The 69,386-nt window shown below is 43.5% G+C and overlaps 7 protein-coding genes across 8 annotated transcripts in view; 5 read left to right on the forward strand and 2 right to left on the reverse strand.

Moving 5' to 3' along the window:
• Nucleotides 1-1,019: 1,019 nt before the first annotated feature.
• On the forward strand, nucleotides 1,020-6,514 carry LOC308377201 (large neutral amino acids transporter small subunit 1-like; the record flags this gene model as incomplete). Its single annotated transcript, XM_080853785.1, has 11 exons — nucleotides 1,020-1,128; nucleotides 2,312-2,842; nucleotides 3,283-3,408; nucleotides 3,733-3,838; nucleotides 4,056-4,100; nucleotides 4,241-4,364; nucleotides 4,521-4,624; nucleotides 4,927-5,023; nucleotides 5,207-5,356; nucleotides 5,828-6,002; nucleotides 6,447-6,514. 11 exons carry the CDS (start codon nucleotides 1,020-1,022, stop codon nucleotides 6,512-6,514), a joined length of 1,635 nt encoding a protein of 544 aa, XP_080709911.1.
• Nucleotides 6,515-10,502: 3,988 nt separating this feature from the next.
• On the reverse strand, nucleotides 10,503-17,835 carry alas2 (aminolevulinate, delta-, synthase 2). 2 transcript variants are annotated; one of them, XM_080854061.1, is made up of 11 exons: nucleotides 17,749-17,835; nucleotides 16,414-16,594; nucleotides 15,920-16,087; nucleotides 15,409-15,501; nucleotides 14,802-15,024; nucleotides 14,372-14,556; nucleotides 14,010-14,189; nucleotides 13,450-13,614; nucleotides 12,566-12,834; nucleotides 11,630-11,792; nucleotides 10,504-11,356 (listed from the first exon to the last, which is right to left on the reverse strand). In XM_080854061.1, exons 2-11 carry the CDS (start codon nucleotides 16,577-16,579, stop codon nucleotides 11,196-11,198), a joined length of 1,773 nt encoding a protein of 590 aa, XP_080710187.1. In that variant the 5' UTR covers nucleotides 16,580-16,594; nucleotides 17,749-17,835; the 3' UTR covers nucleotides 10,504-11,195. The 2 variants fall into 2 exon arrangements, with proteins under 2 accessions (XP_080710188.1, XP_080710187.1); XM_080854062.1 differs by lacking the exon at nucleotides 15,409-15,501 and having other exon boundaries at nucleotides 10,503-11,356.
• Nucleotides 17,836-23,702: 5,867 nt separating this feature from the next.
• On the forward strand, nucleotides 23,703-29,783 carry pmelb (premelanosome protein b; the record flags this gene model as incomplete). The annotated part of the gene is made up of 12 exons (XM_080854063.1): nucleotides 23,703-23,757; nucleotides 25,133-25,246; nucleotides 25,356-25,502; nucleotides 25,747-25,884; nucleotides 26,075-26,236; nucleotides 26,457-26,807; nucleotides 27,066-27,389; nucleotides 27,641-27,784; nucleotides 27,896-27,995; nucleotides 28,107-28,315; nucleotides 29,348-29,438; nucleotides 29,633-29,783. The coding sequence occupies 12 exons, from the start codon at nucleotides 23,703-23,705 to the stop codon at nucleotides 29,781-29,783; spliced, it is 1,986 nt and encodes a 661-aa protein (XP_080710189.1).
• Nucleotides 29,784-37,139: 7,356 nt separating this feature from the next.
• Nucleotides 37,140-38,693, forward strand: LOC308377417 (tubulin alpha-1A chain; the record flags this gene model as incomplete). Its single annotated transcript, XM_080854070.1, has 3 exons — nucleotides 37,140-37,275; nucleotides 37,382-37,530; nucleotides 37,713-38,693. The coding sequence occupies exons 1-3, from the start codon at nucleotides 37,155-37,157 to the stop codon at nucleotides 38,691-38,693; spliced, it is 1,251 nt and encodes a 416-aa protein (XP_080710196.1). The 5' UTR covers nucleotides 37,140-37,154.
• Nucleotides 38,694-41,883: 3,190 nt separating this feature from the next.
• Nucleotides 41,884-44,815, forward strand: LOC308377416 (tubulin alpha-1C chain-like). The gene is made up of 4 exons (XM_080854069.1): nucleotides 41,884-42,019; nucleotides 43,149-43,371; nucleotides 43,468-43,616; nucleotides 43,706-44,815. Exons 1-4 carry the CDS (start codon nucleotides 42,017-42,019, stop codon nucleotides 44,678-44,680), a joined length of 1,350 nt encoding a protein of 449 aa, XP_080710195.1. The 5' UTR covers nucleotides 41,884-42,016; the 3' UTR covers nucleotides 44,681-44,815.
• Nucleotides 44,816-47,277: 2,462 nt separating this feature from the next.
• On the reverse strand, nucleotides 47,278-65,083 carry jph2 (junctophilin 2). The gene is made up of 6 exons (XM_080854057.1): nucleotides 64,174-65,083; nucleotides 61,760-62,573; nucleotides 54,308-54,426; nucleotides 51,638-52,590; nucleotides 49,641-49,737; nucleotides 47,278-49,310 (listed from the first exon to the last, which is right to left on the reverse strand). Exons 1-5 carry the CDS (start codon nucleotides 64,550-64,552, stop codon nucleotides 49,657-49,659), a joined length of 2,346 nt encoding a protein of 781 aa, XP_080710183.1. The 5' UTR covers nucleotides 64,553-65,083; the 3' UTR covers nucleotides 47,278-49,310; nucleotides 49,641-49,656.
• A 1,539-nt stretch (nucleotides 65,084-66,622) lies between these two features.
• gdap1l1 (ganglioside induced differentiation associated protein 1-like 1) overlaps nucleotides 66,623-69,386 on the forward strand; it is a gene marked incomplete at its 3' end in the record, with an annotated part of 8,067 nt that continues 5,303 nt past the window's right edge. The window contains exon 1 of the mRNA XM_080854086.1: nucleotides 66,623-66,805. Within this exon, the coding sequence (XP_080710212.1) occupies nucleotides 66,626-66,805 (180 nt within the window). The 5' untranslated portion in view covers nucleotides 66,623-66,625. The remainder of the gene's footprint in view (nucleotides 66,806-69,386) is intronic.

Below are 69,386 nucleotides of genomic sequence, written 5' to 3' on the forward strand. Positions count from 1 at the left end.
TTGTAGGTAAAGTGGTAGGTACCTGTGTGGTTTACCTGACGCACACAGGGAATCACAGCACATTTCAAGGCTAAAACAAATTAAATTAGTTTACAAGCCAAACAATTAAATTGTTGATTAAAATTAGATATTTTTTTAGATTAGATTTTAAGAATAATTGTAATCATTTATTTGCAATTAGTTTGATATATGAACAACTGCACTGTCTTCATAAAAGAATAAAACATTTTAAATATTTTGAATTTAAAATATAATATTGTTTTTACCACCATGAAGTAAAAATTGAAGGCAGATAGCAGTACATATTTCTATATGAATGTGATTCCTTAGTCTGCTTTCTTTGTAGAGCATGCACAACAGGCATTGTTTTATGTGTGTCAGAGTTACATTGTTGATTCTTTAACTGCTTTAGATATTGTGATTATTAATTATCTTTGATGATTTGGCGTTTATACTTAGTTTTGTTCAGTTAATCAGTTAATATCCCCAGTGTTTAATGAAATGTACTGCAATGTTTCAACACTGTGAGGGCCATACCTATGATGCATTCAAGATGTCCTCCGCAGATAGAGTTGGCAGAAGGTATGATAATGTTTAGATAGCCTGTTTTGGTCACATGGTTCTCTCTGGCCACATGAGAGAATTAGGAGTTTCTCCTATTCCTCTTCAGCCCACTAGGGGATATATCAAGCATATAAATGTAAATCACAGCAAAATGTCTGCTAATAAGAATCTGCCATAACTGCACAGGAATAGATAGAGAATAGTCTCATTTATTCTCGGCTGTTATTATTAGAGATTCTGCTAAGAAGTTGAAAGAGTAGATGAATACAGTGTTTAACTGTCCATGTGTAGACAGAGCATCCCTCTGCTCTGACGCAGGGGAAGAGGAAGGGAGAGGGAGAGAGGGAGGAGGAGGAGGGGCGGTGGCAGTGTCTCCTTTGTGTGTGTGTGAGTGTGTCTCTGTGTCTGCGTGCGCATGGCCGCATGCGCATGTGTGTGGCCGTGTATTTGTATGCATGCAATCCAGGGAGGAGCCAACACACAGCATTAGAGAAAGGAGGATGGCGGAGCTGAAATCTCGCAGCCGGGAGAGCTTGAACAAGGTGACGGAGTTAAAGATGGAGGGTAGGTGCCGTCTGAATCCCTCTTTCACTAACAGGTGCACCTCCACTGAGTGTGCCTCTAGTGTACCAGTGGCCGCTCAGGGGGGGCTGGGTGGCATTGAGCACATGCTCGTTTGGCACACGGAGGAAAGGAATTAGGCTCTGTGAGGCTCTATTCAGGTGGCTTGGTTTGAAGTTGTAACAGCGTTGCTTGAGCACATGCTGAGAGGTGCTGTAGACTAAAAATGCATCAAATGCACTGAAGCCTCAAAATATCCTGGTAATTTTATTTCTATTTATGTCAAATATGTTAAGAAATGTTAGAATACAAACAGCAAAGGTAACCCCATATATTATAAGCACATGTCTAGTGAGCTGATCAGGTTCTCATATACAGTCATAGGATGATATTCTTTGTGAAAAAATGTTTAATAAATAAGTATGTGTAAATCACTGAGTAAACAATATTTATGAGTTAATTTACAGGGCCAGAAAGTGGATTTGTAGAAAGTAGGCATTTATTTAACTCGAAACTGCCAGCATAGGACTAAGCAGAGAAACAGAATGATATTAGGATCCAATCACAATGGGAAAATAATTAATTTGTGAAGATCCGTATTTGGATAAAAAATCACAATGTTTGATCACTGAAATATGTTGACTACAGGTGTTTATTTACCAGCTGTATATGTGATTATGTATTTCGAAATCACCTAAACATATAACATATTTTATAAACAGAGGGCTGAACAGTGTTGCTAAGCACTGTTCTTTACAATTTTGCTCACAGCAGTACCATGACATATGCAATATGGTTTGTAGTTAGAAATTCAGTGTATAGATGTTACTGATAATACAGTTTCATTGTAAAAGTAAAATGAAAAGCCTTTTCTATTTCAATATTCTCATATATAAAAAGCAATTTAAAAGACAGACACACAGAATCTACATCTTTTTAGTGCATCTACACTACATCATTGTTGTTCATCTAGAAGCATTTCTCTATTTAAAACATCACAAATACATAGTGCACATTAAAGCTAGAAATAGGGTATATTTAGTTTGTTCATATGCTGTGTAGTATGGATGTCTCTGTTCATTTACCCATTTAGCAAAAACACTAACTTAACTGTCCATTATGAAAAATGACAGATGTTACATCATACCAATTACTCATAACCTCACTTTTTTTCTGGGTCCCAAAGGCCCGGCAGATGAGGGCAGTGAGATGGAGAAGGAGCCCATGCAAGTGTCTCCCAAAGAAGACGCCCCCAAAGAAGACGCGCCCAAAGAAGACGCGCCCGAAGAAGACGCCCCCAAAAACAAGATTGAGCTGAAGAGGAGCATCACGCTGTTCAACGGCGTGGGCATGATCATTGGGACCATCATCGGCTCGGGCATCTTTGTGTCGCCCACAGGTGTGGTGAAGGAGGTGGGCTCCCCTGGCTTGTCGCTGATTGTGTGGACAGTGTGCGGTGTGGTCTCCACCATGGGAGCGCTGTGCTACGCCGAGCTGGGCACCACCATCACCAAGTCGGGAGGAGACTACACCTACATCCTGGTGGTTTACGGCGAGTTGGCAGCTTTCCTGAAGCTGTGGATAGAGATGCTAATCATACGCCCGTCCTCGCAGTATGTGGTCTCCCTGGTTTTTGCCACATACCTGCTCAAGCCACTCTTCCCAGACTGCCCTGTTCCAGAGGCTCCAGCCAAGCTCATTGCCTGCCTCTGTCTAAGTGAGTGTCCTCAGTTTTGTTAAGTTCCCAAAGGCGCACACACAAACACACAATGGAAAAGAGTGAGGACTTTTGCAACATGACTGAAAAATGTTGTGATTTTCCTTTGGGTTATTACCAAACTGACTGCAATCGGCTTCAGAAAGAATTATAAATACCATAAAACACCTGTTTAAGTGAAGATAAGATGTTCAAAACTGTTCTGCCTGCAGGTTCAATTAGATAACTGTCAGTTGCTGACATTAAACATGATTAAATATGTTTCATTTGGAAATGCCAACTTTACCAGTCCCTCCCATTTTAAATGCACAATACTTCAGATATTTATTTATGTGACTCAGCCTTAGATGGGTCCTTCCATCTCTAAACCTCTGAAGTCGGTGAAATGCTTTAAACCCATTTGGATTCTTAACTGACGTCTGACCTCTTCTCCTCTGCAGCTTCACTGACCTTTGTGAATTGCATCAGTGTCAGAGCCGCGACCAAAGTCCAGGATGTCTTCACAGCATCTAAGCTCCTTGCGCTTTTAATCATCATTTTATTTGGCTTTATTCAGATTTTTACAGGTATTTTCCCTCAAATGAATCTATTTGACCTAATCTGTTTTATATTAACTAGATGTATTAAATTGTCATTAGTTTCTTGGCAATGTGGGTGATTGGTGATGAGACCTCAGATCTGCTCTGTGTAAACAAAGAGATTCCCTTGCTCTAACCCCAGCCAGATAGTTGTCATAGAAACTCAGAACACCGGAAATGAGTTTCTCTCCAATAACACAACAGTGTAATGAATTCCCAGAGAGAGACGCTCAGAGATGATGGTGTCTGATGATGCCTCACAGCCAGTCTGAAAGATTAAATGCGAAATGCTCTGACTTTTTGTCAAAACAGGTGATGTCGATTACCTGTCTCCAAACGTGGCATTTGAGGGCAGCAAAATGGGAGTGGATAACATAGTGCTGGCCCTGTACAGCGGATTGTTTGCCTATGGTGGATGGTAAAGAGGGGGAGTGGATTGGGGAGAGGGGGAGTGGATTGGGGTTTTATTGGCAGGCAGCACATTTGGGGGCATTAGGACAATCTACAATATTTTTGCATAACCATTCTGTTATGAGTGATTTTGTGTAATAGTTATGTAAGATCACATGGCAATATGGTCACAGGAAATGCCTGTGCAAGTGGATTGTAATTGTTTATGTTTTGAATTTATGTAGGAATTATCTGAACTATGTCACTGAGGAAATGATCAATCCAGAGAGGTAAATATCTTAAATTAACATAGACACACTGAGAATTGCGAATTAACATGAATCAAGATCTTACTATTATTCAGTGTAGGTCTGTCTACCTCTTCCTCTCCCTCTTCCTCTTAACACTCTGTTAACACTCTTGTCCACAGGAACCTACCTTTGTCAATAATCATCAGCATGCCCATAGTTACTGTGGTGTATGTGCTGACGAACATGGCATATCTCGCCACCATCCCCACACAGGTCATGGTGGAGTCTGAAGCTGTCGCTGTGGTGAGTTTGACTCATTGGATCAGTCATTCTGATTTGGGCAAAACTCATATGCCTCTTTGGACTGCTCAACGTGTATTCATGCTCGTGAACCTATAGCCCATGTTTGTATAGCAACTGAATTCTGAAGAATTTAATTCTCTTTTCAACATTTTACAGTCTTTTGGAGAGTACCATCTGGGTGTGATGTCTTGGATCATTCCAGTCTTTGTTGGGCTGTCCTGTTTTGGTGCAGTCAATGGCAGTTTGTTCACCTCAGCCAGGTAAGCCCACTCACTCAGAGGGATATGTCCTGCACAGTATTTACTCTTACTTTAACTGAAAATGTAAGAATACAAACTTGGCCACAATTATCCAAACCAACTGTGGTATTTTGCTAACAATAAAAGATGAGACCCATGTCCAGTTTGGGTACTCAGAATTACAATGTGAAGCTCCCCGGTGTCCCCCTCAATGAGGTGCAGTCCTTGAAGATAGCAGACAGTCCCCCTCACCCATCAGAGAGTTGGATAAGGAAACAGTAGTTAATAAACCGTAATCAAATGAGATGATGGTGTGTTATCAGGCTGTTTTATGCGGGTGCTCGTGCGGGACAGCTGCCTGCCGCCCTTGGATTGGTCCACAGTGACCACTTCACCCCAGTCCCCTCCCTCATCTTCACAGTAAGTTCCTTCTGCATGATGGCCACTCTGCATGTCAGTCTCACCATTTAACTGACAAAAGGAAGCCCTCTGGTGTGGCCACAGGGCCCCCCTGTCACAAATCAGTTACTTAAGACTCTCTCTCTCTCTCTGTCTCACCCATGTTCTCTTTTTCTCTGTCTGTCTCGCTGTACCTCCCTCTAGTGCTGCTTGTCCATGTTCTATGCGCTGTCCAAGGACATCTTCTCTGTCATCAACCTCTTCAGTTTCTTCACATGGTTGTGTGTTGGCATGGCGATCGCCGGGATGTTGTATCTACGCTGGACCCAACCTGATCTCCGCAGGCCCATTAAGGTCAGACCACTACTCAATGGCAACCTTATGTCCCCTAGGAGGCAACCCTAATTACACATTCAGGCCCAGCCCCTTCCTAATCAAGCATGCCAACCATGCCTCAGCCGTGTAGTCCACTCCACTGCACAGATGATATATGGCTCAGCAGTAACGGTGGTGGAGGCCCTCAGCAGAGTCAGCCTAATCTCCTTCTGCTCCATAACACTCCGGCTGTGGGGATTGGGGGTTGGCTGTTGCATTATCCCCCTCTTCTCAAAGACAGCCATATGAACCACCCTCCCTCCCCTCCACCCTCCCAAACAAACACCCACGGCTTAGCTCCTGAAGCTGCTCATATTAGAGAATGCCAAATAATGGGGGCCGCTATTAATGCAATTTTCATGGGTCTAGATTGAGTGTGTCTACCAGTGATTTGCTTGTTAATGTGCTGATTGACTGTGTGTGTGTTTGATTGTGTCTGTGTTGGCTTAGATCCCGTTGGTGGTCCCTGTGGTATTTGTGCTGGGCTGCACCTTCATGGTGCTGGTGTCCTTCTGGGCCGCCCCCTTTGAGTGCCTTGTCGGCTCGGGCATCATCCTCTCAGGCATCCCATTCTACTTGCTGGGCTACAAGTGGCAGAAGCCCCGCGAGGTGCAGAAGGTCCTCGGTGAGATTTGAACGTTTATTATTGGTAGCACACATGTGCCTGACTTAAACAGTAGAGAATAGGTGAGTGGAGAGAAGACAAAGAAAGTTGAACATAATGAATGTTTTGAAATGCATGTTTGTCGTATTGTCTTTACTACACGCTCAATTACTGCAAGAATGATAGGGACTGTTTCCATGGAACAACGGACTATTGGTTTCTGCCCTTTCCTGGCATTTAAGATTTGGGCGTCACATTTATCAAGATCTTGATTAAATCTTTCAGGAGTAGGAAAAGGCAGCTGGTAGTTTTTCAAACTATTTTTTTAACTCTTTTAAACTATAAAATAATTGAAGAATGCTGAAAGGATTGTAATGAATACAGGTTTGAGGAATGCAGGGGATTAATAAAACTGGTGATTCTCTTTTCAAATGTCAGAAATAAGTCATATTTTTTCCCCCACAGAAATCTTCACCCTTTTCTGCCAGAAGGTTTTCTTGTCAGTTCCAGAGGAGCGGGATACAACAGAGTGATCCAATCAGAATCAGCTGTGGTTGATCGACAAGAATCTGTATTCTCGCGGATGTGTTTCTTATTTGTGTTGAAGTCAAAAAGAGAAGTGGCATTGTATTTGTCTCTGTGGTTTCAGGTAAATCTGTTTATTTCTTTTGTCCTCTTCCTACTTTTCTCACGTAACAAAGACATGTAGTATTTCAGTCACACCTCAACCGGATCAGCAGACACATGCAACAAAAGCTGCTGGAGTTAAAGTATTTATGGTTTGTAAGGTTAAACAGATCTCAGTGCGACTGATACTCAGTAATGAGGTGGAGCTCAGCCTAATTCACCCCTTTAACCCGAGCTGCACGTAAGATCCCCAGACTTGAGCCCAGTCAACCTGGAGTATTCAGGTCGAATAAGTGTGGAGATGTGGTCTGGGAGGAGCTAACTAGACACGTTTGCATTCAGAGCTAAATGCCAGTGCAGCACTTCTCTGTAGGCTGTATCTTATGCCTCTAAGCATAAATGTCTTGTGCACCAGCGCCAACCCATGGCCAGTAGGTTTCCCTCAACTCCTCTTGGCTTCTTTGCCAGTTAATCTAAATTGTGGAAAATTGCCCAAACTGTGGAAATTACCTCATACATTCTCCACAAGGAAAATTCGAAACCTGTCAACTGCTTCATTTTTTAATCCCATATTTAATTTCTATTGGTAGCTGACCTCATACTAACCTGTTCTGTTGATATAATACATTTCCCATTACTACTAGTGTAACAACTGTTTGCCAGTTGTCATTGAGCTTTCATTTTCTCATCACAGATGTCTGCATCTGCTTGTTAATTTTAAAAGAAAGGACACCAATTACTTGAAGATCTTGAGGTGTCCGTACTGAGATTACTTGGATGTGTGTGTGTTTTTTTTTTCTTCAAAAACACCAGCCTAAATGTGACCTGACAACTGCGATACACACACACTGTACAATAAGCAACAGGAACCAGTGACGTGCGGTGAGGTTCACAGCTGGTGAGGCACAGAAACCGGAAGTGATTACGTCATTCCGATCTCTAGTTGTTTAAAAAAAAAAAAATAGAAATGTATACATCATCATACATGTATATGCTTATGGTTTAAAAATTGTCATGTCACCAGAACTGAAAAAACATCATGTTTTATTGTCTAATACTATTACTTTTAAACGATTATTATTACAAGAAGTTATGCGGCTCAATAGTTAACTGACTTTTATGACAGCTAAACGTACAATCGGTGTGGTAATTGAACTTTTACACCGTGTCAAATAAGATATTAATCGTTACAAGGAAGCGTATGTAGCCCTCCCACCAATGATATGGCTCATTTCAATTTGTCTAGGGAAAATATAACCTTTTACATAACTCGGCAGTGATGGGCAGTAGCGTCACTACATTTGTCAGTAGCTTGGCAGTTACGTCGCTATTTACAAAACCAAGTAACTTTTCAGTAGCTAAGCTCTTTTATTGATCAAGTACCGCAGTAGCGTCCTCGAAAGCTAATTTATCCTGGACCTTTCTGATGTTCATTCATAACAGGCTTCCCTGCAGCCATTAAACACAAAAAATAAGCAGTACATCACTTTAGGCGAGACGAGTGAAAATAGATAGATAGATATCGTCATTTCAAGTACACCAGACGCTGCTCATACATTTAAAATGAATTCTCCCCTAATTTTAAATGGGTAGTTTGCATGCAGATTCTAGGCAACCGGATAACTAGAATGCTGTTGATATTTAGATACAGCTGAAGATGATGAAAGTTAAAAAGTGAAAAGTCCGTGCGACGAGTGAAACTTAATATGTTTTCAGATGCCTTCTTTGTAATCCAAAGAAAAAGTTCCTGTCAACGTCAATGACATCCAACACAAACATACGAACACACGAATTTCATCCATTCAACCGTTTTTATCTGACTGACAGTTGTGTTGATCCCTAAAATTTAATTGACTTGGCATGCAGTTTGTTTAACTGAAAGTAGCTTCTAATGTATCAAACTACTTTTGACAGGTTTATGTAACTTAGCTTGCTACTTTTTTTTGAGTGTCTGTGTAGTGAAGCTGAATTTATTGTAGAGTAGCTGATAGCTTAGCTCACTACAAATATCAAGTAGCTTGCCCAACAATGCAACTCGGACACTTGAATTCGAAGTTGAGAAAAAAACACTTACATATTTATTTACACAACGTATTAACAAGCAAACAGGTAAACACCACAGACATAGCACACAATACCAAAATGTTCTACTGACCGGTATAATTTAAAGTTGGTGCACTCGCAAGCTCCTAATCCATTCACGGCTCCCTGCACCTAGCAGCCTTTAGCGAGGTTTGTGTTCCGCATGAATATGTCCCGTTGGAAAACATGAAACACTCCAATGCAATGTCAATACCTTCGGTCCCGTCGTTTGAATCAAACATTTTAGCTCCGCCATTGGTCTCCCATTATTAATCATTTCACGTTTGGACTGCAAGTCCAATTTTGAGAGCTGCTTCAGGTTAGCAATGCAATCTTCCATTTTCGCCGTCAAGGTCAAGTAGAAGTGTGTAGAAGAAGACAAGTCCAACGTAAGACTATATACCCGAGAATTGCGCTCTCGCTCGCCCCCTTTACTGAATCAGTGCTACTGCCTGCCTCAGTAAGCAATATTTTTCAATGCATTTTGAGCTCAACTCAAAGGTTCTGCGCTTGCGCACGCATGCGTAAAACCCAGTTTGGAGTGATTGCGCAATCCCTACTGAGGCACTGGTTCAGCTGTCCATAGACAGCAATGCATTTGCCTCAGTACACGGCACGTCTACTGTCCCTGGGAACCGGAAATGCTCAAATTCAGCGATTTTGATAATAAAAATGCTCGAAATGCTCGGAATCATGCAGAAATGACACTCGTAACACAGATAACTAGAGAAATATGAATATTTATTTTATAATACATAAATATATATGATTATTATAATTGAAAAAATATATTTTTTTTTTATATTTTTTTTTTTTACTTTTCAAAATGACAGGTGAGGCTCTGCCTCCCCTGCCTCCTATGACTGCACGTCCCTGACAGGAACTCATATTCAGGAAAGGAGAGGCCTGATTTATCCCCTTTAGGATAGGCCTCTTTATCTCCCTACAGCTATGATATACCCGCACCTTCCCATAGGTAGCGCTGTCGCCTATGTTTCAACATTTGGGCAAAGGTGAATGCTACAGTAGTAGCAGTACTGTCAGAAGGCCTCTTTTACAAGATAATCAGAGTTGTCATGAGCACAGTAACAGAGGGTAAGTACAAGCACAAAAATGGTATGGATTAAAGGGAATAACCTCTGTGTCTGTGTCTCAAGATTCAACAAGTTCTTTCGTCCAGAACAGTAGTTTGTGTAGTTGTTGTTAATATTTATGCTGTTATTGGGTTAGGTTTTCTTCATATGAACGATATGAGTATGGCTTTTCTGTGCTTTTCTTATTATGTAATAGTTTTTGTACCTCGCTGAAAAATGAAGAAAACTTCCCAACAATGACATAGAGGAGCATGGGGCAGTGAAACACTTGTTATCCTTAGTTGCTCTGTCAAACAGACCCATTGTGAATATGTGTGTGTGTGTCTACATTTTTCTACATTCAGATTATTTGCTTTTATATTTTTTACAAGTCATTTTTAGACGTTAGGTGTATGTTTACATTATGTGACCTTTTAGACATAAACTTGGCCCAGTGGCAGAGACTAGAGCTGAGTTAGCATTGTCAGACTGCGCTAGCAAGACTATGAAGAGGTTGAAGACGCACACACAACATTGTACGGGAGAAGGACATGAGTCCAACCTGTGATTGTAATGTTTGTATTACTTGCTAAATGTTGCTTTTTCGTAACGCAAGATTTAAAACTCTCCTTCTTTCAACTCCTTTTAGTCTGAATGTCAGTCTTGATGGCAGAAACTCAATAAAAGTGTACTGAGAAGCAAATGTGTGTTCAATCCCTTTTATTTTATCAGCACATTCTGTTCCATTAAGATCATGTAAGCAATGGTAAGGCACAACAGGGACAGAGAAGAGACTTCAGGCAATATTTTGTTTACATCCAATGCTGTAATGGCTGAAATAATACTAAGCAACAAGATAACATGGCAACAAGCAAAAAGGAAACACCTCAAATACCTCTTCAGCACAAACACATTAATATAATCTCCTGGGAAACTGCCAACTGTAGCTCTTGCAGTAGTCAATTTACAATTAATGCTGGGACATGATCATTTTGGACTTTCCATAACGTCTGGAGCAATGAAAGTGCTCATGTGCAGGTATGACGTATGAGGAATGAATTTCAAATGAAAGAATAAGAAAAAACAAAGCATTTACTCACATATACATCCCTAACAGGCCCTAACATTTGGGAATATGCATGCAGATGTAAATGATAGACATTAAGTAAGATAATGTGTTCTTGATAGGGTTGTGCATGTTTTGGTGAAGCTATCATCTAGGTTTTGTAACAGTGGTGGACTGGTGGGTACAAAGACTCTCTGAGCAGGGGGCACAGTGAAAGATAGAGAATTAGAGAAGCTGTTAAGATCTCCACATACAGATAAGGATGCCTGGATGACCAGCAGCTTCACCAAAACACACACATGAAGTCACATGTGATCACATCACATACTTTTGTTCCCTTCTTCCTTTCCTTTGGCTTGTGTCCACTCATGCGGACACGGTGATGTACTGATCCATTGTGCCAAAATAGGACCTCTCCCACTCACTCATGAGGTCGAAGTGCAGCGGGCGGTCGCAGAAGCTGCAGGAAGCTGTTGCTGGGCCATTCAGGGGCAAACCCACCTCCTTCCACGCCTCCAGCAATCTCACTGTCAACATGCACAGGGGAGTCACATGACATACCCAATTTACACAAGGTCAATTGGACTTCAGTACTTCTTGCAGTGCGTATAAATGTTCGTAGATAAACACCATAGATGATATGCCATTGTATTATTAGCTTAGATCTATAGCTGTAGTCCTAATTGAAACCATGTGTAGCATTTCATTTTGGTCCTTACTGCATGTGTCTGTATATAGGGGTTGCTATGGTAGCAGACGTTATATAATGTCTGCTACCATAGCAACCCCTGGAGGCTTACCTGTGAAGAAGTCCATCATGGACGGCATGTGGAAGGGGGATGGGGCCAGGCGCAGCATCTCCTGCCCGCGGGCTACGGTGGGATAGTTGATGGCCTGGACGTAGATGTTATGGCGCTCCAACAGGAGGTCACACATCTTTGAGTTCAGCTCTGCATTGCCAACCTGTGGGGGCAGCAGAGAGGGGCATTATGTTGAAAGGTTTGCCATATGGCAGGGTTATTCACTGTTTTCAGTGTGGGCATCAGATTTTTATAATAATACCAACTGCAGAGGCACAGATTTTTTAACAATGCAGCAAATTGTCTTCATTAAGGTCAAAAGGCCTATCCTTGAATACTGTGACTACATGAAGTTAAAAAAATTAACTTTTCTCTAAATGAGCTAGCAATGTATGATGAAGCTATGCTATGATTAGCTATGATTAGATATGCTACATTTGTCACCATATAAGAAAAAGGACTTTTTCAAAGCCTGGCCAGGCATTGATGTTGGGCAATTGGTCTGATTGGCTTATGCCTATGGACAGTTGCAATGCAATTCACCACAGGCAGCATTTTGATAATTGAATATACAAGCTTACATGTAGAACGTACCACAATCTTTGCTTGATTTGAATTTTTTTCCCTCTATCTATATGGACCTATCACGTTCTTTAATAGAGAATGTGATATTATAGCAACAGAAACAGTGTGTTAACTGAGATATCATGGTGGGTATCGATGGTATGAGAGTTTCAGTTTCAGTTCAATTCACAGGGTTGCTGATTAGGAATTTCTGACAAATATACAAATATTAGGGACCAGTAAAAGTGAATGTCAAAATTATTGTATGAGCACACATGGTCCATCGAAAGGCCAATACTCCTGGCCATGTAAAGTTATGATGATGATAAAGGTGCTTTTATGGCCCTGAGGTTGTACAGAGGTGCATCATACCCGGATGGGGATGATGTGGCTGGGGCAGTTAATGACAGGCAGGCCAGCGTCCATCAGAAGCTGGCGCATGTGTTTGACATTGCGTTGGTGGGCTCGACGCAGCAGCTGGCCTTCTGGGCTGCGTAGCACCCGCACCGACTCCAGCGCCCCCGCCAGCACCATCGGCGGCAGGGAGGTGGTGAAGATGAAGCCGGCGGCGTAGGAGCGAATTGTGTCCACCAGGGTGGCGCTGCTGGCTATGTAGCCCCCCACACAGCCAAATGCCTTCCCTGCATCAGGGGAGAAGAAACATGGAGAAGATAGCAAGTCTGAAGGCATTCTTAAAATGTCCCCTTCGTATGTTGAGTGTCTAAAATCAAGGCAGAGTATGTGTTGTAAGTGAAGTCGAAGTGGCTAAAACGTAGAGCGTAGAAGTGGAAAACGGATAGTGCGCGTTGTGTAATTAATTGCAGAGAAAGTGGGTGGAGTGGAGCTGTAGCCATTCAGATGCCACAGTGAGTTTACATACTTTACATTGTGGATTACACTGGAACTAATATGGCTCTGCTGTAGCATAGATCAGGGCCAGATTAGAGCTATATCCTATTCAGAATCAGTAGTTGGTGGTGGAACTAATGTGTGTGCTGTAGTTGGGGCAGCAGGCTAAAGGAGGAGATAAAGCGGCCCTAGCCTAGCAAAAGCAATGCTTTTCTTGTCAAAACCACTATCACTGAGCTTGAATGAGGAAACAGTTCTCAGCTGTAATATGTAAAGGAGATGAGGGGAGGTTAAACCTGTGTCTGACAAAACCCCTCAGAGGCCTTTAATCTTGGCATTAGCATTATGTGGTATGATTGGGTCTGTTTAAAGGAGCAAAATGTAATTTTTGTTAGGTTTGTACTAACCCAGGGTTCCAGAAACAATGTCAATCTTGTGCATGACACCGTCTCTCTCCCCGACTCCAGCCCCGTTTGCCCCGTACAGCCCCACTGCATGGACTTCATCCACGAATGTCAGGGCACCATACTTATGAGCCACATCACACAGCTCCTCCAGGGGGCAGATAGCACCTACACAGATGCACATACAGCACATAGACACAACATTGGATAAATACTGTAGAATATAATATTTACAGTAACAATCAACATGTAAATTGTGTGCTGAAGTTGCTGTTTAGTGACTATAATAGGCTATAGGCTATAACTGACAGTTATGCTCCTAGAAAGAAATGCTTTGTGACTCTTTTGAGCTGTTGGCATATTCGAACTTACTTTAAATTTACAACGCAGGGACTTCCAAAGACAAAATTGTAATCAATGTGCACAGCAGGCTACTTTGGTTATGTTTTATGGAAGTTACCTAGACTGCTATTGCTTTAAGTTATCAAGTCAAAGTCAAAAGTATGTTATGAGACTGTTGAGAAATGGTTTTGACCTAAAATATGGACGTTTAAGAGACCCACCATCCATAGAATGCACAGTCTCAAAGGCCACAATCTTGGGGGTTAGCGGGTCTGCTTTGCTCAGTAGCTCCTCCAGGTGTCGGGGGTCATTATGGCGGAAGATAAAGCGCTTGGCTGTGCTGTTCCTGATGCCCTGGATCATGGAGGCATGGTTCCCCATGTCTGAATAAATCTCACAACCTGTGTGATAGATGCACACACATAAATACACAGCACAATTATGTATTCTAAGTTCTAAGTTCTATTAGTATGTAGTTGACATTATTCTAGTTGAAGTTTTTTCTAGTCAGAAGTCAGAAAATATTGTCAGGAAACATCTTTACAAGAATTCAGAAAAGCCTTTTTCTATCCAGTTTTCTTACCAGGAAGCATTTTGGCAAGAGTGAAGAGAGTAGAGTCATTGGCCACGAAGCAGGATGAGAACACGAGAGCGCCATCCTTCTGGTGGAGGCTAGCCAGCTCCTGTTCCAGCATCACGTGGTAGTTACTAGTGCCTGAGATGTTTCTGGTGCCTCCTGCACCAGCACCATGCTTCTCCAGAGCATCCCTGTAAGAACACCACATCATATCACATCAGGTTTTGTCAAGTTTCACCCAGACACAATATATTCCCACAACACAAGTTATCATGGTGTTTAATGGAATGGGTTTTGCTGTGGAGATCCACACAGTTTCTTCTTGGGTTCTGAATGTCAAGAGTATAGTGGTATGTGGTAATTTTCTGTTCTGACTCTGAAGTGATTTTGTGCATGATATTGCTTGGTTCTATTGAGTTCTCCTTGAGACACGTACTGTATGGCCTGTACAACACTGGGGTGGCGGCTCATGCCCAGGTAGTCATTGCTACACCACACAGACACCTGGTTCTCTTTCCGACCAGGAACAGAGTAGTCATCCGCAAAGGGGAAGATGTCAGCATGCCGGTTCACTGTCTTAAATATGCGGTAAGTGTGATCACGCTTCTTCTCACTGATCCTCTCGTCAAAAAAGGTATCATAGTCAAAGCTGGGACCCTCTGTCAAACATACACAAACCATGATAAAAGTTTTGTTAAAGATCAACAACTATTTAAGGTGTCAACAACAACAGCAGCAACAACAACAACAACAACAACAACGAAAATGCTTTCAGTGCATGTCTTCTTAAACCTCCCCAATCGAAAGTTAAGAAAAAAAAATTCAGGTGCTTTTTTTTTTTTTTGCAATGTTGCCATGAATAGAATCATAATGGTGCCATGCTGGAAAGCACCATTCCTGTATGAAGACATACGGTTGAAAGCACCATTCCTGTATGAAGACATACGGTTGAGTTGACATTGAACAAAGTTTGTCTAATTTTCTTGAAATGGGAGGTGATTTCATTAGAAAGGCTATCTATGTTGCTGCACACGTCAACTCACTCATGTTATCTCTGAGGAGACGGGAGGGAGCCAGGCTCTGAAGCCCCAGTAGGGAGGTGTGTCCCATGCCTGCCTGAAGTGAACTCACCACCTCTGTTTAACACACACACACACACACACACACACACACACACACACACACACACACACACACACTCACACACTCACACACACACACACACACACACACACACACACACACACACACACACACACACACACACACACACACACACACACACACACACACACACACACAGGTCAGCACTGACGGATCACGTTTTGTTGTGGCTATGGGATTAAGAAAAATATACACGACTGAGTCGCTCAGATTTCAGGAAAGAGGTCCTAAGGTCTTTGTAAGAAAATAAATCTCTCTCTCGCTCTCGCTTTTCACAATTACATGTTTTAATAAACTTCACAGAGGAGACAAACGAGTCAGTGGTACTGATACTTGTCAGGTTGTCTGAGTTTGTGTTATATATGTGGCTGTGGTCTGTGAGTGCGATACCTGTGTTTTTTGACGCATTGCGAAAGACATCCTCCTGCACCTCTTCGCTGGCCTTCACCACATTCAGCTGGGATGACACAAAGGGGCAGCCTTTAGACACAGAGACAGCAACCTGGGTGGCCGCCTGGGACATGAGGCGCTTTTGGGCCAGCGTCATCAGAGGTGGTGCTAAAGAACACAAACACATACATACACAGAGACTTAACGCGCTAATCTCTACCAGAGCATTATTATCCACGTAATGTACTTAGTGTATCATGCCAAGTCACAACAATTAAACAAATACAGTATGTGTCTTGTGTTGAGGAGCAATTGATTCTAATTATATGCAGAAACCAAGGATTATTGCAATCCTTGCTAGACCCCTAATATGTATTTAATTGTAATCAATGGGAGAATTTGAAGACACAGTATCCCAGTTGTTATAAACTTAATCCCTTCTCCTGGCACATCCTCAGGTGAAGTCAATAAATATTATAAAGTCAGATGCATACCTTTCCCAGGTGAGGTGAGTAAAGTGGGCTGCACGGCCGAGGTGCTGACATGACGAATGATAAGTGGGCACCGGTCGGCCATGGAAAAGAGAGCTGCGCCTGCACTACGTCCGAAAGGGCGCGAGGCTGACTTCAAGAAGGGACAGTGATGCAGAAAGGCAGACATGATTCCTTTGTCCGTCTGCAAAAAATGAAAAATCATGATGATGTAATAAAGTTTAAATAGATTTACAGTTAGTTAAGTCTTTGTCTTTTTATTTAGAACACAACAAAATATTGCAATTTAAACAGTTTTAGATATTTTAGACAATCCACAGTATGTTAAGTAGCATGCATAAACTAATGTAGTGGCCCTAACTCTCAGCTACTGATTAACTACCTGTTAAATAATCCAAATGTAATTGACTCTTCCATAACCTTAACTAAGCCCATTTTGTATTAATTGATGCAAACAGGTGGTCGCAATCGACACAGAACGTTGAACTGGAGGACTGTACAATGGTTGAATACTAAAGTAGGATTCCACTTTGATGTAAATGTGCGGTGAACCATAATTTTGAATGATTCACATAGTTCTATCACATGGGCGCGCCTTTCTGGTGGGCGCGCCTGATAGAGCTTATCTCGTGTACGCAGCTGGCGCTGTTCATGCTCCGGAGTTCTGAAGTTTCGAGTGCACGTCACACCATAGGAGGACGCGATTAAGAAAAATTTGATAGCAAAGGGAGTAAAAAACGTAGCCGAAAGTTCGAGAGTCAATATTTTGTTATGTTTAAAAGTAAAAGTTATTGGTGATAATGCAAAAACTTGTCTAGCCCCACTTTATTGACGCTAACCCTCATTTGTAATGTACATAGTAAATGTTCTCTATGTGGAATCTTACTTTATAGCCTCATCATTACCAATCCTTCATAAAAAAGCATTTATCTATCATCATAAATTCATCTGGCACTCATGCTTTCAACTCAAATGCCCCCACTGCCTTAATAAAGTTATCACATTGTTTTGCGGTCGAGCGAATCTCGTCTTGTGGTTTGTTTTTGTGGTAAGGGGTCATCTTCAGGTCGAACGATTTACATAAAACAGGTGTGTTCCTCAAAGAGAGAGATTTTTACCTTAATTTGCCTGAGTACAAAAATGCTCAACTATTATCCTTTTGAATTCGTTTTCTTTGTAGCTTTCCAAATATATAAACAACTTAAATACAGTTAAATTCGGTCGAACTATCATGATTCAGTGTAAATATTTTGAATCATCAACTGACAACATACAATTATTGAAGGCGAATGAAAAGCTTGGCCAAAATAATGAATTGACAAAGAAAGACATTCTCACCTGTTGACCTGCACTGAGGACGAACTTCGAACAGCAATCGGATAGTGACGCGGAGGAAAGAAGAGCTACTGAGACGTGTGGTTTTGAGTGAACTCACTGGCCAAGTTATCATCTCCCTCGTTCACTCCCTCTCCTTGTTTTGACTGATTCGGGGAGATGTGGTGTGTGTGCCATACACTTCTCTGATAATTATTTGTCTATATTTCAATTAACCCAGAAATAAGAGATTGAATTGAAGACTTGAAAATGATGTGTCTATAATTTAATATCTTTCAAACTATTGAGTTTCAGCCTGACGTCAGAGGCAGAGATCCCATTTATTTGTAGGGGGGACAATACATGGTAACATTTCAGAGGGTAATTCCTGGGGGGGGGGGGGGGGGGGGACATGAAAAAGTTGCTGTCTGGCCCTATTGCCCTGTCTCTCTGTGTGCTTTCTTCGAACTGCGTTTGCTACCTTGCAGGACTAGACAGCTAGCTAACACAGTTAAGCTTCAAAGATGATGAATTTCAAGAGAAGCCACAAGTCTTTTTATCTCTTCAGATCTGCACCGCTGAATCCGGGGTATGTTTCAGGGGTATGTTCCACGTTACTGCACTTTACTGGAATAAATATTGCGCACTTTAATGGAAAAAAGATTGCGCACTTTAATGGAAAAAAGATTGCGCACTTCACTGGAATAAAGACAGATTGCTGCATCAACCACAAAAGAAACTCCCTTTTTCTTACAAACACAGATTGCTACATCACCCACAAAAGAAACTTCCTTTTTTCCAGAATTGGTCCGGGGGCTGGCTGCTGACGACTTATGGCGTAGGCCAGGGACGTGCGGTCATAGGAGGCAGGGGAGGCAGAGAAAAGTAAAAAAAAAATAAAAATAAAAAATTATAATAATAATATATATTTATGTATTATAAAATGAATATTCATATTTCTCTAGTTATCTGTGTTACGGGTGTCATTTCTGCATGATTCCGATCATTTCGAGCATTTTTATTATCAAAATCGCTGAATTTGCGCATTTCCGGTTCCAGAAAACAGGGTGCCGTGGGTTGGATTGGTGTCTATGGGCAGGGGGCAGTGCCTCCCCTGGGATTGCGCAATCAAGTTTAGAACCTTTGAGTCGAGCTCAAAACTCATTGAAAAATCCCTTAGGGGAGGCAGGCAGTACCGCTGCCTCAGGTAAGGAGGCGAGCGAGAGCGCACTTGTCGGGTATAGGTTCTGACGTCGGTTGGACTACTTCTACACTTCTACTTGACGGCGAAAATGAACATCGTATTGCTAAGCTGAAGCAGATCTCAAAACTGGACTTTCAATCCAAATCGGAAATGAAATGTGAAATGATAAATAATGGGAGACCAATGCCGGAGCTAAAAGTTTTGCTTCAAACGACGGGACAGAATGTATTGACATTTGCATTGGAGTGTTTCACGTTTCCCAACTGGACTACATGCGCAACACGAACCACGCTAAAGGCTGCTTCTACAGGACAGTTGGCTTGAAGTTGTGAGCAGACTAGGTGAGCTAAACTAGCCACTGACTGCATTCGCTCAAGGATGATCGTGGGAGAAGAGGACAATTTATTTTCACTGAACAGGGTGAAGTGGATTACAAGTCGTGAGTGGATTACTTTTGTTTTTATTTACGAGCTCCAACGAAAGTGCACCAACTATAAATTATACTGGCCAGTAGAACATGTTGGTATTGTGTGCAATGTATGCAGTGTTTAACTGTTTGCTTGTTAATATGTTGTGTAAATAAATATGTAATTGTTTTTTCAAAACGGTGTCCGAGTTGGGTAAATGGTCATTTAAATTAGCATCCCACCACCGTAGTTATATTTTCTCCAGACAAAATGAAATGAACCATATCATTGGTGGAGGGCTACATACTCTAGCTTGTAACTATTAATATCTTATTAATAACTAATCATAATACAATTAAAAAAACGATTGTTTAAAAATAATGGTATTAGACAATAAAACGTAAAGTTTTTTCAGTTCTGATCAGATGAACATTTTAAAACCATTTACATATATACATGTATGTATACATTATATACATTTTTAAACAACTAGAGCTCAAAATTACGTAATCACAAGGTTTCTGTGCCTCACCAGCTACGAACCTCACGGCACGTCACTGGTGTAGCGCCGCCCGTTGGAAATAGCATATGAACCAAAACACTTTGAGGAATAGGGGATCATGATTTTTCAACACTTAAAAAACACATTGTTTTATGCTTATAATTAGCACCACTTGTGTTGGCGGGCTTTTATTTCATATTACTATATTATTCAAAATTATTTATTTGTGTTTACAATGATTGTTGAGGGGGGGACAACTTTGTAGTAGGGGAGAACACGTCCCCCCTGTCCCCCGGGATCTCCGCCTATGCCTGACGTATTCATGTTTTGTCTTTGTCTACTATATAGTTATTACTGCTTTAATAACAACATTGAATCAGGTGCTTAGTGATGTGACCAAAAATATTGCAACATATGTAACACTTCAAATGGCCCTGGTTTGACCTTCAATAATACAAAATATGACCTGCTCCTTACCCCTAACCTTCCACTGATGGTCTTTCATTTTTAAACCATGTATCATGAGATCAAGTCTTAGTTTTGTCAGTCATGATTCAGGTTTAATCTTGAACAATGGCGGCCACACATTGTTGAGACAGAGACTTGAAGTTCCACACTCACTCACAGCGCTTCACCTTAGCTTATCTGATACATCCATTGAAGGCTGGCTTGTTAAATGCTCTCTGTGAACCAAGGGCATCACCCTCAGTATTCACGAGGTCTTGAAGACACAAGTCTCTGAGCCATTTGCTGACTCTTTCAAAACACTCCCTCAGGATAAACTCTTATCTAAACAGAAATGATTACATTCTAACTGATCTCCCAAATAAAAGTAACAATTATGACTAGGTATAAGATTGAATTATTGACTATGGCATATACTACTTATTAACTATAAATCTCAAATGCCAGTCCCTTCACCACTGATCTCAAACTCACTTCATTTTGTCCTAATTTTAGACCCTTGACTTTGCCCAGAACCAACAATCAAAAAGACCCAAAGCTCACCTGGACCTGCATTCTACCCTACAGACATCACAAATTAAAGTTAGTGTGGCTCTGTACTTATTGGCCTAGGCATAACATGATGAAAAGCTCAGTTTGAGCTACACCTAAACTGTGATCACAGTGGTGTCCACAGCAATGTCTTCTATTGTCCACATCCTTCTCCTTCTTCCTTCAGTCGAATCTCAAATTTTAACGTAATCCAAAATCTACCCATATGTCTATTCTGTCATGTGGTTGTCTTTTTGTGGATATTTTGTAAAACCCTGAGGCAGAAACGGTTTGCTTAAATTGCCTAGTTTTTGAAAATAACTGTCATTATGAATAACCTTGTAATGATTTATGTGATGATTTATGAGGGCCGAAGGGGTGAGATGTTAGAGTGTACTGACATGGCCTGAAACTTTGGTCTGAAACTTTGTGGCAGATTTACTACAGGGTGAACAAAGGGATTGGATACAATTCTGGTTATGTGCTACAATAATGTGAAACAGTAAGAGTTTTGCTCTTTTCAGTTGAAAAGAAAAACGTAGATCACACTTGCATCCATTGGGCTTTATGTGTAAATATGAAAAGTATAATGCTGAAAATGTGATAAAATGATTTTGCGGATATTGTGGTCCAAATCCGGTTGAACAGGGGAGTCACAAGCACAGCAGTAATCCTGATCTACATACCAGGAATTCCGGATTTATCCACTCTGTGTGACTCATTGTTTTTTCACAGTAATACTGAAATTCACCCCAATCTTAATTAAGCTGACACTCAATAAGTTTCTGCCTCTACACACCACTCACCCCCACCCACAACTCCTCAATGTCCCTCTCTCTCGCTCTCTCTCTCTCTCTCTCTCTCTCTCTCTCTCTCTCTCTCTCGCTCTCTCTCTCTCTCTCTCTCTCTCTCTTTCTCTCTCTCCTCTCTTTGTCTGTCTTGCATATTGCCAGGATCACAAACTAAACAAAGCTTTCTGTGTGTGTGTGTGTTTCGTTATAATGGTCTCATAAATGTGTTATGCCACAAATGTCCTTACGGTTGAAAATGTCATATCTTGGTCACATACTGTACATACATTTCAGCAGTCTTTGCAATTGTCTTTTGATAAGTTGATAGTGTTCCGAAGGTCTAATTTGTTGATAGAGTGCTGTGGTATTTGTGGGTGTTAGTAGTTAGTGTTAAGGTTGTGGCCAGTGATGTGAGTGGAATTTTATTGTAAGGGATTAAGAGAGTGGCTCATTATACAGTAGAACCACATGATAGTTCTCATGCAAAACTGTAAGTAAAGTCCATCCGCTCACCACACAGGGTTACACACACACACACACACACACACACACACACACACACACACTGGCACACAATCCAACACACACACACACACACACACACACACACACACACACACACACACACACACACACACACACACTTGCACACAGACACACACACACACACACACACACACACACACACACACACACACACACACACACACACACACACACACCACTCCACACCATTGATCATGCACACCAGCATAGTGGTAGGTGTATTAGCATACACTGTCAATAAGCTCTTTCAATGGTTCCAGTTACATTTAATTTGTGTGTAATGTGGAAGAATGCCAAAAGCACCCACAACTGTACCATTCGCCTAAGGCACACACACACACACACACACACACACACACACACACACACACACACACACACACACACACACACACACACACACACACACACACATAAAAAGTGAACAAAAACACATACATGTTCAACTACATATATTGCCATTCTCAACCTAAAATTGAATTTGGTTGGAGCGGATGGAAAGAATGAACTTTGTGCCCTTAGCAGTCACTAGCTCCAGCTGACCCTGCAAAGATTCTGATCGTTCTGATCCTGAGCCACACATTTCAGCAGATCTAAAATAATCCCTTCAGCTGATCAGCCCGACATCAGTGCTTTATGTCTGAGCCACACACTCCATGAACACCTCAGGTCGGCACTTCATTTCTGAAAGGCCCTTTCCAGCAGAAGCGACTCCAATGTTTCAACTGTCCAATATTGATCACACCACAATTTTAACATACAGATCAGATTACTCATTTCACATGGGCGTCAGACGATTTATTTCACATGCCCCCCCCCCCCCCCCCCATCAATTCTCACCTTTAGCAAGCAATAATGCACACCCTTGGCAATGGGGAGGGACTGACACAGTTTTCTTAATTATGCTTTTACATATTCATACATGTGGCTAATCGCACTTAAGCTGATTATAAATGTTGACCCACTTGGGCAGCAAAAGCCTCTGAAATGTCAAAATGATAGTCACATGTGCAGGAACCTCAAGTGACAGGGTCAGAGGGGCTGAGGAACTATCACGTTAATAATGTCAGAAATAATCACTGCACTTACTGGTCAGCTTTGTTACACAATCCAAAACTGCAACTAATATATGTCCATATTGAATCCATATTGAATGATATTTACAAATATACAGCTCTATATTATGAAGTAAAATACATTTTTGTATTGTATTTCAAGCTCATTTATGGAGTATATATTTGTGCATGTGTGTGTGTGTGTGTGTGTGTGTGTGTGTGTGTGTGTGTGTGTGTGTGTGTGTGTGTGTGTGTGTGTGTGTGTGTGTGTGTGTGTCAGGGTATGTGTGTGTATGAAAGAGAGAGAGAAAGAGAGCGCTGAAGACATCCCCACATGCTGGGAGGGGCCTGCTTGGTTTAGCTGTGATGTCAGACGTGAAGGAGACCAATCCTGTATAAAAGCGGAATGTCCGAAACACCACATTGTGTTATAATTTGGGAATTTAATGACCAAGGTGCCCACACAGAACTCCCACCATGAAGACCCTCTCAGCCACATTGGTACTAGCAGTGTTAGCGACAGCATTGGCAAGTAAGTATTCCTCCCTATCGGAGCATCAGGTTCTGATACGATGTTGACCATTATTTTATTGCTCCTGCTGCTTGCTTTTATTGATTTTATGTAAAGCACTTTGAATTGCAACTCTTGTAGGAAATGTGCTATATAAATAAAGTCTTACTTACTTACTTACTTACTCTGCACCTGTTAGGGTTAGGGTTAGTATCCATACACAGGCATAGGTGTCTCACGTGTTAGAGATATCTCTTTAATCTACTCATGGTGTGGAATTAGACTAACATGATTTTAATGTAATTTTCAGACAGAACATGCTAAAATTAATTTCAGCATTTTGATATCAAATATGAGTAAATAAATGAATGAATGAATGAATGAATGAATGAATGAATGAACAAACAAATGAATGGATGAATGCAAAGCTTTCCTTGTTTTTGTTGTTGGTAGCAGGACTATTACAATCAGAGCTGAACTGTCAGGTTGAAACTCATACCAAAAGTAGCACAGTGCATAGAAAGTTCTGTGTATAGCTGCTTGATGTCCCCAAAATATGTGGGGTCTCCACTCTCCAGTCAATTAGATGGAAATGGACTCATCAAAAAATGCCTGTGTGAGGTGATTTCAATCTGTATCTGTCTATATCTGTTTGATTTGTACAGAACAAAGGTTCTGCAGCTGCTCTTACAGCATATCACCAGAGTGTAGGGTGTGTCGCCTTGTTCAAATTGGTTATTTGAAGTTCAGGGAACCGGTGCTGTTAAAAGGTCAATGCAATTCACTTGTCCAAATACACAGTGAGGGCTGCATGTGGATGAGGGGTCATAAGCTGCATTTATCCTTCATGCTTCACTGACCACAGAAGCAGGGAGGGGTAGTAAAAAGGGGGGGGGGGGGGGGGTATGGGGGGGGAGGCTCTTACAGTGGGGTATGCCCTGCTCCCTAAGAAACACCCCACCATACCGGAGCAGCAGGGGGACTCACATGACCATCTGATCCTCACATGTGAGGGATTGGGGGGGATTGAGGAGGTCTGCTGTTAGGTGTGAAGTGTGCCAAGTATGCCATCAGGTCACGCTCCTCTACCAGCCTCATGCCAACACACACTGTGCAGTGTGCACAACAGACAATAAGCTGGTCTTTGTTTGAGGGTTAACAGGGCTCTGAAGCCCAACTAAAGGATCCTGACCCACCCATAGCACTGCTCTTACACAAAGCCTATTCTACCACTAAGCTCAGCTTTGCAGCCACACCTAATACCGAAAATTAAAGATTAAATGAAAGTGGCTTAAACCTTTGCAGGTCCCATTTAGAAAGATACTGGAAGTGAAATGCTCCTCCACCTCTTGTTTCTGGGATTAAATGAATAATTTTGCATCTATCCGTTTTCAAGGACAAATTCAAAAGAGTGACACTCAACCCCGATTTGTCCGTTATCATTCATGGAACACTAAGATGTACCCCGTGTGGAAACATGGAGACGCACGCTACAGAAACAGCTGGACGGGTGAGTGACACATCAACTGCTGTGATTTAGAGCAGGACAGCTATGGTGTACCTTCATACTGACACTCTCACTCTCTTTGAGACTGTTGTTCATGCCATGTACTCTCCAGGCGGGGAGGTGAAATTTGACGTTAGCAACGACGCCCCCACCTTGACTGGAGCCAAGATCACCTTCACCATCGACATCCGTTTCCCTGTCAACCAGAAGATCCTGCCAAATGGTGAAGTAGTCTGGGCAAAGAACTGCACGGTGGACGGTAAGCTTCACACATATGGCAAAGCACACACAGTTAGCTAATGTTATGGCTGGGATAAGGTGCAGATTCCACAGACCACAAAGCCCAGTTTCTGTTGCACCACTTGGGGCAGACTATTCATTCATAATTATTATTCACTATTAATTTGAAGAATCTATCCACATTTTACACAATAAGTCTAGTGATCAATTAATAAGTAATAATTAATAATCTTTTTGTTTATTTGTTTATTTGTTTTCTGCAGGAACACCATGCCATGAGGGACAGCCTGTGTACCCTGAGCAGAGGTCAGAGGACTGGAACGGTGTGTTCCCCGATGGCGTTCCCCTGGGAAAGGACGGAGACAAGAAACCTCCCTACGTGTTTGTGTGGAAGACCTGGGGTATGGTCCTCTCCTCAGTGGTTTTCTCTATGTGTTCTCATCAAAAAGCAACATATCACAAAGAACCAAGGCAACACACAAGTCCTCTTGGCTGCCTCCACTGTTAAAGCTATACTGAACATCATATTATATAGGGACACATGATATCTATAATTTCTCCATAAATACCTCAGATGTCTATCCTCTACAGGTCAGTACTGGCAGGTGAGTGACGGGCCCTCCTCCTCTTTGACCATATCTACGGACAACATTCCACTGGGATCCTACACCATGGATGCCGTCATCTACCACTACCGCAAGAGGGATAAGTTCATCCCAATAGGTTATGCCTCCACACAGTTCTGTATCACAGGTCAGTTCCACAGAAGACCTTTCTCAAGTTTTTAAAAGATTGCCACTATAGACAGAAATGTAACTTTCTGATAGAGGAATGTGACAACAGTGACTTTGAATAGGTGGCCCATATTCTACTTCTACAATACTATCCACAATGTAGTTTTATATACTTAAAATAATCAGTAGCCTTGTGTGCGTGTGTGTAATCCTCTTTGTGACTGTTTTATCTCCTCCAGATCAGATTCCATTTGAGGTGGTGCTGTCTCAGGTGAATGATATTGAAGAGGATGACCAGCGCTTTGTACAGAACCGAGCTGTGGGCTTCAGCATCTCCCTGCATGACCCCAGCGAGTACCTCAGCACCTCGGACGTCACCTTCAACTGGGACTTCGGTGATGGCAGTGGCACTGTGATATCCAGGGAGACTTCGGTCACACACACCTACACGCAGTCCGGGGGCTTCCATCCCAAGGTGGTGGTACAGGCTGCCATTCCAGACCCCTCGTGTGCCACTCCTGCCAACTCACCCACCATTCAGAGTCCCACCACCAAGGCCCCTGCTCCCCCAGCAGAGGAGTTCACCACAGGTCAGTCAAATCCCTCAGAGATATAGAACGAGGACAGGTACCTCAGAAGTGCACACCAAAAGTCAGGATCTCAGGCAACATAGAAATGTGGTGGTCTTCAGAAAGATCACACATATTTTGTATCAGCAAAATACAGGAATGAATTAGTTTTGAAGTATTTGAATTATTTGAAGACATATACAGATATTAAGATGTATTAATGAGTCAAATTGGTATCATTCTCAACCACTGTGGTCTCACCCTAATTGTACAACTCAGCTGATGTGCCAGTACAACCAGAAGAGGGCGTCACTGTCCCGGCCTTCACCCAGCTTTCCTCTGACTCCGGCATGGCTAGCCCCACCTCCGAGGCCTCTGCTGCTGGGGACGAGAGTGAGGACGACCTCCCTACTGTGCCTGTGGCCACGGGGCCTGCGGACTTCATCGAGAACCTAAATAATCGCGCATCCTCCATCAACCCTGCCGTGGACAGTGTCACCACCGTCATCCCAGTGGCCACAGTGAGGGTGATCACAGAGAGGCGTGTGTCCTCAGATGGGGAGCAGGAGACCGGGGGGAACTTGATCATGGATGCGGCCACGAGTGAGTTCTCAGAAACAACTTATTTATATTCCTTTTTTTTATGTTTTATATACTTATGAGGAACTCACCTTTTGAAGCTTATTGATAAACTGTACTAAATAGTAATACCATTTAATTGATGTCGTTGTTGGTGTAATTGCATGTGAACAAAATTGTAAACGTGATTTTGAGTCAACAGTGTCATGAGTCCCTTCAGCCTCTCTTGAGCCGATAGGAGCACTGGTCACTGAGTCGCCCCTCTGTGTCTCTAGCTGCGGTCCCTGTGGGAGACGCCCGGGAGGCTGAGGACACCGAGCCACAACAGGCTGCCAGGGTGATCATCAAGCGGTCCGCTCATAGCCAAGACTGTGTGATCTACCGCTATGGGTCCTTCTCCGCTGCAATTGAGATTGTTGGTCAGTTTCTATTCGGTGTATGGGGGAATGGGTTGTGGGGTGAGCCCTATAAGATCAGGTGCAAAGGCTAGGCCGAGGTTTGAACTTTCCCTCCAAACCATTTCTTTTCAGAGGGAATCGAGAGTGTGGAGATTGTTCAGGTGTCCAACGCTGTGCTGATGAGTGAACTGGAGCCACATGCTGTGGACTTCACCATCACCTGCCGGGGCAGGTGAGTGAGGCTTTCTCTTGCAAAGCATTAAACAAGGCACCATTCACACACACACAGTGTAAAACTCTGCTTATTGTGTGTGCAGTGTACGTAACATACAGTCTTTCCCAGCAGCCTACCCACGGAGGTGTGCACCGTGGTGTCAGATGCCAACTGTGTCATGCCAGTCAAGACCATCTGCAACCCTGTGCCAGCAACTCCAGACTGTCAGCTGGTGCTGCGGCAGTTCTTCAACGACTCCGGAATCTTCTGTGTCAACGTGTCCATGACAAACGATGTCAGCCTTGCTGTCACCAGCACCAGGGTCAGCGTAAACATGGGTATGTGTGTGTGGAATCCACCAGTCACTGCTCAGCTTTCACCTCTGTGGAAATTTTCCAAATTCTCGAGTTCACATTGTTTTACTGTGTATTACCAGTATGGTACACAAGGGGGCACCCCACTCCAGCTGTATGATGTAAGTCCATGTGAGAGTCTGCAGAGGATGGATTTTAAGTCCCACTCCCACATAAATATGTAATACTTCATCCCACTTCCGTCCGCATAATTCTACGGGTACACGTGTATGTTGGATGAATTTTTAAGTCCTGCTCCATTGAAATTGTGCCATCCATAAAATACACCAACCTTGCGCGTGTTTGTGTACAACATGGGTTATTTCTTACTGCTCTTTGCTGCTCTTTGCAAACACGAAAAGCATGAGTACGAATATGGTATGAGAATAATATAATAAGAATGTAAAGAAATATATGTTATGAAAGAGTAGTTTTTTGTCCTTAAAGTATTCTGTGTACTTTAAGGCCAAACATCTACTCTTTCATAAAATATATTTACATTCTTATATTATTCTCATACCATATTCGTATTTTTTACATATATTTCTGTATAGTGTGGTCCTTTGATAACCAACCAATCAGGACAAGGAGGATTTCTAACAAGCAGGATAAGGGCCTGCCATTGAATTATTTGTCCTGCCGGCCATTTCTTTCTCCCGTTCCCCCAGCAGGCCCCTAGTCCATGTTACTACACTAAAAGTGTGTATGGCAATTGAGCCATTCAGCCTTCCAGTAGTGCTGTTATTCCCCAGTTCTGTTAACCCTTCCCACGGATAAGTACATCAACTACCAATCTGCAGTCCTTTGATGCTACTGCATACCCTTCAGGTTACTGAAACAATGGGCACTATTCAATTATTTGGTCATTTTTCGTTCTTGAAAGCTAAGGTTCAAGATCTCAGAATGTTATCATAATGGTATTTAAATCACCCACTTCTTCATATTGACTTGATATTAACATTTCATTTACACTATGCTACATGATCAGTGAGCGCTATCTTTATCTCTGATTCACAGGCTCCAGGTTGTCATCCACGGGAACAGTTGCCATGGTCCTGGGTGTTCTGATAGTGGCATCAGCAGTTGGAACAGTGGCATTTACCTACCAGTGAGTTCAACAGGATCATACCCATACTCATAATGACAAAATGTATTCAAATGAGTTGACATTTCTCACCCCCCTGGTTTCACTGTGACATTTACTGTAAGAGTCAACTAGCTCTACTGGAGTAATTGGAATGTACCCTGAAACTCTTGCGAGGGGACTGCTCTCCTAATGCATGGGTTGTTTCTGTCCTCCAGGCGTCTGAAGGGTTACAGGCCACTGACAGAGCTGCCATCCTCAGACCAGCAGGCCAGCGCTGGGCTCAGCTCTTTCCCTGCCCTCATCTGGAGTCTGCTGAGTGGCCATGGGCCTGGAGATAACCGCACCCTCCTCCGCAGGGTGGTATAATCCCATCATCCCCCTCCTCCGCAGGGTGGTATAATCCCATCATCCCCCTCCTCCTGTGCAGAGTGGAATGGTCCACGGCCCTCTGATGTATATGAGAGCTGTTAGCAGGGTCTAGGCACGTTGTAGCCCTTAAAGATAAAGTCTGAATATAATCTTTTTTATCGTTTCCTAGAATTTTTAAATAATTTTTACTTCACTTTTTACAGAGGTTCTTGGCATTTGCTGTATTTGGCTTTTTGTAATGAGTTTTTTGATCAAGTTTTCTACAGACCATTTTGCTGTTTATGGATTTTTTTTTTTTAGTATTTTTATACTTTTAAGTGTGATTGTACTGTATGCACACAGGACACATTTCAGATGCTTACCCAACATCATGGTGTGCCCAAGGCCTTACTCTCTGATATTTTGGTATCTGACTGTTGAACGTTTTAATATAATAAAGTTTACATGAAATGAAATGTTGTTATACCATGATCTACTGCTATGAAGTCCATTTACAATTGTGTATCCCAAACACAACATTATATTCCTTTTCAGCTACTATAACCATCACTATAGGACCCATACACACCCACACATATGCCATGTAAAGATAGATTAACCTATTCTGGACCCATGTTTATGAATATTCACAGAGGCAAACTGGAAGAGAGTAGATGCACATGTTAGAGAGATGTTATCCAAAATTAATCTGTTTTACAGAAATCCCTCAAAAATCCCAACTGCCTTTAGGCAGCATCCTGCTGTTCATGCAGTACCTAATCTGCTTGCCCCAAATTATAAGAACATCACTGATCAGTGTGACAATCGGGATTGATCCAGTTTTACTATGGTGGCATAAACATTTGCCAAAAATGAATGCCCCTTCTACGTATATGATTCTCCATTTAATCAGAGCTCATCCACTGCTCAGAGATAAATAGAGCACGAGTAACCAGACAGATCAAGAGGTGTAAGCCTTCAATGTGGGCGAGACAACATTGAGAACACCATCCAATCAGAGCAAGTGAGGGATTGAGGACAGAGTTTAATGAGACTAATTGTTGAGATATGTATGTTTTAAGTACGGCCTTCAGCAGAGTGACTTTAAGGATATATGAAGTAGTCAGATGTTGTAGACCTTCAGCTGAGAGGTCGATTAGATGATGCATGACCGATCATAGTGAAGCTCCATCGCAGTAGAGGGCTTTTAGTTACATAGTTTACAAACATAGTTACACTGAAAGTGTAAATACTGACATCTCATCAGCTGTGGCATACAAACTGTAGTGTTCCACTGTAGACTGAAACTTAAGCAAACACTTATGAATGGCTGGATGCATCTGTAGAAGTTGATGAAAGCAAGGTTATATTTGTTTAACAAGCCCTACTGTGTGGGTGAACTGGTACAGTGATGGGCCAGATCACAAATCAGGAGAGCAGCCATTGTGTTATACACAGATAGAACCCACAGAAGAACCCATAGCTCATGACAGGGCAGAAACTCCCCCTCAAGCCAGAGAGCAGAGATCTTCAACAGAGAAGGGTGTCGGAGGAAACTCCTTTACCCTAAACGTTAGCGTGTCATCCGGGACTCTCCGCTCATGGGCTCGATTGGTCATGTGGCGGCCCTGAGGCTCGGCACAGCTGCTGCATGCGGCAGAAAGAGGAGGCGGGAGGGGGAGGCCCAGTGCACAGCTGCCACTGGCTGCAGCTCACGCCCAGCCTGAGCCCTCAGAGAATGAGAGGCACTTCACTTGCCAGCCCCCTGCTTTTCTGCTATAGGGGAGAGGTCTGCTAGCCTCTTCCTTTCAAAATCACATTGAAGGTTGAATAGGTTTAACAACAACGGGTTCAGAACAGTATGTCTAATATCTGGTTAGATTGTTCTTGTTCTCACCACTCTCAATGCAGCTGATACTCTGAGGGGAAAAATCGGTTTTACCTCTCCATCTTCGGGATGGAGGAATAGTGTGGTCCTTTGAAAACCAACCAATAAGGACACGGAGGATTTCAAACAAGCAGGATAAGGGCCTGCCATTGAATTATTTGTCTTTTTAGAAGGCTATATCCACACAGAAGGTGTGTAGAAGGCTATACACACACATACAACTTTGAAGAGGCATCGTTATGACAAGTTAAAGAAACACTCTCTCCTCCTATTGTCCTTACCTGCCCAGTCATAATGTGGCCTGAGTAATGTGCTTGCTAGGTATTGACAAGTCTGTGTAAAGATTATTGAAATGCTCAGAGACAGTGTATACATTGCCATATATCAAATACACATATCAAATGTCAAAAACATTCCAGTGTCAATCTAACCCTTAGTCTTTTTGTTTGCACACTTGTACCGTGCACCTGACCCCATTTGTTCTACCATAGTTGTTCAGTCACGTGCTGTAGTCAATCAGCTTGCCAGTTTATACCAATGGAAACGCATGCTGGAGGAAACACAGAAGGAATGGGGTGGATGCTGTTCAAAACAGCATTCTTTCGCCTCTTTACTGAAAATACCTTTAAGACCAAATCAAAGAAGAAAGCAAGTTTAAAAAGGCTACGATAAATTCTCAGTATAATAATAGAATTTTGGATTCTTCTACGTATTGCTTAACAAGAGAGCTGCTTCTCCATAATGGTCCTTTGGTACCTCTCACACATGTATTGGTTCATTGATTTTGTCTCAGTGACCTTTATCCATTTAATGTTTGTCTATCTTAAAATCAGTGTTTACTAAGATTAAGTATGGCAAAAAAGTAACTGGAAATGGAATGAAGATATAAAGATGTAGAACAAACCAGCTATGCACAATAACAGAAAATATCCCCCACCCAGCACCATGGGCGGTTGGGATGATGACCAACAGTTAAGCATGGGTTCCAACACAATATGACTAACCCTAAGCTTTCATTTCTTCTTTTTTCCTACAGCTGTACATTAACTTCCCTCTTAAGCACGCAGTCAGTGTTCAGTAAGAGGATCGTTCCAGATCCTTCCTTCCTATCTCTCTCCTTTTGTCCCTCTCCAGTTCACTGAGTCTTTCACTTACTCTTGCACGGAACACACTAACACACAAGCATACAAACACACAATAGCACATAGTACACACTCACTTAACATATCCCCCCTCTCTCTGCCCTAGATTTGAGTGTTGTGATGTCATGTAGCCTGAGCAGTCATGTGACCAGCATGTCCTGTGTTTTGCCCTGTCAGTAGAACAGAAAGGCTCACAGTCTCTGTAACCGTTTTCCCACTTTCAAATTCAGCACCCATGACCCTATCTCTCCATCTCTGTGCCTTTCTGTGTGTGATGTGTGTCTCTCAAACACACACAAACACACACACACACACACACACACACACACACACACACACACACACACACACACACACACACACACACACACACACACACACACACACACACACAGACACGTATTATCTCAGAGTAATCTGATGCAGGGAGGGAACGATGCAGCACAAAGAGACCTCTGAGTTCCATCACAGTATCCCACACAACCATCCCTGGCATCCACAGACAAGCTTCTTCTTGCTCTGTCTGGCTCTGCCATAATCAACCCTCCAGCTGGCGTTTTTGTCTTTGCCACAGGCCTGTTGCTATTTTAATAACATCTCAGTAGTGATGTGTTTTTAAATCTATTTTAACTCCTGTGACTGACTTCAGTTTGCTCTTGTTTTTGCATTCAGATGCTATGCTCCGTGGCACAATTGCAACATGCATTGCTGACCTAAGCTTTCATGCTGCTGAGTCCGTTGTCTACAACCAGGTCCAGACCTCAACGATCAATTAACTCTTAACTGGATTTTGGACCAAAATGGCTTTGCTGTGCATAAACGTCCTAGCAAACTCAGACACATTACCACAGTGAAAGATAAAAAAGGCATAGCAAAAGATCCAAAACAAACTTTCTATTTGCAAACATCAACCCTTTGTTTGTGGTTCTGAAGAGGCTGCTGTCAGTGTCTGGAAACTAGAGCCCCTGGAGAACAGTCCTACCGAGCATTCCAGTGCAGCAGATGGACAAAAAAATCCCCCATCTCTCAGTGGCTATTTGTTATCTATGTAAAAAGGAACACATCAGAGGACTACATTTGACTCACGCTGCACCCTGTGAGCTGATTTTTGGCCTGGTTGTTTTAGGGCATGGTATGGTGGGGATTTAAGTTTGATTAGGAATAACATCAGATTTCGTGGATATACCAAAAATGATTTTGTAAAAGGGGTTTCATGTCCGGTTCCTCCCTGATGGCATCTCTGTGTCAGAGAGGCCTGAACTCATTCCCCTAAGTCATCCTCTTGCTTGGGTGATGTATCTCTTTCATCACTCTTTCATTTTTATATTATGCTTATGGTTACATTGGAAATATCTGTTTCTGGAGCCCATGCTCTTACAAAGGCCCTGACTGCATTTATCAGATGGACCATCTGCATACATATTTCATGGCCAGTATTGATTTGTTCTGCCCCAAACACAATTATCAATGCATTACGGAACAAAGAAGAGAAGGACTGATACAGCATAGTGGGCGTGCCTTAAACCGAACGCTGACATCATTTTACTGGAAGTCTGCATGCACAATATTGTCTGTCATGTCTCTAAATGTCTTTATTCAACATGTTTCTTGTAATACAAAAGGATAAAAGAAATGACTGTCATGCAGTGGACTAAGGGAACATAGCTACATGCTTTATAGCAATGCCATTGTCTTTATGCCACAGCTTTTCAATCACATAGTCCTCATGATGCTTGAAGCCATATTACACAGCACAAAGAAACCTGAGTTGAATTGCATATTAATAATGCAACCTCGAGTATCCAAGAGCGCCAGGACAGAGAAAACTATTCCATCCATGAGAACATTTGACGAATTGTGAACATGTTCAGTACAGTAGATTGTTTGAACCAGCGTTATGGAAACCAAAACATATAAGTATTCTGAGTACATCTACTATTCAAACAAAGTCTGTAGCCATGGCCCACTTAAACATAAAATTCACCCTCCTTGGGGTCTAAAGCACTGTCATCTTGCAGACCTGACATATAATACTTATGGTATCTCAGATACACACTGTAGCTTGTTCTCCACAACTGATTAATACTCAGCTTTCATTGCTGTTTTTATTTCCAGAATGATGGGGTACATTTTAAGATTATCAGTGATGATTGCCTCGTGTGAATGATCAGGGTATGGAACCACAACAAAATTGTTAACCTTGTGGTGCCACAACAGAGGAGCTCTCCCATAGGTTAATGGGACGTACAGGTTTCAGATGAGACCCTTAGGAGGCGATTCATCCTCCTGGCCAACCTACCCCTCTTTCCACCACACCCAATCCACTCTTTCCTCCAGCCTCCTGTCCCCATGATGCCATTCAGGCTTTGTCACGTGCCCTCCAGATAAAGGCAACCCAGGCAGGCTTGTGTTAAACTTCCAGAAGACCGATTGGTATCCAAGCAAATCTGCTATTCATCGCCTAGCAACGGCCGCAGCCTGAGAGGAGGGTTTAGGGGTTGGGTGTCTGTATGGCCTGCTGCCCTTTTTACCATCCAAGACAGGGTCACCTGACCCTTTGCCATCTCCCATATGCTGATTCACCACGCTCAGCCTTGGGTTTAATTCACACCACTAAAATAAAGATGGATATAGGAATCTCTTTGGTAAAGTTGTCGGTTATTTATATTTTAGGCTTAGATGTTTCAAGATACACACATCTGCCCAAAAAGACTGATCTAAACCTATTTCAAAACAAAAATCAACTGCTGTGTGTACTGTTTTCCTCATGACAGAAGCCATATTTGTATTATGATTTATATCAGCTACATGGACTTAGCTGCAGAATTCTGATGAGTGCTTGTCCAGTGACCGATCGTTTCAGTGATTCAAATATCAGATGTGCAGATGGATGGCTTCCTTTAGGAAACTGCAGCTGCAGAGAAAGAAAAAGCTTGGAGGTTTTAGGGGTACTGACACAATGCAGCACTGGTCCCTTCTCATATTATCATTGTTCAGCACATGTGCTATAGGTTGACTTACCCTTAAGTATTTTTCGCATAATTTAAACCCTCTCCCATACAAAAGGTCTAACATTAAAATTATAATTTTTTTAAACACATATACATGTATTTCAACCATATAAAAAGCAGCCGACATGACATTTGGGTGAGGCTGTTTAGGCGGTCCTAAACAAAAGAAAACCGACTGTATCCAATAGCAATTTTACACATGTTATTGGCACGAAGCTCTTCCATCCTCTGGCCAATAAAAGTGTGAGAGACGCAGTCGCTAGGGCGACCCTGTATATATAAACCGGCTTCGCGTACCACAGCTCTATTCTTCTTGCATCGACCCCTCGCTGTCGAAGTGTAAGCAAACACGAGATTCACCCCACCCTTATTTAAGAATTCAAGACCAAACGCAAAAATGGTAAGAATGTTTAACATCTTCGTATTGTATAGATGTTCAACTGGTAATTTAAGCCTACAAGGTTTCAAAGACGTTATATGCTATGGGGACTGGAAATGAGAAAGGAGGCAAATGATTGCTCACTGATGCATGATGATATACGACAAATAGCAAACATCTCTCACATCTTCTCTCATCTCAATATGAGGAACAGGCAGCATCGGTTCGTACAAGACGCAGATCATCTTAAAGTGGATTGTCTGTCTAACAATTTGTGTTGTTACCTGAAATGGCAAAGTAAAAAGTAATGCAGTGAATACGCGTCGTGTGGAGCTGTCTCAGACAAAGAGTCCGCACAAATGTGATGTGATGTGATGTGAATAAATAATCTGGGTGTAGCCTGTCCGCATTCAGGGTCAGCATGGCACTGCGACGTAACGATTCCTGACAACCCTCAGGACATGGGCTATCCATATTTGCCCCCTGCATCGCTGCTGTTAACGTATTATGCATTTTAGGGCGAACTAACATTACCTTCTTTTATTTATTTATAATTTATCGTAAAACCGTCAGGGAAACCCTAGCCCCGAGTTTCCCATTGTGTGAATGAAATGATCAATTACTGCGTGCATTATTAAATATTATTATCCTATGGCGACAACCATATCAAGCCAATAATGTGAGGAGAGCCTATGACCATCAAGTGAAAGAAGTGCATCAATAGATGCTTCAAGAAATAACTCCAGCCCATAGGCCTACATTGCTTTAGGAATGACAGCTTTTTAATTGGGATAAAAAAACCTATTTTGCTTCGTAATCTCTGTTAATTCAATTGTAAACCTATTTCACCTATTCCTCTCCTCTCAGCGTGAGTGCATCTCAGTCCACGTGGGTCAGGCTGGCGTCCAGATGGGCAATGCCTGTTGGGAGCTATATTGCCTTGAACACGGCATCCAACCGGACGGGCAGATGCCCAGCGACAAGACCCTCGGAGGAGGAGACGACTCTTTCAACACCTTCTTCAGTGAGACTGGAGCTGGAAAGCATGTGCCCAGGGCTGTGTTTGTGGACCTGGAGCCCACTGTGATTGGTAAGAAGGCCTGAAATGAAAAAAGGTTGTGTTATTGTAGAAAATGAGTAGGCTTTTACCAGATTACTCTGAAACATTAATGGTTTCCTTCCTCTTCCCTGTTCAGATGAGGTACGCACTGGGACCTATCGCCAACTGTTCCACCCAGAGCAGCTCATCACTGGAAAAGAGGATGCTGCTAACAACTATGCCCGTGGTCACTACACCATTGGCAAGGAGATCATTGACCTTGTCTTAGACAGGATTCGCAAACTGGTGAGTATTCAGAGTAAGATGTTGCCATTATGGTCTTATGAGAATCTCATTTGGATTGTCTTGTAAGACTTATTTATGTTCTGTTGGGGTAAATGATATCTTTGGCCCTCATGTTCTTAGAAATACATACAAAATAATGTGTAATTCAGTGCTCTCACTAATGTAATCCTCTATCTCCTTAGGCTGACCAATGCACAGGTCTGCAGGGCTTCCTCGTCTTCCACAGCTTTGGGGGAGGCACTGGCTCTGGCTTCACCTCCCTTCTGATGGAGCGCCTGTCTGTCGACTATGGAAAGAAGTCCAAGCTAGAGTTCTCCATCTACCCAGCCCCCCAGGTGTCCACTGCTGTGGTAGAGCCCTATAACTCCATTCTGACCACCCATACCACCCTTGAGCACTCTGACTGTGCCTTCATGGTAGACAATGAGGCCATCTATGACATCTGCCGTAGAAACCTTGATATCGAGCGTCCAAGCTACACAAACCTCAACAGGCTCATTGGTCAGATTGTGTCCTCCATCACAGCATCCCTCCGTTTTGATGGTGCGCTCAATGTTGATCTGACCGAGTTCCAGACCAACTTGGTGCCCTACCCTCGTATCCATTTCCCCCTGGCCACATATGCCCCAGTGATCTCTGCTGAGAAGGCCTACCATGAGCAGCTCTCAGTGTCTGAGATCACCAATGCTTGCTTTGAACCAGCCAATCAGATGGTCAAATGTGATCCCCGTCACGGCAAGTACATGGCCTGCTGTCTGCTGTACCGTGGTGACGTGGTGCCGAAAGATGTTAATGCTGCCATTGCCACCATCAAGACCAAGCGCACCATTCAGTTTGTGGATTGGTGTCCCACTGGTTTCAAGGTTGGCATCAACTACCAGCCTCCCACTGTTGTCCCAGGTGGAGACCTGGCAAAGGTGCAGAGGGCTGTGTGCATGCTGAGCAACACCACTGCTATTGCAGAGGCTTGGGCCAGGCTGGATCACAAGTTTGATCTGATGTACGCCAAGCGCGCCTTTGTGCACTGGTATGTAGGTGAGGGTATGGAGGAGGGAGAGTTCTCTGAGGCCAGAGAGGATATGGCTGCTCTGGAGAAGGATTATGAAGAGGTGGGTGTTGACTCTATTGAAGGTGAGGGCGAGGAAGAGGGAGAGGAGTACTAAACTACTAAACCAGGTGCACTATCAGTGAGAAGCCAGATGAAGGAAACAGCTTTCTGAACCCTGGAAAGAGCTTTTACCTCAAACATTGTTATCTTTTTGCAGGTCATCATCCGATAACAAAATAATAAAATTCCAGGTCTTAAATGTTTTGTGTTGTGTATGGTGTCTTTTTTCAATTCATCTGTAAAAGATGACCTGTGGCAACATGTGATTCTGAGATTCAGAGAAGATGTAAGTATATTTCTCACATGATTTGAACAAGCACATGACTTTACCACTGTAGAACAGCAACATGCCACTCTAAAGTGCAACGTAGTGAACTTTACACTTACCTCAGTAAATACACCTTAATCTAGGAAATACATGTCAGTTTAGTACCAGAGTAGCCCATTATGACTTGTTTTCTAATGAGGGAGTTGCCAGATGAGGACTCACCACACTATCAATCCACTGCCCAGTCCAAAATATTTACAATATTGTTTAGAATAAGAATAAGTCAAATAATCGCGTACTGTATGTCTTGTAAAATCAACCAGAGACTGAATACATTTAAGATATTTAGAGCAGATATTGCTAGATTAATTATTGACATGTGAATGTTTCAACTTCAGACAAGAGAATTGTTAAATTGTTATTTAAATAAGTAATGAAAGTGGTGGTAGCACTTAACAGACAATGCACTGACATGGCACTAAATGAAACCAGTCAGTGGTAAACACCTTTTCCTTCTGGTTTTAACCATCCTAACTCTTGAGTCAAACAGACTAGCACTGATTCAGGACGCCACGGGCAACATTACACTTTTGTGATTTTACATATTCATAATCAAATTTCATTCAGACAACCGGCTTAAATACAACACATACAGTGGGGAATATAAGTATTTGAATGTGTGATCTATAATTGAAATGGTAGGTCTATTTTAACAGTGAGTAACAAAATATTAACAAAAACATCCAGAGAACTGGATTTTATTTGTTGCGGCTAATAAGTATTTGAACCTACCAAACAGCAAGAATTCTGGCTCCCACAGAACAGTAATGTGCCCACGAGGCACACAGATTAGTCCTCTTTGGGCCTAACAAGGTACACCTGATCTCAACTGGTGACGTGCATGAAAGAAACCTGTCCAAAGAATCATACTACACACCTTCAACCTCACCACCATGGGCAAGACCAAAGAGTTGTCTAAGGACGTCAAAGATAAGATTGTAGACCTGCACAAGGCTGGAATGGGCTACAAAACCATCGGCAAGCAGCTGGGTGAGAAGCAGACAACGATTGGTGCAATTATTAGCAAATGGAAGCAACACCAAACTACTGTCAACTGCCTTCGGTCTGGGGCTCCATGCAAGATCTCACCTCATGCAGTGTCGGTGATCATCCGAAACGTGCGGGATAACCCCAGAACTACACGGGGGGAGCTTGTGAATGATCACAAGGCAGTCCTGCTGCGCTTGTAAGGTCCCACTGCTCAAGGGAGCACATGTACAGGGCCGTCTGAAGATTGCCAATGAACACTTGAATGATTCTAAGGAGGATTGGGAGACAGGATGTGGTCAGATGAGACCAAAAAAAAGCTCATTGGCATCAACTCGACTTGCCACATTTGGAGGGGGAAGAATGCTGAATATGACCCCAAGTACACCATCCCCACCATCAAGCATGGAGGTGGAAACATTATGCTTTGGGGCTGTGGGGGATGGTGTACTTAAGGATTTGGAGAGGATCTGCAAATAGGAGTGGACCAAAATCCCTCCTGAGATGTGTGTAAACCTGGTGACCAACTAGAAGAACAGTCTGATGTCTGTGCTTGCCAACAAGTGTTTCTCAACCAAACACTAAGTCATTTTTTGCTAGGGGTTCAAGTACTTATTTGCTGCAGCAAATGCAAATCAATTCATAACTGTTATAAAATGCAGTTCTCTGGATGTTTTTGTTGATATTTTGTCTCTCACTGTTAAAATAGACCTACCATTACAATTATAGATCACACATTTCTTCGAAGCTTGAAACTTGCGAAATCGTCAGGGGTTCATATACTCCCCACAGTATTTCCTGCTATGTGTGAGTTGTGCGGATGTCCGATTGAAGTTTTAGGAGGGCCCATGCTTTCTCTGAGTTGTCTGTGTCAACATGTTGGCGGGCTTCCATCAGAATGTAACTGACATCTTACTCAGGCTGGAACTTCTCAGCTGGCATTACTGTCTACATGGGTAACAGCTGATTTCCCTTGCTGTGTGCTGAATCATACTGACTGACATGGTTTCACTGGGATTGACTATATAGGGGGTATGGCTCTCCATCAACCTCAACAAATAAAACACAATTCCCTTAAAGAAACTAAAGATGTTGAGAGTATCTGGGCATTAAAGATTTAGGCCACCTCACAGGAGGGGCATTCAATCAAAATCGAAGACTTCAACAGACAGGAATTATTTAACAGCCTGGCCAGTTGTCTGATGAAGTGGTCTGAACGTTGGTTAAAGTTTGAATGATTTTTTTTTTTTTTTTTTTTGCATAATCCATTTCTTAATTCTGATCATTTGGGTGGTGGCAAAATTAGTCTGTGCTCTGGATTAAACGTTGAAGTTTCGAGCATTAATAATAACTTGAAACATGTCAGCTCAGTATTGCAGATTTGTGCCTAGGACTGGATGTATTCTGAATTTAACTATTGCCTATGTAGGTGTTCTTTACTGTTATTTAAATCCAGTGACAGCCATGGTAAGAACTGGTTGAATTATCTAAATGCTCAGGAAAGGAGCGTCAATGCTTCCTTTCGTATCTCCTTTAGCATAGGGCACACTGGAGCATCCTTATAAAAATAAAGGAGATAGTATTGCCCCCAAATTCCTTGCGAAAGCTTTAACAACCGAGTTAGTAGTAAGTGCAGTCTTCCACCGTGGTTGTCTTTTCCTAAGTCCTTATTAATTGTACTTCACATATTTCCTTGATCTCATGACGTTTTCCATCTAAGGAAAAGACGATAGGATAGACAATCAGACCGCAGCACAGGAAACACGCATGTTAAACGTGCAACAGTATAACACAAAGGGACATTTCAAGATTATTATTCAAAAGTGTATTCAACCAATAACCCGCGTTGTTGCAGCCTTTCTCAGCCAACCAGACAAACGCAAAGCGCCTATGTCTGCTGGCCCCTCCTCCGCATGACGCATAGTCGATCGGATATAAAACCGCCCCAACCCACATAGCTATTCAAACTTCTCACAAAAGACTCATAGAAGGTCGAAGTGTGAGAATTATTTATTAGGAATTTCAATCCTCTTATCAATTTGATAAAAAAAAAGAACTTCAATATGGTAAGTACGCATACAAAACATTTGCTTTAGTTATCAACACATGAAGATAGGAATTTTACTGGTAGCCGGCTTTTTGGACGATGGCCAGTTGTTGGCTACCTTTATAGGCTTTACAAATTACAGTTCCGTTATGTTTTGTCGACCACTGCGTTATCCCAGAAAATGTAAACCTGTGTGAAAATTGAAATTATATGAAAATCTGATGTTACCACGCCGAAGTAGTAATTTTGTCTTCAGGGACTGGATACAATTAAATTGTGTAGCAGAATCAGCATTTATTCTTGTAATAATATTCAATTCATATTTCGTACGAAAAGATGACCCATACCAATATCTAAGATGATTATTTTCTGAAACAAGAATGATGACATTGTTCTCAACTGGTGCTGAGGGTGGGCACGCATCGACTAATTTCAGCTGACGGCGACTGGTTAAACTGGTCATGAGACCGAATGTAGGTCATTCATCAAACTCAGGTCTTGGGACAAAATTGGTCAGAGCAAAAAAAAAAGATTGCATCGAATAACGTCTAGAGGTTACAGTTCAATTTGTTTCGTTTATTTGCAGGAATTTTAATGAATTTTAATAAAAAAGGATTAAATCTCTGAGGAAATGACTGACTTCCACGTGGAGGCTGCATTCCAGTGTGATGACGGACAGTGACAGCTAGTTCAGTTTTATGAACAATGAACTTGAAAGTTGTCTCTTGTGCTGGTTTGAGCTACAAAAGACAAAAAGGCAGATTGTATTCTTATTCTAAATTCATATTTCAAAACAAAACCTTTTTTTCCAACAAATTACCACTACTTTTACAAACCTAAATAGATTTAAAAACATTTTTAAAAACGAGTATCAGCAGATTAAACTATACAATGTGTACTGTTATGTAAGGAAATATGCATTTCCCAACCATATGGTCTTGGTGATTTGGTCACAAGACTTGTGGGTTTCCTCACTCTCACTTACATTGTTCTTAAGCAGTCAAGATGGTCTCATTTTAAATTCCATCGAATTCTCATGAGTGGGCCAGAAAAGATGCTAAACTTGCCAAATCATTGTGTGCTTGGCATGCAAGTACATTTGAATTATGGTGTCTTGAATTATGACATTTTGAAATATTTTTCTTTAGCGTGAGTGCATCTCAGTCCATGTGGGTCAGGCTGGCGTCCAGATTGGCAATGCCTGCTGGGAGCTCTACTGCCTTGAGCACGGCATCCAGCCGGACGGTCAGATGCCCAGCGACAAGACCATCGGTGGAGGAGACGACTCCTACAACACCTTCTTCAGTGAGACTGGAGCTGGAAAGCATGTGCCCAGGGCTGTGTTTGTGGACCTGGAGCCCACTGTGATTGGTAAGCCCAGATCTATTTGGGTCAGAGTTAATGGAATATTTGAGGGTCTCCCTCACATAGTTGTAGTGCTTTTGTAACCTGGTATGCCTTTTCCAGATGAGGTACGCTCAGGGACCTACCGACAGCTCTTCCACCCCGAGCAGCTCATCACTGGGAAAGAAGACGCTGCCAACAATTATGCCCGTGGCCACTACACCATTGGCAAAGAGCTTATTGACATTGTGCTGGACCGTATGCGGAAACTGGTAAGAACCATTGCCTCCAGACATGCTGATGTATAGAACCACGTTGGTTTCACCCGCCTGATGGATGTAAACCAATTTTGTTTTCTTAGGCTGACCAATGCACAGGTCTGCAGGGCTTCCTCGTCTTCCACAGCTTTGGGGGAGGCACTGGCTCTGGCTTCACCTCCCTTCTGATGGAGCGCCTGTCTGTAGACTATGGAAAGAAGTCCAAGCTAGAGTTCTCCATCTACCCAGCCCCCCAGGTGTCCACTGCCGTGGTAGAGCCCTACAACGCCATTCTGACCACCCATACCACCCTTGAGCACTCTGACTGTGCCTTCATGGTAGACAATGAGGCCATCTATGACATCTGCCGTAGAAACCTTGATATTGAGCGTCCGAGCTACACAAACCTCAACAGGCTCATTAGTCAGATTGTGTCATCCATCACAGCATCCCTTCGTTTTGATGGTGCGCTCAATGTTGATCTGACCGAGTTCCAGACCAACTTGGTGCCCTACCCTCGTATCCATTTCCCCCTGGCCACATATGCCCCAGTGATCTCTGCTGAGAAGGCCTACCATGAGCAGCTCTCAGTGTCTGAGATTACCAATGCTTGCTTTGAACCAGCCAATCAGATGGTCAAATGTGATCCCCGTCACGGCAAGTACATGGCCTGCTGTCTCCTGTACCGTGGTGACGTGGTGCCGAAAGATGTTAATGCTGCCATTGCTGCCATCAAGACCAAGCGAAGCATTCAGTTTGTGGATTGGTGTCCCACTGGTTTCAAGGTTGGCATCAACTACCAGCCTCCCACTGTTGTCCCAGGTGGAGACCTGGCAAAGGTGCAGAGGGCTGTGTGCATGCTGAGCAACACCACTGCTATTGCAGAGGCTTGGGCCAGGCTGGATCACAAGTTTGATCTGATGTACGCCAAGCGCGCCTTTGTGCACTGGTATGTAGGTGAGGGTATGGAGGAGGGAGAGTTCTCTGAGGCCAGAGAGGATATGGCTGCTCTGGAGAAGGATTATGAAGAGGTGGGAGCTGAAAGCGTGGAGGAAGATGAGGAAGGCGAGGAGTACTAAGCGCTTTTTAACTGACTTCTAAACAAGTCTGTTTTATCCCTTTCCTACTCTCTTTTATATGTGTTGTCCCACTGTCTTGCCAAACCTTTATTTCAAATTTTCCAATGACAATAAAGGTGAAGTCTAAATACCTTTTATCCTTGTTCTGCTCTCTTTGCATGTGACCATTGAATTATTAGATATGAACCATTACATAGGTCTACAGACATTCAGCCTACATCAGAGCCACACTTACACATACTGGGTGGGTGGATTCCATGACGGCCCTCTAAGCTTACCACAGATGCTAATATTGTGTCTATAAACCATTAGGGCATTTTCCCGGACGGCGATTTTTCCGTGATTTGATGTTAGACAGATAGATAGATACTATTATTTAGAAAGTCCCAGTTGCACAGAAGCCTTATCTACTTGATTACTGTTCCAGATGACACCTAGTGTTTTCAAGAAGTTATTGTAGGCCGTGCCACCAGCTGGTTGTCCTGCTTGGACTATTCAAAGCTTACACTTGCTTCACAAGTGTACTAGTAAAGGAAGCCTAGTGTAGGGGTGTCCCACGTTGTGTAAATAGATTTTGTGTGCTGTTATTTTCCAACTCTAAGGCTATAGCTGATCAATCATGTGACTATGGTAATGGACTCTAGTGTTCCGTGTCGTTTGAGAAGTAAACATGTTGGCTCCGTTGTCTCGTTATAGAGTTAGGGTACCTATGACCAACATTGGTGTTGACATTTTAACTGATATTATGAAAATAGAAGGGTAGTGATATGGCAAATTGCTCTTTCATATTCTGTGAATGTTGTGGTGCTCCAGTGTATGTAATGGGTGCCCTCTGCTGGCAGTCCTATTCTACTGCAACAGTTTTCATTAGTTAATGTTATAAATACACTCAGATTTTGCAGGGGAGCTAAAGCCTAAGCCAGACTTTTTTTATACAATAAATACAAATTAATTTAACATTTGTTTCTTGGCTGGGAACACTTAAAACTACAGCTAAGGTAGTAATTGAAACAGAAAGAGTTACTATGTTCTAGCCTTTTTTAAATATGCATTGCCAATAGATGTATGTAATATTGCTGTGAGAAACTGATTTGTTAAAGTATTTAAAAAAAAAATTCAAGGGAAAATTTGATTAATATTCTGAGCATTTTTGTGTTTTGTAGGTATTGTGTGCAGTGCACTAGCTTTGTAAGTGCAGAAAGAGTGATGTTTCACTAGGCAGGAATCTATCTTTGTATTCCTCATATGTTGCTATAGTTAAACATATATATTTGATGCAGCATCCCTTGAAGATAGATCACCGGTGTGGGTCTGACCTCTAGTAGCTTGCCCACAGGCCATCAAGGGTCACTGTTCAAAGACACCGCTTTATGAAATATAGGCATGGCTTGATCAAACAGGACATCACAGAGGTGAATGACATCAAAAGAAAATATGCCTTTATATGAGGATAAATACAATTTATTTAAAGTATTCTAAATGTGACCACAACATGGAGAAATGGGCTTTGTTGTGGGAAATTCCATTGTGAATATAGAAGTATACGATTCTGGGAAAGACAAATATTTGTAGAGCTCAGAGAAACCACATGTACTGCAACCCTTGAGACACGAAACAATAATGAGTCACCTCATATGCATGACGACATGCTAGGACTAAAGCATACAGGCAGAAATGTCTTAGAATTCGTGCCTTCTCCGCACTGTACTCCTGGCAACCATAGCCCGTGGATCACAAACACAAGTGCAGAACGTGGTGTGTAGTTTGAAGACCAGGCTGTTGAAGGTTTGTCTGCAGACAGAGGGCAGTATTGAGCCACTTTAGAACCTCGCTCCCGCACAGAGCCCTCACACACTGTTTAATGAAACCTTCAGGGTAGAACATCAGGTCATTACTCATCACCAGGGGCTGGAGTAACTCATACCTCATCCGTCTAAACCTCACCTAGTTTATAGCCATATCCCCGTGTCGTCATATCCAAACGTCGAGCAGAAACACCATTTCAGTGAAACACCAAAACCATGTCAATGGAGTATATTATACGAATTCACAAAAAGATAGTGTCAACATTAACGTTAATACACACAAAGCATCGCCTACATCTAACAAAAGCTGAGCGTGACCTCTTCCCGATCAGAGCTCGGCCCTGCCTCAGACTCGCCTGGGTGATCAGCCATGCACGCATACTGCAAGTGCAACAAGTTTACCGTCGGTCCGGGATAGCACGCTTGTCACGGCATCTGTTGCTATGTGTTGATTTGTTATATAAGTGAAATATGGTCTTGGGTGAGAGCTCCGCGAGCGGTGCTCCCGCGTGAGTCTAAAATAAGGACGGTATTCCTGCCGCTGCCGTCAGGGGCCCGGCTAACAGGTGGACTGTATAAATACTGTCTTTGTTCCGCACCCCGCGCTTCAGGCTCAGACAAACAAAACAGAACGTTGCTAATTACCTTCAGTACTTAGCTGCACTAAGATAATGAACAATGTCATTATCAGTTATTAAGAACTTAGCATAAGAACTCCTGTTGAAGTAAGTTATCATCATACACGGCCTATTTAGGCTGATGGCGTTGCGAAAGTGAAAAAGTCACTTAAGCTTGAACTGAAAAATTGTTTTATTTCAATTTGACCAATGCAAAGCATATTCAGCAATAAATATGTTGGTGACAGACTTGAGTGAGGGCCTCAATCATATCCAACCTGCAAGTTGGGGCCTTTTTAACAACATTGTGACCACAGAGCTACAAGAGAATAAAATAATTAGCTAAACAAATTAAATATCTCTGAACTGGGATGGTGCCAGTACATTAAACATATAAGTAAACCATATGTTTATAAATACATATTTTAACAGGGCAGTTAACAGAAATGTGAAATAACATAGTCTGAGTGAACACTCACACCTGTAACATAAAGTTTTGCTGACGCACAAACAGAAATAACTTTCAAAGCTGACTTGAGACAGCCTTTTTAAACCATTGGGAGATTTGTAATGAGCCCTGTGTACATGTGTGTGTGTTTGTTTGTGTATATTTTGTGTATATGTCTGTGACATACTACTTTTGGTACAATAAGACCTAAGTTCTATCAGAGTACCTTTTCTCTTAAATTAAATCTTGTGGAACTCTAGGGGACATTCTGCATAAAGTCACTGATTATTGTGTTCAACTAATACAGTCAAGCATATCCGTGTCACATTCTTGTTTCATTCTCGTGAAAAGACAGGAAAACATTCCCTCTGTACAACATGCGCACATATGCAATATGGGACAGTATTGAATGGATTTCACAAGCCATCAGAGGTGCTTCTAACACACACAGCCATTTAAATGTAAAATGATCCAGGCGCCAAAAAAACATGGCAGCAGCATACAACACTAATTCATATTTCTAAAATGTTTCAGTCTTGTTGCATATTTCTTTTTATAATTAACCACCCCAAAAACATGATTTTTTTAAAACTATCTACAGAACAGTGAGATCAAAATCAGTATCTTCTGCCAACTAAAAACTCCTACAGTGTATGATTGTGTTCAAATACACCAGCAGACACACTAGCACACATACCATGTCATCTACTCCTACTCCTAACCTTTTCACATGATCCCAAATGACACCGTTTGATAAGGAGTGCCAGGACCATCCACCTCTCATCTCCTTCATTTGCTTTAACACACATCCCTCTTATATAACCTTGGCTCACAGTCAGACAAGTGCAAGCAAGTCACTTTACAATTCAATAAGTTCATAAATACTACTGCATTCCGACATGACCAACTGAAGTTATGGTTATCAAACGATTTCTTCCACTGTGAATAACCAGTTTACTCTCACTGCATCTAGAATGCACGTGCAAAGTTCAGACCAAACCATCATAGGTGTGACGTGTTCACACTCTGAACAACCTACCAGTGAAATTAGCAAACTCTTTAAGACATTTTGCTTAGTACATGTGCACAGTTACAGATAGATAATGTTTGGATATTACTTGAAAACAGAAACAATCCAGTGACATGAAACAATATTAAATCAATGGAGGACAAGCATTTTTTTTTCTTTGATGTAACCTTTGTTTAGGCTTTATAACATATTTCATGAATTTTCATTCGACTACTTCCTAATTTTAATGCAAATAAATCAAAGAACCATTGAACTAGTTTGACGACTTTCAGGTTGTTATCCTATAAAGAGGTCCATTTTCTGTATATGAAGAACATGATCCTGATCTCTGTTTGATCCACACTCACGGCCCTCTACCAAAAACCCACCAGCCAACATCCCATCAAGATAAACAACAAGGTTTTCACAACTCCTTGCAGCAACATCTTCTCTCCACATGAGAGCAGTGAGGGAGACATGCTTCCTCTGGGAGTTCCTACTCTGAGTGGCAGGCAGGCAGGCTGAGCAGCTTAGGTCTTGTGGTGTCTGTCTGTCTGTCCGCGAGTGGCAGCAGATGAGAGAGGCAGCGTCCACTTCAGGTTGATCTCAGTGTGGGCTGCGTGTGCAGGAGGCACCTCCCTGGGAAGCAGCCACTCTGAGCTTCAGGTAAGAGTCTATGTTCACGATGGTCCGGCGTAATATCGGAGGCCAAGCTCCTGCAGTTCCTCCATCACCACATGGGTGGGGAATCCTTGGAACAAACAGCAGAGAGTCAGATGTCACCATTCATTGAAAAAACACCAAAAACCTGGGTCTGATTGTGGTGTGATTCTGATCACTAGTTCTGGAATAAAATCACTGATCTAAGATAAAAGCACTTCATTAAAACATTGACTAATTGTTCCTCAGATTTCCATGTATTCTAACACTAGGGAGAACATACTATGAACGATGATTTCTAGATTTATAGAGCAGCTCTGTTCCAACACATTTACTCAGAGTTACTACAAAGTGATTAACTTAAACTCATTTACATTGACATTTTGTTTTTCTGAGGGTAAATTGCCTGAATTGGTCTCACCTGGGTTGGCAAGGCTTCAGGAAAGGATGTGTACAAACAGTATGGCCAGTCCAATGTTAAGCAGGATCACCATACAGATCATTATTGTGTTCTGGCCCTGTGTGCGTAAAAGGAAAAAAAACAGCCTGAATTAACATAAATCTTTCCTACCGTTTCAAAAACGTGTTATTTCTAAAAAACACAGAAACACAGAACATTTCTAAAGTCAATGGCATAGTACATTCAGCCATCATACAGTCGGTGGCATTAGCACTGCTTTACAGAAGCATAAAGAGCCGGGTGTCTGAGCGCTTGAGCATTCCTCATGCGGCTCCGTGTCCCACAGCTGGGTGTAGAAAGGTCCTGGCCCTCGCAGGGCGGCTCAGATTCAGCAACTGCCCCGCTCTGGGGCAGGTGTGTGTGATCTCTAAGTGTTCAGGGGCAGCTAAGCCCTGGACCAGTCTGTTCTCCACACGCCAGGAGACACCATCTGATAGGGTTTCAGGGCATATGGAAGAGTGTGCATGGAATGTGTGTGATTGAGTATGTGTGGTGGCATGTATAAGCGCAGGCAGGGATGCCACTTAAAGACATATTCATACCTGCCTTACACAGACATGAATCGTTTTTTTAAAGAAAGAGGATTTTTAAAATAGAGGTTACAAACTTCTCTGCTTATATATATTGATAACTGTTCTATACTATTATTTTAACCCCTCCTGTTACTATTAGTCATAGCATTGCGAGTATTGTGACTTAAATTAAAATGTTGTATTTGTTCATTGAAAATTGTTGTTAAAGCCCTATTATGCGAGAATTGGTATTTTGTGCTGAGTGTAGCTCAATTTTACAACACTGTCGAATATACATTAGACAGTGGAATTTATAACAAGCTAGTTGAGCTAGGTTTCCAAGGTTGTAAACCTCCAAGGCTTATTTGGCACGAGATTGACAAAGACTAATCAACGTTTTTAGCGTGAGATGATTTTATTTGGACGCTAGCTTGAGACAGGACTGAGGTTGATGACTTTGGGCATCTGGAAAAACGACACATCTCTGTGAGAAAGGGATGGCACCGATAGGTTTACAGCCCAGGTTGCATTCTTTCATAAATAACATTGGCAGGAATGTTTATGATGAAAAACTAGCGAGTCGACAACTTTCCTAACACCAAGGCATCCAGGCCAAACATCAAGACAGTGCAGCACCAAACATACCAAAACTAATGATAAAAGTTCTTACTGACTAGTCCAACCAGCTCAGCTGCCTTGCATCCTTTTCTTTCTTTTAGCTCTCGCCAACAAGCAAAAGCCAGTCCAGGACTGACTGATGTTCGGTCTCATGCTTACTTACGCTCAACAACATCTCCCTTGGTATCTCGTTGCCTCTGCCATTATGTCTATAAAGAGAATACTGCGCTAGCTTCCTCCTATAGCTAGAAGATGGGTCTAGTTATTGTTGTATGAGGTGGTGCCATAAAGCATTACGTAGTTTTTGCGAGAGGTACATACATTACACTACAAGTTACTGCCAGTGGAATAGATGCCATTCTCTGTATTCTCCGATTAAGTTCTATCAAAATTATTTTGAAGATGTTATTTTAAGGTAAAATTGTTTCATAACGTTGCTTTAAGTTAAATCGGAAATAAGTATAAGTGAGAATTCTAAATGCTGAGTGTGAGTGGATGTTTGGGTAAATGACATGTACGACTTAGAAGTGGTAAAACTGTTCTGTGTAAAGGTAAAAAAAGGGTTATGTAATAAGGTAATTTACTTAGCTGAAAACATATTAATTACTGAGCAGACATCAGACAGTAAAAGTGAACGGAGGAGGTGTCCATGAAATCAGAAATGCAAACTAAACAAAGATATCTCATTCCTTGTTAGTTTTAATGGCAAGTCTGACAGTAGCTCTCCAGAATCGTGGCTAGTTTTCTCCATTGCATACTTCATTCTTCTGTATGTAATTTCTTTCTGGTGTGTTAATTTGAGCTGTGTGTGAGCTGTGTGTTACAAACCTCTTCCTGCTCTAAGATTTCGGCCGCCTCACTGGGGGTTTTGACCACAACCCTCTGTCGGACCTCCACTTTGGGCTCTGGCTTGCCAGGAGTTTTCACTGCAGGTCTGGCCACAACTTTAGGCTCAGGCTTTGGCTCAGGTGTGGGCACTGGGGTGGGCTCTCGTCTTGATGAGGGTCTGGGCGATGGCCTGGGCGATGGCCTGGGCTCGACGCTGGCCGCCTTGTTCTCGCTTTCGGCAACAGACGGAGGTCTTGGCCTGAGCTCTGAAGAGGGTGGGCGGGGCTCTGGCGTCACTGCTTTGAGGGAGACTTTAGAGGCGGGGCGAGAAGGCGGGGCTGAGGCTGGGGCTGGGGCTTCCTCCTCTTCTGCGGGGATAGGGGTGCGAGCAGGGGAGCGTGACGGGGTAGGGCCTGCAGCGGCAGGAGTGGGTGATGGAGTCGGGGCAGGAGCGGGGGAGGGTGTAGGGACAGGAGAGGGTGTAGGGGTAGGAGCAGCTGCAGGAGCGGGAGATGCTTTGGCCTCAGCAGCCATCTTCTGCAGAGGTTGAATCTCCATGTCAGAACCCTGCTCCGCCTTGTTACTCTGGCGGCTCGAGGTGCGGGAGGGGCCGCGGCTGGCAGGGCGCTCCTCAGCTGGGGCAGGGGCCGGAGCAGAGGAAGGGGTGGTGGGTCTGCTGTTGGGGCGACTGCCTTGCCTGCTGCTGCTGCTGCCATTCCAGGCCTTGGGCCCCAGCAAGTTGGGGTCCTCGCGGGTGGCTGCCAGCTCTGCTGGGCAGGGGGAAGGGGTGCGAGTGCGGACAGGGGCATGGCCCGGTCGTAGGTTGTCCATTGGACTCTCTGGTGGAGTTGGTGGACGGTCCTCACCAAGCAGTGGCTCATGTAACGTGGGTTCCGCATTCTCGTTGTTCTCTGCAATCTCTTGCAGCGCACGCTTCTTTAGGTATTCGGGACCTATGGAGAAAACAGGATTGTGATTGTGTGAGTGAATGCTGGCTTGATAGATGGAAATTGCCATATAACAGGATACATAATCTATGCAGTGAGCAGTGGAAATGGAGGCTGTCTATGTGTGTCTGCTACATTTTTACAGTGTTTGTTCAGTTCTGCAATTTATTCTGCCATTTATCCAAGAAAAAATGGATATTTGTCTGTGCACAATATTAAACTTTAAACTCACATCAACTGCAGTTGCAAGGCTTAGATTGAATGTACTTACATGTTTGTACATGTCTAAACACTTCATTGCCCAGCCAAGGAAGTGATAATTATTGACACTATGTGCTAAACTCTGAATAACAGTGATCTGATGCTGACACTAATACTCTCATTACTGACACGGATGCTTTTCTCATGAGACTGATCCTGCTGCAGCATCAGAAATGACTGACCGCAAAGGGCACGAGATATGAGATGTTTCTAACTGATTAGAAGTGCTGGTGGCTCAGTTCTTTTGAGACCATTAGGATGTACAGACAGTGTTGGATATGTGGAGACTAATAATAATTGAGCTCGTCTGCTATCTATCTTTGCATCGCTCTACAGTAAGAGTGTCCTTATAGGGCCATGTGGACAGAACTGGACAATCCAGAAAAAAACAAACAGCAGGTGAATAAGAGCTCTGCTCTTCATACCGAGTATGAATGTATTTATAGTCTGCTGCCTAAACCAACGGAAGGTTAAGCTTCATTCACAGGTCTGATGAATGGACTTTTTGTTTTGTTTTGGTTGTGCTTGAATGATTGCTGTTTTGAGTTGTTTTTTGCACAGTACTGCACTACGCTATGTGTGGGTTAGTATTATTCACAGTACATCTTGGTTTGTCAGTGTATAATGTACCTCTTCTTTGGCTCTGTAAGCCTCACACAGACACTTGAGTGATTATTTGCTGGTTGCTTCTATTTGGATCCTTGAGCCTCAGCTATGCGGCTGTCAAAGGGGGCTCTGGTTACTTGCTGCCTCTAATGGCTGTTCCTGGAACAGTCATACCAGCCACATGCATGATGTACACTGTGGTGTGTTCTAGAACCATATGACGAGAACTGAACCCAGAGCTGGCGCTGGGGGGATAATGTGTGAATGGGGGGTCACAAGGGCTAGTAAAGAGAGCTGCTGCTGGAGACCCCGGAGGCAGAGATCTGATCCCTCGCCCCGGTGAGATGGGCCCTTTTTTAGCCCCTGAGAAGGTGAGTACCCTTGGGGTGAGCTCCACCTCGCCACCCCACCCCTGAGTCAGCAGCAGATATATACAGCAAGATCGAGGTGGGGCATTCAACACCTAACCAATCCCTGCCGTTCATGCTGCCTTGCACTCCACCTTCAGCAAACCCCAAAGAACACACGCTGTTGTCAAGTGACCTTCTAATCTTTTGATTTTCTTTTAAGACAGTCACACCGACATCTGATTATGACAGTATGGCCACATTCATGACTATTGGCCGACTGTTGACGGTTTTCACTCTTTAAGCGGTGAAAGACAAGAGACACGGTGCATGTGTGGGCACTGCTTAGCACACAGAGGCAGGTAGCACCGTGAAACATCCAGAAGAGAAGCAGTGTTTGTGTGTGTGTGCGTGTGTTTGTTTCTTGGATGTGTCGGATTTCTTGGGGGTGTGTTACATGGGGATATGTACCTGTGTGATGTGTTAATGTGTTCTGAGGCTTAACCCACCTGGTTGGTAGAAGGATGGGGACAGCTCCCTGGCAACAACCCTGGCGATGCTGGACTCCTGATTGGCTGCCTGGGCTGATTGTTCGGCTGCCTCACCCTTGGACTTTGCATGGTTGGTCCTGTGTTTATAAACACATGTGTGATTATACACGTATACATGTATTTCGTCCAATATGTTTTGGGCAGATATATACCAAAAAAAGGTCAGTCTGATGTTAAGTTGTCAGACCTTGTCTGATGCAAACCAAAACTACACAGGTAGAAACATGTACAGTATATGCAGCCGCACCCTGTGGCTCCCTCTCTCTCACTTAAGATTAAGGTGCAATCAAACACACACAACCCACACAACCGACAGACTGTTCTTAAAGAAAAATACAAAACTGAAAAGAGTTAACAAGAGTTCTAATAAAGTTTTTGCAAATTTGACATGACCCCATGTCCATTTCAGTGAAAAAAATGTTTCTTTTCTATTTTATTATTCTGTGTTGCCTCCGTCAGGTTTAGGTACAGCACTCATGTCATGCAAACAGATGTCTGCAGTCTCACACTCTCTGGTATGAGTACATAACATTACTGGCAGACGGTGAGCAATGTCACAGTTACATAAAAAGTGGCATCCTGACCACTGAGTGACATCGCGGGACCAAAGTGACATCATTGGCATACAGTAAGTGACATCGCTTGGGTATAGTAAATCATATGTTTAGTATAGATGGAGGATGGAATGTTGTCATAAACAAAAGTAGATGAAATAAAATCCAAAAGAGCCAAGCAGTGAGAATGAGAAAAAGCAGAGAGAGAAAGCAGAGAGAAGAGCGACTCTCTAAAGGGACAGTTCTGTCTAGATCCCTCTGCGTCAACAAGAACACAAGAACTTTAGGGCTGCACAAAAACACAGCTCCCATTCCCCTGACAGTGAGTTTCAGGGAAGACTTGTATAAATGGCACATTAGAGTGTAATTAAGAGGTGAACCCACCACCCTCATGAGGTCTAGTAATGATTTTCCTTGAGGGCCGGAGATGGCTTGAAGACGTAGCTCCCGGCCACAGTTGGCCATTTGGCAGAGGTCCACTCAAACACCAAGACATGCTGCTCTTCATTTGGAAAGATACTTCAGCAGTTGTCCGCTCTATAAAAAGCCCAGTGAACATCCATAGCACTCCTGAGGGCCCAGCTCTGTAAGCGACACCGGCAGGAACCCAAAGGCAGCTAAAGGCCACCCTGACACGAGAGAGAGCTGCTCTTACTGCAACTGACACAGAAAGAAGACCCCGTCGTGCTGCTACTGACACAGTCAGTGATCCATACCAGGAATATTGACTGAGAGAGGATTTTTACTGCATATGTTGGAGGACTACATTACTCTTGCAATCCACAACCTGTGTCCCACTTACTGGTACCACTAACACATCCGAAGTGTGATACCGGGCTTGAAGTACTGTAACTGACACAACAGTTTAACTCACCGCTTTGCTGCAATGGAGACGGACAAAGCTTTCCTTATCAATGTCTCTAATCTGAAAAGAGCAAATTACCACTGACACAGAAACATTCCATACTACTGCTGCACGACAAAATGGCTGAGAACTGCCCCTACACTCACAGAGTAGCCACCATCATAGAGAGTTAATCTGATCTCTGATGTTACTCACTGCAATTAGGGACACCTTTGAGCGTGCCTTGTGTGCCTGTGTATCCATGTAGACATTTTTTTTCCATGTGTGTCTGATAGACATGCAAGGAGGCAACTTAATTTCCAACAAACCTGTGGCCTAAAGAAATGCTGTAAAGTAACGAAACGTAATGTCAGTGGTACTATGTCTTCTGAACTACTCTATATTAATCGAAAAACCCTCATCTGTACTGTAGGTAGCCCCTTGGTGTGAGAGATCTCCAGACACACTGGTGAATATTTAGGTTAGCTTTGTTTTCCTCATCAATGTTCCTCTCTACATGTCAGGGCCAGCACTACGTATTCCTGACAGATTGATCCTGTTGCTTGCAGAGTTCCTGAGACGAATCTAAAAGTCTGTGACAGCCGTGTTCCTCACTCATTAAACTCCCTTAATGTCTGACGCAGCAGTAGACGTTCCTGATTAAAATTGCTCTCTGAATGTCCAGGCCTTATTCCTGATTGAGATTTACCTGCTGAATGCCTGGCATCCTGTAACGCTAGCCGCCTGGCTTGAAATAGCTGCTTCCACTTGAAGAGTCCGGAGGGGAGGGGAGTGGAGGGGGGGCACCTCTAAGTGGAACAATTACAGCGTCTCTAGCCTCTCTCTGCTGTCCATCCTAGACTGGCAACTGTCCACACTGAGTCAACACACACCCTCTGCGGCTCGCCCTTTGGCCCTCCGGGGGTCCCTGGGAGCAGGAACTGATACTGAAGTCTGGATGCTGGTGCTGGGGGTGGTGGTAGTGGGGGTTGGTCAAGGCTGGCTCTCGAGCTGATGACTGAGGGCTATGTTGTGGACCTCCAGTCCAGCCTTTGGTATTGGATGTTTACTCGTTTCATCTTTAAGCTTCTTATTTTTAGAACCCCACATAGAAATCCACTCCAAACATTTACAGATCTACTTGACCATACGTGGGGAGTAAACAATCTTTTGTCAGATGTACCATTCCAATTGTTGCATGCCAGTGTTTTCCTTTTTTGTCTCTGGTGGCCCCATAGAATCTGCATCTCTTCACGCTCCATCACGCTTGATTGCTCTGGTCTCAAGTTGAATCAAAGCAGAAATAAGACACACAAATACCAGCGATGAACTAGCGTTCACTAAAAGATTCAGAGATATTGATCTGGCTAACAAAGCCTAACATTGCTGCCCTGAGTGGGTGGTGGGCGGGTGGGTGGCCGTCGAGGTGTCCAGGAGGAGTGGGAGGAGGGGCTTTTGTGACAGATGGCATTTCCTGCTGACAATCTGCAGCTCGTCCAGAGCTTGAGCCAGCCGGACCAACATACTCGAATTATACTCAACGCCCCATTGAGTCCTCTCTCTGATCCGTTCGCTTCAAACACACTCCACACTGAAACCCCTCTTCGAGTGGCATTTGATGTCTGTGTTCCCTCGTGGCCTTTTAACTCCCCTGACTGAGACCTGCAGTATGTGGCTGAAACCACAGATCCTGTGGCACATTCACTTTCAGTAAACATAGGGATCTTAATAGACTACAGCACTGAGAAAATAGCGACCCACAGATAGATAACCCTACTACTTAATTGTTTCCCTATAGGGAAATTTCAGTGTTGCTGCGGCAATTCAAATAAATTACAACAAAAAAAAAACGCTTATATCTTACTAAAACACACAATGAGGTAGGTAAAAAAGAAGAACACATAATATTATTAATATTCACAACTATATTAATATATACACACACAACTACTACTATTCTAGATCAAATAAATAAAACAAAAATAGAATTGAACTTGAATTTAAAATGCAAGATTTTGTTATTAATGTGCAAATTAAGTCTCCTCCCCGGCACAGAGGGTAGTCATTGTAGATGGCTATTGCGGTGGGCAGGACTGACCCTCTTGTAACGGTCCTTATTGCAGCGGGGCTGAAAGAGCCTCCAACTGAAGACACTTTGCTGTCTAACCAGTAGGTTGTAGGTTGGGTGTGTGGAGTGTCCATTATGTAGAGCAGCTTGTGCCACATCCTTCTCTCCACAACCAAGTCTCAGTCCCGAGCACAGAGCCAGCCTTCTTTATCAGTTTGTTCAGTTTCAGTCACTGGCTCTGATGCCGCCGCCCCAACAAATGGGGGCAAATAGCTGTATATGGTCTGGTCGCTGTTCTTTCCTTTGTCAGAGGACGGGGAGGGTGGATCTCTCCCTGTGCCTGGACTCATCCTGCTCTGTCCTGGTTCACGTCACAGCACACCCCCCCATCTCCTGACAGGAGATCATCTGTACTTGTGTCTGGGGGCTTTAAGTCTGTTTCCATAAAAAAAACAGCGCTGTGAAAAGGTATGTGTTACTGGCAACATTTGGGGGTTTGCCTGTGTGGTATTGCAATGACTATCTAGACCATTGCAATGACCATGTCCATCTAGAAAGAGGAGACTATGAAATCGCAGGATATCTCCATGGTTGCCACTGGACAGGTGGGCTCCAGAAGAATTGATCTGACCGAGGACGTAGCTTTCAACAGATATCTAATGACAGCGTCAGCAAATTCATGTTCGGTGCATCTACTTTTGGCTGGCCTTTTAACAAAACTGTCCCCCATTTTGTCAGGCTAAACACCAGCCCATTTGAGACCACGTAAATAGCTTGTTGTGTGTGAAGTTGTAGAAGTACAGACACGTTTAAATAAAGACTTTATGGGCAATGTAGAAACTCCAAACCAGGTCCTATTAATAGCAGAGTGGGCATGTTTGTTTTTAGTAGCGGACTGGCGATGTTGATCAGCATTGGGACTAGCTCTGTGTAACTGACTGTCTGTCTACAGCTCATGCTTCTCCTCTTTAAATCACTCCAGGCCAGACTTTCTCACATACAGGCCAAGACAAACAGCACAAACACCAAACACTGACAGCCCACCAAGCTTGTCAGGGCTCTGTGTATGCAACACATTAAGAAAACAAACTAAGCCTACTACATCGAGGTTCATTATATTCCAGGTTTAAAATCCATATTATCTTTATGTAACTGTCCCACTATCTTTATGAGGCTTGTTGGTGAGTGGAGTGGAGAGGCGCTCAGGTCTCCATACCCTCACCTCTATGCTCCGGACCGCCGTGAGAGCGGGGAGCTATCAGCTGTTGCATTCCCAGCTGATTGTGCTGCAGCCCTTATTTAGTCAGGCCTGCCTGCCTTCTTCCCAGCAGACTGTGTGCGTCATTCTCACCCGGCACACGGGGTCTCCACCAGCTCCCTCTCAGACCCACGGCAGACCCACGCTGCAGGCCAGGCCCACCCCAAAATACCCCATGGCCGGCGGGGTCGGGCTGACCCGTGGCTGGCCTCCTGTCTGGCTGACGTGGTTGTGGGGTATTTATGACTCTGACTTCAGTGGGTACAAGCTGGACCGATGGTTGGACAGACCAACTTAAGCCCTCATTAAGGGGGTTCCCAACTCACTCTCATCTAGAATTATATGGGTACCATCACCAAAAGAATTGTGTGGCATTTACATTCTCCTTCCTTTAGCTATTTGACAGCTTTTAATAAAATGATGCAATCCACTCATCTCCATAGCAACTTATAAACTGTGGGTTAGTTTCAGAGCTGGATGAGGCAGACATTACATCACTGTTTGTATGAGTAACACTTCATGGACATCCTGATGGAGCTTATTTTTGTAAACACACATTAATCCTGCGCCTTCCACTCTCCTCAGGGTGCTGTTGTACACAAACACGTAGAGGGGCTGAGACAGCGTTGAGCGGGAAGGTGTGTCTGTGTCATGCCTGTTCATGGAGTCAGCGCTCAGACCTGTCTGCGTGTTCCGGAAGGGCCTGGAGGGAGGGGGGTGGGGGAGTGGAGGATGAGGTGGATCGGGGACTACAGACTCAGAGGTAAAATATTTAGATTTTTCTCTGCCCTCGCCTGGATCTGCGGTCCATCAGTGAGACACTGCAACTGTAAACACACACAGCACTCAGGTGCTGTGCGGTGCACACACTCATGTTAACTCCCCTCCATGTAAGGAGATGAGTGAGTGCGCAAGGAGTTGGACGCAACCTCTGAGCTTGAGCTGAGCATTGTGTGTGTGTGGGTGTGTGTGTGTGTGTGAGTGTGTTTATGTGTGTGTTTATGAAAGGGCGTCAGTGTGTTATCCTGATCAGAGTGTTTGCACCTTCCTATGGTGGCAGGAAAAAAACCCTGTGCCTGTCTGTACTCATCTTTTTCTACAGTATTTAAATTCAATTAAAATCACATTAAAACCTCTTGTGATAACAACACAAGAACATAGTGTTCAGAAGACAGTGAACTGTCCAGAGCACCACACATATGCAAACACAGACAAATGAGGTGCATCCCTTACAGTAATCTCAGTGATCAACGATCATACTACAGTAACCTAGAGTACAAAGCTAGAGGCAAAACCATATTCTCCTAAAATACTAAATAATTTCAAAATGTCGTTGTGACCACCATGTTCTAAAACAGTCACACTTAATCGCCGGCACAAGAGAGCGCACAATTCTTAGCTGTCAGGTGTGCATGTAAGAGTCTGGATTCTAGAGAGACGGTGGGTGTTTGAGGAGTGAAAAGCGATGAAAAGGATTTGTGAACAGCAGAGCAGCTAGCGACCCCTTGCTCCCTGGAAATGGGGTCAACCGTAAACCGACACCTAGGTATTGCGTTCCACTCTGAACTTGACAGTAAATTCAAAATGTTCCACAGCAGCCTCTGTACTATGTAGTGTCACTGTAGACACATAGTCACGCATAGACAAATCTGTTCAATCTTTCCTTTGATGTACACTGACTGAAAACACACACTAACATAATGACTTAGCAGAGGTTGTTGTCTATCAACAGTAGCAGGAGGGGAGACAGACACAAATAACAATAACACCAAAGCTGACAAAAAAATAGCAAAACCAAATTAAATGACAGTTCACAGTTCTCCTAGCCCTGAAAAACACTTCAGCTTGTAATGCACTGCTTTGTGTATTCCTAACTGAAACAGTGCTGTTGTTGTTAACACTACTTATCCACTCCAGTGAGAGTGACCTGAAGTACATTACTGTCACTACAGTAAACCTCAGTATCATACAAAGCACCTCCAAGCTCACTACATGCCACGTTATCAACAGCAGAGGAGTCAGAGAGGGCAGCTATCTCAGCCTGCGTGACCAACAGCCACTGCCCTTGAGATTCCCTCTGATGGTCCACACCTACATTACTGCGTTAGGCTGGCACCTAAATGACCACTGTCCCCTGTGCTCTATGCATAGCACTCTGTTCCCGAAAACCAGCAGTCATACTTTGCAAATCAGAGAGCTAATCATGAGACAGTGAATACCCTCAGTCTGCGGCGCAACAAACAACAGGGCGGTTCACAACTACGCTCACCTCACACATCAAAGAAACAGCAAAAGGCCTGCCTCAGGTCACAGTTTGTGATCTATCATGCTCAAATTCAATAGCCTTTTTGCCATAAAAACAAGTTGTTTTCTTCATTCTTTCTTGCTCCAACCAGATCCTGTTCACGACTCCACCATATTTTCTCAAAGTTTCTTTAAACAACTGAAATGTAAATAATTGTTCATAATACTTCTCTCCATCCTGAAGAAAACAATCTGCACTCTTGTAGCGCAACACTATGGTGTTACGCTCTGTACACATAAGTGGCACATAGCACTGACACTTACCTTTATCTTGTTGGCCTATGAGCCAGTGAGCTAATACCCTGCAAACCTAGGATGCGGGGAGACATTGCATCATACATGTCTCCCAGTCTGAGGAGTTCAGATCACTTCCTGTCCTCACCTGGACGCAGCGATCTCTGCCTTCTGCTTGGCGATGGCCGCGGCCCTCTGCGCCCCCTCCACGCTGCGCTCCACCTTCTGCTTGATCTTGGTGCCCTTGAGCTGGATAACGCGCTTTTTCACCGCTTTCACCAGCATGTTGTTGACGTACTTGCCCTCCTCCTTGCCACCCTCGGCGAACGAGGTGCAGCCGTAGCCGTGGCGCTGGTTGTTGAGCCACTCGCCCTCGTACTTGAGGCCGCTGGAGCGCTCGCTGATGCCGTAGCCCGCGCGCTTGTCGTTCTTCCACTCGCCCATGTACACCTCGGTGGTGGTGGCGTCGATGTCTGCCTCCAGCGGCGGGAAGTCGTGGCCCTCGCCCTCTGGCTCGCTGTCACCCAGGCTGACCATGGAGTTGGCGTCGCTGGCAGAGCTCATGGCCGACTCGCTGCGCAGGAAGCTGATCTTGCTTTTGTTGCTGGTCAGGGACGTGCGCGACTCTGACTTCTTCAGCTTTCCCAGCAGTGAGCTGCGGCTGAACAGGCCCTTCTTCTTGAGCGGCACAGCGTTGGGGTCGACGTGCAGAGAGAGCGCGAAGCCTCCACGGGACGGCCCAGGGGTAGACGGGGTCACCAGCGTCTCCTGGCCCGTGGCATTGGTGGTGGTGATGACAGGCAGTTCCTGTTGCAGCAGGGTGCCATTGCTGTGTTCACTACGCAGAGAGGTGAGTGACGTGCGCAGGGGAGATTTCACCACTGCTGCCATGCCATACGGGACACTCTGACGCACGCCATAACCATGACGCATGCCACCCATGAACTGGCCCTGAAACGTGCCTATAGACACAGGGAAGGAAACAAAGAGAAGGAAAGGGGAACATATGGGATTATCATGACCATTCCAACCTTCCAAATGCCAACACGGACACATATACACTGATGTGTATCCTAGTCTATTATAAACTAGTAAGGAAAAAATTATGCGAAAGGAAAGAGGGCATATGAAAGTGAGCGATACAGAGTCTTGTGTATGTGGTGATGTTGTGATTGTCTGTCTGTGTCTCTGTATGTGTCCGTGCATTGGGAGAGTTCCTACAACTACTGTACATGAAAAATAGTCATCCACCTGCATTAAACACAGCTGTAGAAGCTTCCAGAGTCACAGGAGAAAGCATTTTACTTCTGCTCAACTGGAGTCCGGACACCTAAAGCCCAGTTCTGTGCATCTATAGCCAGTACACTCTTTGCTAGGAAGCATTCCAGCTCTACTTCCTGTAGGGGGTACTACTACTTCCTGTAGTGGATCTTCCACTGGTGTTGGCAAACCAAGGAATCCTAAATAGGTGCCAAGGCAGATTGTTACACACCTCCAGAGAGAGCAGTTTACCAGGCGCCAGCAAATTGAACCCCCCCCCCCTCCTTCATCCCCCTTTTAAATCAGGATGCCTTTGGTGCCAGTCCTCAAGGCATCTACACTGTATTTTGTCTGACAAGGCTGAAATTCACACGGCCAATGGTAAGACATATCAACGACAGACTGTCACTTACGAGACTGATGAGTCAGGAGACCCCTACACTCACCCTAAAATTCATACATATGTGTGTGTGTGTGTGTGTGTGTGTGTGTGTGTGTGTGTGTGTGTGTGTGTGTGTGTGTGTGTGTGTGTGTGTGTGTGTGTGTGTGTGTGTGTACATTTCAGTGTCTCATATGTCAGTGGTACTGCTGATGGTGATTTGCTTAAATACATTATTCTGAAGTAACAACAGCTCTTTTCAGACAGCTGCTCATTTTTAGTCTGCCATATGAGAACAACTTCACACACACACACACACACACACACACACAGACACACACACACACACACACACACACACACACACACACACACACACACACACACACACACACACACACAAAAGCAAACATCTTAGTACATACAACACACTGAGAAAAGCAAAACAGAAAATAACCCAAACATAATACATATGCAGGAAGCCAAAGCACCATCTGTAGTAACTCCAGGGTTCCATGGCTGCACTTATAAACCTGCCCTCTTCATTGATAAGTTCCAGAATCACATGGAGAACCTAGCATGAGGACACACCTACGCTGGACTACAACATGGAACAGGAAATACCTGTCTATATTTCTTGTAGCAGAGACACATTTTCCATTACTTTTCTGGGAATCCTTTACATGCCAATGCCAAAACGATCTTTTCCAACACTACAATATCTCAAAGGGCAAAGGAAACTGCCACGTTTACGAGGAAACTGACTACACTTGAACACAAAAGTGACAGTCATTCGTAGTTATAAATGCTAAAAGAGTGTCGTGGGAGCAAAGCAAATGCGTAATGATTGATATGGCACATAATGTCCGTGTGTATTTATAGTGTTGTGTGAGTATGTTTAGAGTTTTGTTTTGTTGTCTTACCTCCATCTGCATAAGTCTCCGTGCCATATCCTTCCTGAAGTCCATTATTCCATGTACCTTCATACTTGGCGCCACTTCCCTGGCTGAGGCGAGTGCCATACCTTCCTTTGAAGCCGTGTGTCCACTCGCCCTTGTACACCCAGTGTCCTTTTGTCTCTATGCCCAGGCCGTGGCGCTTTCCCTGGGACCAGTAACCCTCAAACGTGTTTCCACTCGGCCAGGTGTAGATCCCGACCACCTCAAATCCGTAATTCCAGGAGCCCGAAAATTCCCCTTGCCCCTTAGGTCCTGTGCAGATCCCATGGCCGTGCGCTTTGCCCCCCTCCCATCCGCCACAGTATGCCCCACCATCATCAAACTCAAACCTGCCCCCACTCATGTTTCCCCTACCTTTGAACTTTTGCTCAAATCACTTTAGACTAATACATCAATTACCCGTCAGAGACCTGGGAAGACGAAATTTAAACGCTGATATAACCTTTACTCATCTTCATCTAATAGTTCCCCATAACGTCCATGAATGTCAAATCCGTATTCTTATTGTCGTGTTCATATTTCCGATCAAATTAATGTCACAGTGCGCGGGTAAACTTTTTCCACTCTTCTTGGATGCTTCCAGAATTCTGGTTCAGACTATAAATCCAACAGCGAAACAAATTGATAGCTATTTCTCTCGATTCCGAAACTTCGTTGAGTTCTAACTTCATCGAAACGGAAACATTGGTCTATGTTACTACAAATACGGGTTTGTCTTCTGTTGCATGTTGTTCCTAGAGTTGACTTTTGATTGAAATCAGTCTTAAAAGCCTTTGATCATCCATGGCTCAGTGGAGGGTGTCTGCGCCCCTCGCCCCTCTCCCTGCCGCCCCTCTCGCGCGCTGTCCACGCGCCTGCTGCTGCTGGAAGCGTTATAACAGACCTAACAAGGCGAGCAGATCCTCGCTTGGTTCCAAAAATACAACCCAATCCTTACCCCGCAACAAGGCACTTTTAAAAGCAGTGCCAAACACTTGCAGTCGAGGGGCTGGGCGGGCTTATGACCATATCAAGTTCAGACAGTTCTATGTTAGGAGCACGGAACTGTGCAGACAGTGTCGTTTACTATATATTTATCTATTACGATATATAACAACCACAATAGAACTTTTAATGAAAATGTGGCACAACAAGAGTAAAGTTGAGAACAGGAATGGGACTTGAAGGTGCATTACATATGTCTGTTTACGTGGAGAGTTGTGAATATCTAGGTGAGGAGGTCCCTGGTGTAGCGTGTGAGTGTGTGTGTGTGTGTACATGTGTTTGGAGTGTATGTCGGGTAGGGTGGATGGGCGGAACATGGCCAACTTCACAACGTCGTGATGTTCTGGGACCTCGTGTATCAGCACAGGTGGTAGGCTATGCACATGACCGCATCTCAGATCATAGAAATCTCGCGGCAATTAGAAATCGTGACTTTCTCTTAAGGCCACCGTCTGCTCGGTGGACCCTTGAGAATATTCCCTCCAATCATAGCATGCCGCATGGTGGTTCGGCTGTCAATTGAAAAAACACGACTATGTGGTAAAAAAGTAAGACGGCAATCTAGTGCAGGCTACATTAACTTTCCTGAATTTTCTAATTAATTATGGATTTATTTGAAATCTTTAGTCAAAAAAGCACATTCAGTTAGCCCCATACCCGAATACAAATATTCTCACTAGAAAATAGAGTACATTGGCATTTTTCGTTCGTTTCGTTTGCTGTGCTTGCTGTGAAACACATGCAGGTGATTATAATGAAGAGGCTCCCTCTACTGGTGAATAACAATTATGAGGGGGAAAAAAAATCTCATGATCATTTGTTTATGAAATAATGTTTAATATAATACAAATAATGAATATGTCTTAGATTAAATATTCAGGTCTGTTTAACTTGATATTCACGATAATGAGAATTTCAGTTTGAATCTTTTTGCAGTCGTTTTAGAGATACATTTGGTGATGTGAATACATTGTATAGTACGGTTTTATGCCGACACAGTGAAATATGTGCACTTTGACCTTCGCGTGAAACGCGCTTCAGTAGATCAGGAGCGCTTCTCAGAGGCTTCCAAGGCGCATGTTTGCTCTCTGTGATGTAATACACATATGGCAACTATTTCCCATGCTTCACTGCATGTTTGCTTCGGATGGAGCCCACTCTGCGTCTCTAAAATCTGGCTGAAAAGAGCCGTAGGTCTTGTCACGGACTACTACACAGACACGGGAGCAGGTTTTGAGAGGGACTGGCTCGATCGGGAAGGGAGCTGAAGCGTCGACGTTTAATCAATTATGCCCTGTTCGTGGTGCTGAAATCCCCTGCTCTCTCTCTCCCTCTCTCTCTATCTCTCTCTCTCATCCGTCCGTCCGTTCCTCCCTCTCTCTCCCTTTCACTCCCTCCCTGGTACCCTCTCACACGCTCAACATCCTCTGTCATGGCGTCTTCCAACAATGTTACCCCCACCAACTGTAGCTGGTGGCCCATCTCTGCCATGGAAGAAGATGGCAAAGAAACAGATGGAGACGAAAACCAAGAGCCTACAATAGAGCCCAAGCCCTTCTCCAAAGATAGGCTCGTGTTATATCACTGGACGCAGTCCTTCAGCTCTCAAAAGGTAATATCACAGCAGGAAAATGGAGGTGTCTGTGTAAATGACATGTCATTTGCAGCGGCGTTGCTTCTGGGATTACCTAAAATACAATTGCATTTGTATGATGATCTGTCATATTCGAGACTTTTGTATGTCTCCATCGGTTATACATACGATGTCTTTTAAAAGATATTACGAAACTGCTGCACCACCTAAAATATGTGGTTCCAATGGGATACCGTAGGATAGATGATTGCTAGTCAATAGCCTACCGTATCCCTGTGTCGATTGGAAACACTTATGGAATAAACATTGACATATTGTTACCAGTTCACTCAATTCGAACCATTTTGAGCAACATCCTCCGATAGCCTTCAAGACAATACTAAATAATTAATTGAAATGAGCTAGCTTTGAGGAAAAACAATGAACTTGCGTTGGTTGTCTCCGTTGCTTTATGGGTATGTTGCATTGGATGTCTATGGTATTAATGTAAAGGTCAACCTGTCGAGGTGCTGGGGTTCTGGGTACAACGTTGATTCGCGTCGCGGTCACTTAGGGTAACGATAGGGTCGCCTGTACAGAAGCATGTGAGTCGGCTGCAATTCTGGAAGCCTCCGATACAAATGGTTATCATTCTTTATAATGTGAGCATGGCAGCTACTTATTCTGTCTGCTCAATGTTCCCAAAGCTTTGACTTGGCCTTAATATAGAGTCAATAACAGCTATTTTCTTGATGTTCCAGTGTATCTGTGTTCTACACATGGCATCAGTTAGATTTGTGTGCTCTCAGTGGCTTTTAGAATGTAGATTGTGGATATGTGAGCTTCTATAAATATCAGTACCTGCTATCGTCTACAGCTGAAATACCTGTGGCTACAGTAGCTATGGCCACAGTGTGCATGGTTACAGAAGCATGTTAATTCATGGATCTCCCTGTCTTTGAACCAGTCCCCTCCATCAGTGACCAGGTGCTCATTCTAGAGTACTTCCACTCAAAGTTTGTCAACAGGCCTCCTGAATAACACAGATATAAGCTGTTTGTCTGTGTGCAAAAAGGGTGCTGACTTGTTACTGTAAGTGGGTTGAATGGCTGACACTGATTAATGGCCTGGGGTACCTGAATTTACTATTTTGTTGTGTTTGCGATTGACTCTTGGTAGATGTGTGGTTTTGGTGGAACGTGAGGGAAAGCGACACGAGGGCCTTTGTTGTGTGTTGATGTAGCAGTGAGATGTGTGGATATTGGATGACTTGGATGTATTGGTATGGTTGAGCGTGTATTGTTTTGGAGAACATTAGAGATTGGAGGAATGGATATGAGAATGAATAGGTGACGCTGCGAGGAGTGGATTGTATTGGTTGTGGGCGTGTCATGTGGGTAGAGAATGTATAGTTTATGTGTATAGGAGAATTATGTTTTTGGGAATGTCTGGTAGTTTAAGAGTGTCTAGGTGCGCTAGCTGTTAGTTATGTTGTAAGTGAGAAAGATATATTTGTGTTAAGGGTTTGTATTTTACAGAGTTGGCTTAAATGTCCAAATGGCCGTATGTTCTTATTGAGAGTAAATCATATGAGCGGAGTAGTCTGTTTGAGAAAATGTGCCTCATGAGTGTGTTTCTTGGGTGGGGGCTTGTGCTGTTTAAGGCCTCTGGCTGGGAGCCAAACGAAGTGTGCCTGTTAATGCCACTCATCACCTCAACCCAGTGGCTGCCGGGCCGGTGGGATGCCGGTTTATCTGCATTATCAGAGAGGCCAGCAGAGAGTCCAGCAGGGCCATGTGCAGGCTGATGAGCCCCTAATTATGTCAAAGAAAATATAGCTTTGCCTCAGGACACTGTACATTCAGCCCGGATACAGTTGTTTCCATTACCCTAGAAGAGAAAGTGTGTGTGTGTGTGTGTGTGTGTGTGTGTGTGTGTGTGTGTGTGTGTGTGCGTGTGCGTGTGCGTATGCGTGTGTGAAATTAGATAGGTACAGTAGTTTATGCATTGTGCAGACCACAGCTTTTATGTTGCTGTTTTTGTAGCGACGGCAACGAGTGTCAGCATTACTGGAACTGGTCTTGTCTGTCGCACCCTTCAATATCTTCATCAAATGTTTTAAACTGTCAACTGAGAGGTGTCCATGGTGGCTGGTGCAGCTCCTGTTGTGCTCGGGGCCTCTTGTTATCCAGACCAGAACACGCTCAGGCCTGTGATTCTCACTGAAGCGTCTCAAAATCGTTCCCCTCTTATTACTGCTGGACATATCAGCTCACAATGGCAATGACACTTGGCCAGGCTGTACTGGGTGAGAGAGACCTTTGACTGCTTCTGCTACTGCTGTCACTGCTGCTGTTATAGAGGAAAGCCAAGTGAGCAAGAGGCACCAGAGAGATTTGTAGCTTGCGGGACTGGATGTGCAGGAGACCCAGAGAGCAGGCCTCTACCACCATGCGCTTGCTTTGGACTGCAGGACTGTCCGTTGCACACAAACAGAATAGCAGGCTGCAGCCGGTCCTGAGACCAGCAACCTGTAGTTTAAAGTCTGTGGAATAAATGTCTCTCTTCCCACACAGGCACTGCAGAAGGCAGCCTGTCTGTGGAGACACAGTAGAGCTGA

The sequence above is a fragment of the Sprattus sprattus genome (genome assembly GCF_963457725.1).
Source record: "Sprattus sprattus genome assembly, chromosome: 16".
Taxonomy (NCBI): Eukaryota; Metazoa; Chordata; class Actinopteri; order Clupeiformes; family Clupeidae; genus Sprattus; species Sprattus sprattus.

What these genes read in the sequence shown, in the direction of transcription:
- alas2 (XM_080854061.1), bottom strand. Translation starts at nt 16,579, where the DNA reads ATGTCTGCCTTTCTGCATCACTGTCCCTTCTTGAAGTCAGCCTCGCGC. An exon ending in TCTTGCCAAAATGCTTCCTG is followed by an intron (nt 14,190 to 14,371) that starts GTAAGAAAACTG and finishes TCTATCACACAG; the next exon opens with GTTGTGAGATTTATTCAGAC. An exon ending in GACTGTGCATTCTATGGATG is followed by an intron (nt 13,615 to 14,009) that starts GTGGGTCTCTTA and finishes GCATCTGTGTAG; the next exon opens with GTGCTATCTGCCCCCTGGAG.
- LOC308377416 (XM_080854069.1), top strand. An exon ending in CCTGGAGCCCACTGTGATTG is followed by an intron (nt 43,372 to 43,467) that starts GTAAGCCCAGAT and finishes TGCCTTTTCCAG; the next exon opens with ATGAGGTACGCTCAGGGACC. An exon ending in TGGACCGTATGCGGAAACTG is followed by an intron (nt 43,617 to 43,705) that starts GTAAGAACCATT and finishes TTGTTTTCTTAG; the next exon opens with GCTGACCAATGCACAGGTCT.
- jph2 (XM_080854057.1), bottom strand. Translation starts at nt 64,552, where the DNA reads ATGAGTGGGGGCAGGTTTGAGTTTGATGATGGTGGGGCATACTGTGGC. An exon ending in GGAGACTTATGCAGATGGAG is followed by an intron (nt 62,574 to 64,173) that starts GTAAGACAACAA and finishes CTGTGTCTATAG; the next exon opens with GCACGTTTCAGGGCCAGTTC. An exon ending in AAATCTTAGAGCAGGAAGAG is followed by an intron (nt 49,738 to 51,637) that starts GTTTGTAACACA and finishes TTACGCACACAG; the next exon opens with GGCCAGAACACAATAATGAT.